The sequence below is a fragment of the Pleurodeles waltl genome, chromosome 12, assembly GCF_031143425.1.
Source record: "Pleurodeles waltl isolate 20211129_DDA chromosome 12, aPleWal1.hap1.20221129, whole genome shotgun sequence".
NCBI classification, from domain to species: domain Eukaryota; kingdom Metazoa; phylum Chordata; class Amphibia; order Caudata; family Salamandridae; genus Pleurodeles; species Pleurodeles waltl.
This window is the reverse complement of record NC_090451.1, coordinates 29,976,678-30,048,766: the sequence shown is the minus strand read 5'-3', so window position 1 is coordinate 30,048,766 and position 72,089 is coordinate 29,976,678. Positions and strand designations below refer to the sequence as shown.

The following is a 72,089-nucleotide window of genomic DNA, read 5'->3' as shown; positions in this document are numbered from 1 at the left end:
GGCAACCATAGGGGGTAGGGGGTGCATCGCCCCTTCGCTGGGGCGCGCCCTCCCCAAACCGGTTTAACCGGTCCCTTCCGGGCCAAGGCGGCCGTTAAGGCGCCGGCCCTCTATGCGCCCTGCGGGGGCGGCCTGTGCACGTACAGTGGCCAATTGTGATCTACGCCGGCGGTGACGGTATGCAGACGTGACTGCCATTTTCTATCTGATTCCTCACAGGTTTCCTGACCTTCCATAGGCGAGGACCTACACTGCATCTGCTGCTGTGACCTGTGTCTGGAACCTACCATGGCCCGTGTGACTGGGGAAAGGGCCCCAGCCTTCACTTCTGAGGCACTGGAGAGGACAGCTGTATGGGCCTCTAGACCAACAGGTGAGTACACTGTGGGCACAATGCATTTGGCATGAATGCATGGAGTTGTGTGTGAAGGCATTGAGAAAGGGGGGTATTGTCCTCTTGGCGGTGTACACGTTGTGTGCTGGGCCATGTGTGTACCAATGGTGATGCAAACGGGTATGGTGGGCCATTCGTGTTACTGGCTGGACTGTTTGTCTGATGGTGCCCGTCAGACCCTGACCCCCCTGAAGGCATACTGGTGGTGGCCTATTCTGAGCTGGATGAGCACTTGAGGGCATCACAGCAGCCACAAGGGGGTGAGTACAGTGGCCATCATTGAAGCTCATGGCTGGAGGGGTGGTATCCGGGTGGTGGTTGTGTGTCAGTGGGTGCCCCTAGGCTAGGCCAGACATAGCAGCGTAGGTCCTCTGGTGGCTAAGGGTCTGAAGGGGAAATACTGCCTACCTAGCTTGTTAGCATCCACTACTGGTCAGGGCTGCGTCGGTCCCAGGTGTGCTGCAGTTGGCGGTGTGTGCTCCTCCTCATGCCTTGGTGGCTAGCAATATCACTGGTAGTGCAATGCGTAGTGCGTAGGCCTGTACTCTGTGTGTGAGGGTGCTGTGTACGTCAACGGTGATGTTGGTGCAGTCATTGACCCAGTGTATCCTTTGTCTCTCTTCCCCCCCTTTCTTGTTTTGTCATCCTGCCCTTATGTGCATTAGCATCATCTGGCAGAGGAGCAGAGGCACTGGCGACAGAGGGTGCTCCCTCTCACAGGACCCTGGAGGCAGAGTCCACTGATGCTGAGGGCACCAGTGGGAAGGAGGGTGAGGGGAGCACCAAGGCGGAGACTGGAGGGGACAACACAGACTCTGATACCTCCTCCGATGGGAGCTCCCTGGTGGTGGCAGACACTTCTGTGATGTCCCCAGCTACAGGTACAGCCGCCACCCCCTATACCAGCACCACCCTCCCAGCAGCCCCTCAGCGATTTGCCAGTGCTCGCTCATCCAGGAGGGTGGGCATCTCCTTCGCCCCAGGCACCTCAGGCCCTGCCCCAGTGAGCCCTGCTGACCTGAGTGAGGAGGCTATTGACCTCCTGAGATCCATCTCTGTAGGGCAGTCAACCACTGTGAATGTCATCCAGGGGCTGGCAGCCTAGATGCAGCAATCTAATGCATTCTTGGAGGGCATTCATGGTGGATTGGTGTCCCAACAGAGATCGATCCAGGCTCTGGCCTCCTCTCTGATGGCAGCCATTGTCCCTGTTTCTACCGTCCACCCTCCAACTACCACTTTCCAGTCCCATTCTACTCAACCCCAATCCATCCCAAGCAGACAGCCAGACGAGCATGCACACAAGACAACACACAAGAGTGTCACAGGCAAATACAAGCACCACACTTTATCCCACAGGCACTCACACAAACACCATCCAGTTCCAGATACAACATCCACTATTTCCACTGTCTCCCCCTCCTCTTCCTCCTCCACCTCCCACCCAGTTACGTCTACAGTCACACCTGCATGCACTACATCATCATCCACTACCTGCATCATCACCACACCAAGCAGAACACACACCTCACTGGCAGACACCTCCACAACATCCATGCACACGTCCCCTGTGTCCTCTCCCACTGTGTCTGTCCCACCCCCTCCTAAAGTACACAAACGCAAGCACTCAGACACCTAACAGCCATCCACCTCACAACAGCATACAACCCATGCACCTGCACCCAAATCCAGCAAACACCTCCAACAACCACTCCCTCATCCTCCACTCCCATTACTTCTCCCTCTTCCCGCCCCAATGTCCCTAAAAAGCTTTTCCTTTCCCAGATTGACCTCTTCCCTACCCAACCCCCTCTCCGTCCTGCACGTATGGCCAGGGTGTCAAGGACCCAGCCAAGCACCTCAGCCAACCAGTCCACGGGCCCAGTTTCAGCAGCACCTACTCATGATCGATGGGATTCCAGGCCACAAATACTAAAGGGGAAGGAGCCTGCACCAGCCACCAAGAAGGGGAAGGAGCCTGCACCAGCCACCAAGAAGGGGAAGGAGCCTGCACCAGCCACCAAGAAGGGGAAGGAGCCTGCACCAGTCACCAAGAAGGTGAAGGAGCCTGCACCAGCAGCTGTCACGGAGCCCCCAACGCCAGCCGTGGTTGTGCAGCCATCAGAGAATGCAGGGGCTGAGCAGGAGCCTCCCACAACCACCACCACAGTGCAGCCATCGGCTGGTGCAGGGGCTGAGCAGGAGCCTCCCACAACCACCACCACTGTACAGCCATCGGAGGGTGCAGGGGCTGAGCAGGAGCCTCCCACAACCACCACCACTGTGCAGCCATTGGAGGGTGCAGGGCCTGAGAAGGAGCCTCCCACAACTACCACCACAGTGCAGCCGTCACCGCCGGCGGACGCCATATAGTCCAGCCTCCATGGGCTGCTGTGCGGCCTGCCCCCACCAGAACCAGTGGTCAAGTCATCCACTCGAAAGACTGTGGCCTTGCACTCCCCAGGACCAAGCACAGGGCATGTTGCCCCCTCCAGAACCAGTGGGGTATTCACCCACTAGAGAGACTGTGGCCTTGCACTCCCCAGGATCAAGCACGGGGCATGTTGCCCCCTCCAGAACCAGTGGTCAAGACACCCACTCGAGAGACTGTGGCCTTGCACTCCCCAGGACCAAGCACAGGGCATGTTGCCCCCTCCAGAAACAGTGGGGTATTCACCCACTCCAGAGACTGTGGCCTTGCACTCCCCAGGATTAAGCACAGGGCATCTTGCCCCCTCCAGAACCAGTGGTCAAGACACCCACTCAAGAGACGGTGGCCTTGCACTCCCCAGGACCAAGCACAGGGCATATTGGCCACTCCAGAGCCAGTGGTCTTATTTCCGCATCCGGCTGGGTCCCCCCTTACCCCCTGAAGTGCCTGTCTATTTGCCAACGGATGCCCCTGCAGTGTTCTCTCCGTATTGGTGCAGGAATCGAGTGGGGCCTTGGACTTTGCACTGTGGCCATGTGGCCCCTGTAAACTATGGACTGGGCAGTGTCCCTTATTTGTACATTTGTACATATCTGTTGCATTGCCAACATCGACTTATTATTTTTGATGTTGATCTTATTACAATCACTTTAGTCAATTCCTGTTGTCCTTGCATTATTCAGCCGATTATCAGGGACAAATTGTTTTCTTGTGCAGCTGGTTGTGTGTATGGTGTGTGTGGGGTGTGTGTGGTGTGTGTGTGTGTGTCACTCTCGTTTTCCTCCATCCCTCCCTTGTATGCTAGGAGGCTGTATCACCGTCATCATCTTCGCTGGCGTTGGTGTTCGAGCATGACGTAGAAGATCATCGGAAAGACTAGCAGTTCTGGTTCCATGGCGGTGTGGTTCTTCCCTGTGTCTCCAAAGGTGAGTCCTTAGACTTCTGTGCTCTGTTTCCGCAAGGCCTTTGATGGCGTTGGTACTTCCCCAGAAAAGGTGCCGGATTGTGTTGTCATAATATGGTGGGCGGAACTTTGTCTTCCGCCTGGCTGTAGGTGGCTACTGCCGTGGTGACTGTTGTTTCCGCCCTGGCGGTCGGTGTGGTACATTGGCTGTCTTTTGGAGATATCACTGCCATGGTCATAATTTGGCGGTAGCTACCGCCAGCCTGTTGGCGGTATTACCGCCACTTTATGACCAACCGCCAGGGTTGTAATGAGAGCCTATGTCTCTTTGTATGTTTTAACTATTTTTAACAGGTTTTAATTAGATTGTAGTTATGTTTTAATAAACTTTTAGCTTGTTTTCAGTTCAGTGCATTTTACCTTGGGTTCATTCACTCTCTTTGGCATCATGATCATGGCATCCTACTTGTTTCCTCAATGGGGAGGGTGTAGTGGATCCTATTTAGTTTTAATGGGGATCAGGAGTTTAGCTTAGCCTTTGGCTTGCAGGCCTGTACCCTGTCACCCAGTGACTTTTAACCTACTTAGCACTGTTTTAGCACATTTATTTAATAATTTTTTCCAAGATGGCTCCCATGTTTATAGTTGGGAAGACGTTTTAGTTTCACGTTTTTAGTGCCATTCTGTAAAGGAGTCATTATGAGCATCAAAGATAAATGAGATACGTAGGTATTTACATCATGTACTTTTCCACTTTCGTGTGACAGTAACATAATACCTTTTCAGGGAATTGTTTATATAATTGCCACCTCAAGCATGCCTTCTTATCTATTGTTTGGGAACATACCTGCGTCAGGGGTCCTACAAGCTCTGTATAAATACATCTCACACAGACAAGATCATTAGAGGGATTCCTACCAGATGGCACCAACTATATCTATGCTACACGTCGCCTTGATGCTGACCCAGTCTTCGTGTCACCACAGAGCCTGATCTAGAGACCTCATTCCAAGGTAACAAGGGTTCGGGGGCGCTTCTCATGGACATGGTACTGGCAGATTAGGTTTAACACACCTAGCTCTCTTTAAATTAGAGATTAGGTTTATAATCTAGGGTATTAGGATTTAATTCACACCTGCTTTACATCTTATGTTATTGCAAGATGGTGGAGGTCATGTGTTTCTTGCATTGTTCATTATCCTAGTCATTGCAGTCCATGCAATTTACAGTAGATTGCAGTCTTGTTAATAAAAACTATTGAAAACTTCACTGCATCTCTTTCATTGCTCCTGTGTGACTGGGACATGTTGCTCATGTGAGAAAAGGGAAATCTCAATTTAACCACAACCTCCCTGAGATGTCACACTCTTGAGTCCATGCGAAAAGGCTGCCACAAATCACCTTTTACTGCTTGGGTTTTTTGGTGAGGTACTGCTTGTGAGCCGGTAGGGTTGGGCTGACAGTTGCAACTTTATGTAGGATTGGCCTAGTCACCTACAAATAAAAGTTCTGCTATCCTTAAACCACAAATCTTGCCAAGAGCAAGAGTCAAACTTCGACACCACTGAAGGTCGGTTTATGTTGAATCCTGAGCATTACCAACATTACCTCTTTGCAAGACCGGGCTGTTGTGACAGTCACTGCTTGCACGAGTATCCTAGTATCGGGCACCAGTGCAATGCATAAAGCCATCATGCCCAGCTGGTACAGAACATTCCTCTTAGTCAAGGGATTGGTCACATCTGATGAAGAAGAATGCTCTTCAGAGATACTTGAACCTGTTCTAGAATGACACAAACCTTAACTCCCTGGACTCAAGGGGTGCCCCCAGTAAACTCAATCTTTTGTGAAAGGTGCAATTCCTTGTGGAAAGTTTGCAGATTGCGTGTGGCATTTCTGAAATGTAACCCCCTTCACCAGTCATCGATGGCTCGCCAACAAAGAAGCATCTGGTGAACACCCTTGGAGCAGAGTTTGTCCCAAAATCAAGTGACCTGAAAATGCTTGGCAATCAGCACGAACTTCTGGTACGGTTGGTGGGCAGGATGTACTCAAATGTTGAAGTATGCATCCTTCTCAGAAGGTCGGTCAAGAAGACATCTTTTCACACCTTACAAGGTAGAGTATGAAAATTTAAGATGGGCGATAGAGTTTGATCCTTTTTTGCCATGAAGGGGCGTGCATAGTCGGCTCCTTTCCCATCCTCCGATGGTGGTGCTTCTTAAAGGGTATCCATGCTGTGAAAGGACATTTATCACAGACGGATTCATAAATAAGCTTTGGTGGTCGCCTCTTCTCTGTGTTTAATGGAATTCTTGTTATTGACTGGCAAGGATCCACCAGTCTGAGGTAATCTCCTCATACTGGTGAGGGCACAGCCCCTCTCGGCCTCCGACAGGCATTGCGCGGTATTGTTTAAGGAAGATCCATCCCTGCTCAATGGCTGAGGACTCTGCCCTGACGTCCTCTAATCTAGATCTTATGTTGACGCACTGTTTACTAATAACGTTGCCACCACTGTTGGGACGTTTGTAGACCATGGCAAAGCCAGCTCACGTGCCGTAGCTTGTGCCCTTAGGGTCGATGTTACCTGCGATTGATTATTTATTTTTTAAAAATTAGAAAATGTGAGACTGTATCTTGTCTGCGGGGGTTCTTCTCTATAAATGAACTTTCATCAAATAAATGACATTGCCATTGTAGACAGGATTTGTACATATTTTTTTTGCTATGTGAATAAAAACATAATTATCTTGAACAAGATAGTGGAGTACACTTTACATTTCAGCTGTGTGGCACAAGGATAGTTTTGGACAGACAATGGTTTTGTTGAAGTAATGACAGCGAAGGCAACAATAGAAACAACAGTGTGCCTGGATTCTCCTTGTTTGGCACCCCAAGAATACCTGAAAATCATTGGTCCAGGGAGTGGGAACATGAACTGAGGTGCCAGCTGCTGATGCATTCAACAGTGGGTCAAGGGGATCACCGACTGCCTTACGGGACACGTCTACCCATTTTCCAGCTTTTTCATTATTTTAAATACAACAATGTGGAAATTCACTTTAAATGCTTTTCTAGTATATTAAGCTTCTTGTGTGAAATCCACAGCCACTGACTGGTAACTGGAAATTATAAGCTGTTAGCAGCATGCCAGAATCACACAGGCTTCCCCAGGTGGGCATCAAACCTAGGTGCAGAACTCTGCCATGGATACTATCAGAGTGCACTGCCTACCAGCTGGGGTTCTGGATGCAAACTACCCTCTCAGGTCAGAAGTAGGAGTCCCGATTGGCTTATTGTTGAAAATGGCCCTTTCTGCAGGTCTTTTTGCCTCCTTCCTCCTATTTTTTCTGACCTGTTTTTGTTGGCTTTAGGACTCTGGGCATTTTACCACTGCTAACCAGTACTAAAGTGCATATGCTGTCTGTGTAAAGTGTACTGTTGATTGGTTTATCCATGACTGGCATATTTGATTTCCTAGTAAGTCCCTAGTAAAATGCACTAGATGTGCCCAGGGCCTGTAAATCAAATGCTACTAGTGGGCCTGCAGCACTGGTTGTGCCACCCACATAAGTAGCCCTATAAACATTGCTCAGTTCTGCCACTGCAGTGTCTGTGTGTGCAGTTTTAAACTGCCAATTCGACTTGACAAGTGTACCCACTTGCCAGGCCACAACCTTCCCTTTTACTACCACGTGAGCCACCCCTAAGGTAGGCCCTAGGTAGCCCCATGGGCAGGGAGCAGTATATGTTTAAGGTAGGACATATACTAGTGTGTTTTATATGTTCTAACAGTGAAATACTGCCAAATTCAGTTTTCACTGTGTAAGGCCTATCTCTCTCATAGGTTAACATGGGGGCTGCCTTTAAATATCCTTAATGCACAGATTCCCTTTGAGAGCAGATGCAAATATGGAGTTTAGGGTCTCTGAACTCACACTTTTAAAATACATCTTTTAGTGAAGTTGTTTTTTAAATTGTCCATTTGAAAATGCCACTTTTAGAAAGTAGGCCTTTTCTTGCTTATACCATTCTGTGACTCTGCCTGTTTGTGGATTGTCTGTCTAGGTCCGTTTGACAGTTGGGCTGTTTTGCACCTCTCTAGACAGTGAAATAAAAGGGGGCGGGGTGTAGCCTACATATCCTGATGAGCCATCTGAGCTAGAGAGGAGGGAGGAGTGGTCACTCACACCTGAAAGGACTATGCCTGCCCTCACACAATGCAGTCTCTGACCCCCTGGTGTGCGTCTGGGGCCTGGCCTGGACAAGGAAGGATCGTGCAAACACTTGAGACTTCGCTTTGAAGTTTGCCAACTTCAAAGGCAGAACTGGGTATAAGAAAAAGACCCAAAACCCCAGACTTTTAGAATCTTTCTGGAGTCCAGAGGAATCTCTTCCCAGGAGAAGAGCTGAAAAGCTGAAGGAGGAGTACTGTCCCTTTGCTGTTTTGCTTTGCTGGACTGGCCTGCAGTTGCTGCTTCTGCCTCAAAAGAGTGCAAAGGGTGAACTTTCCTGTGTGTCCTGCTTGAGAAAATTCTCCAAGGGCTTGGAGTAGAGCTTGCACATCAACTGTCTGGAGCTGCTAGCTATTCATCTAGCACTCAAGGCTTTTGTGACACATCTTATCAACAAAGTAGACCTTATTTGCACGGACAACGTGAGCTTCAGTTTCCTCGACCTGCAGCACTGGGAACAGTGTGTTTTGTGCTGTTCAAGAGGAGAAACCACTGCAACGACGCCACTGGCATGCACCGTTACCTGCCGACGCCGCACGGAGTCGCATTGCCCTGATTCGCACCACAACCCTGGTCTCACCGACGTTGTCATTGGACGACTTAACTGAGCCGCTGCTCGCACCGCGACCTGTGGGCCCCACACTCTGGCATCGCCTGCTTACACCGCAGCCTGGGCATCCCCGACGACAACGCTCCTGCTGACACTGGCGCCACTGCCCGCACCATGGCCTGTGGACACCGCTCATGAGGGTCACGAAGCACCGTCACGTACCGCTGGCTTGGGCCTACTGACGACAACGCTTCAGCAACGACGATGACGCTGCCTGCACTGTGACCTGTGGACACCACGTCGCACCGCCCCGCTTCGCACCGCAGCCCTGGTCTCACTAACGCCACTGGATGCCGTCACCGAGCCGCTGCCGGCACCGTGACCTGTGGGCACCACACGTCGCATCATCCCACTTTGCACCGCAGCCCGACACCATCCACGCCAGCACACCTGACTTCATCAGCCTGGAGTTCGATCTGCAACGCATGTGACCGCAAGTGCCCGATGACTTCTGCACAGACTCTGGAATCGACACCGCGACATCAGCAATGGCGCTCTCCGGAGCTCACCGCAAGGATCACAACACCCTGCAAACCCAAGGTACTGTTTGCGGGTCTTCCCGACACCGTAGCTGGCCCGCAACGCCGCGGCCGACCTGAACTGTTGGTTTTGTTGATCATGACACTGTGATAGCCCCAGGTGGAGCTATCGACTTCAAGGAACTGTATTTTTTAGTAAATCTTGCAGAATACATATTTTTATTACTGTATGTCTGATTTTTATTGTATTTGGCCTTGTTTTATATAGATAAATATTGGCTATTTTTCTAAAACTGGTGTGGTGTCCTTTTGTAGTGTTTTCACTTATTACTTTGTATTATGTGCAAATGCTTTACACATTGCTTCTGAGATAAGCCCGACTGCTCGTGCCAAGCTAGCAGGGGTTATATGAGCGGGTATCTCCCTTATCCTGACTAGAGTGAGGGTCCCTACTTGGACAGGGTGCAAACCGACTGCCAACTAGAGACTCACTTATGTTATGCAAGCCTTGGTTGCAAGCACACTCAGATACCACCAGCCATCTGAACCTAGCTAGACTCCACAACTATCTTAACCTTATCGACCTAGTACACTTCTACGTCTCCCTACACCGTCTTCCTACAACTCAAAACATATCAACAATGAAAACATACTTCCGGTTCACTAATCGGGGTTCAACAAGGGTTGTGGAATCAAAACTCTCATTAAAAATACTTGACAATATCCACAAAATGATAGAGACCCGGTGACTCCTGCCTCCTCGTTCTGCTCGATCTTACAGCAGCATTCAACAAAAATGGTCACAGCTAATTGCGCCCCCCCATCCTTAAACGCGGCTTTGGCTTGAGGTAAACTGGTTTTACCTAGCTTCTTTCCAACCATTCTCCAATTCTCAAGATAGAGCGCTGTATCTCTCATCTTGCTCCAGTAAGTAATGTAATTTGCCTACATCTATTCTAAGCTCTGCACTCTTTAACTTGTGTGTGGATCCAGTGTCTGAAATCTGCAAAGGAACAGGTGTCGCTATTCATCAATATGCAGATGGCAAAAGTTATTTGAAATCCACATTTTTGAGACACACTCGACCTATGAACTTTCCTTTCGAAGATTCAGACGTGGGTGAAGGCAAAGCTCCTGACTCTTGCCCATAAAAAGGCAGAAGTTGCCCTGTTATCTCCGCAGCACAAAAACAATCTTGACGTCTGACCTGCTGAGGCATTTAGACATTACCAAATACTCTCCCTCTCTTTCACAGACAGTCAAACCCTATGGAATCACAGTGGACTCCCCGCTAATCAGTGGCTAACTTTCAACTCCAGGTACTTCAAAAATTAAAACTGCTTTTACCTCCAGATTTGGCTAAAAACAGTAGTTTGAGCACTCATTCTCTCATTTTGACCTCTACAATGCTGGTCTGACAAGGTGACTCCCTATCTGCCCTTAGGACACTTGTCTACGTCAAATAAGTTTGACCACATCATTCTGATTCTAATCCAGCTTTACTGGGATCCCATTGAGGCCAGAATTAAATTAATTGTGGGAAGTTCAGCCTACACACCTATCCACTCACAATCTCCACCTTCTTTGTACATCTGCTCAAGACATCCGGCAGGGTGAGAAACCTTAGGGACAAACATAGACTTCTTGTAGAAATTTCTACCTTCAGGATGTTGTATTACGTCAATCATTCTTCAAAGCTGCCTCCTTCCTCTGGAACTCTCTGCACCCTGCAGTCTTTCACCATTTTCTAAAACTCAATTCTCTTAACTGTATGTCTCATTGACTCTGGTGTAAAGCAAGTGTTCAGGTCTACTCTCTTTTTTAACATATTATGGTTGTTGTATACTTGTTACTTTTTCTCCCCCACCCTGTTTCGCCTTCCCTTGTCCTCCCGTCCTTTCATACTTCCCCCACCCTTGCTATCCCCCAACAGCCATCTTCTCTCTCCATCACTGCACTCTTGCGCTTCTCCATCCTTCCTAACCTCGCTCTTCCCTCTCTTACCCCACCTCCCTCAGGCCTAGCATCATGTACTTTGCTCTTGGTTGGTCGCCACAGTCCAGTTCTCCTTCCCTTCAATCTCCTCATTCTTTCACTAACTCTCTCCCCTTTGATCATCTGTCCTCTCCTGTTCATCACAGATTGGTTCTCCCCTCTGTCTTTCCCCACCTTGCTCCCAAGTCAATTTCACCCACTTCAGCCTCTCTTACTCCAGGACCTTCTCGCTCGCTTATCACAATCCAGTTCTCTGCTCCAATCTTCTCACCGTCCCTCCATCCCTCTCATTGCTATTTTCTGAGATAGCTCTACCATCAGTACTCAACTTACAAGTACTTCATTCCCAACTATGGAAAGTCTAAGTTACACATTCAGGCTGAAGAACACAAAGTCCTGTGGACACATAAATCATCCAGAAAGACTATGTATAGAATTTGCAGTAAACTGTCCAGTAAGTTAGGTAAAACTATTGCCTCCTGGCTGGTCACTCAAAGGATAATAATGGATAAAGCACCATACGCCCATTCCTAGAACTTACAACTAGTAACAATTTCAGGCCTCAGCTTCCATCAATTGTTACCTGTTGTCTTGCTGGCTCTTAGTCGTTTTAAGTCACTGTCTAGAAAGCAGGCGGCTCTCAGTGACTGCTCCTTATTGCGTTGTCTATCAGCAATAATTCTACACCTCAATTAGAGACTAGAACCTATACGGAGGCTTCTGGGTTTCTCAACTACCTCAAAGGGAAGGCGACGTTGGTTGGCATCAGCACCCAACAAATGGATAACTGATCCAGAAGATTAAACTTTAGGAAACAACTCACAAACACCTGGCAAACGATCACAAGCTCACAAAACGTTAACCAGTCCAACCATACGAGCCTACATATGAGATGATGAGCATGGCACCCAAGGAAGGCGTGTGTGCAAAGTAGTTACAAATGCATTTTGTCCTCCTCACTCACATCTGGACACAGGTGTGCCTAAGCCCAGCGAACAGCCATACATCTCCAAGCTCTGCTTGGAGCCTCACCAGTGACATCATTCTCTTGCCATCTAAGCTGCTCCTCAACTACACACTCTTCCAATCATTAGAGCAGGCTGGGACTTGAAAATGGTTGGAAACCATTCAGACAATACAGGCAGGCTTCCGCCTCCATCTAACCAGACAGGGATTGAGTCCTACAAGACTACCCAAGTATTTTAAGTGCACTACACAAATTACATATTACAGTAACTGCGTCTGTTTCTGGTACTCCGAAGTCTTGGGTCTGGAAGCAGAAGCCCACCAGAGGCAAAAATTGCACTGGTTGCAGAGAGTTCACAGATGGTTTGGACAACAAATTAGACCAACACAACATGCACCAAGGGGGAACACACATAGGGAAGCAAGCCAGAGACAGAAGAGAAGCTGACAGAGGAGAGTAGAATAGCAAGTGAAAATGACCATGCACTAGAGAGCATTGCTTAATTTGTAAATAAAAACGTTCCAGTGCCCAAAACCCTCCTCTTAAACACGCGGCTGCAATGCAATTAAATGTGTGAGCACAGAATACTGAGGCTGGGTAATCCTGAAGCCATCTCGGACCCCTTTAATCCATTTAAAGCCACTCCCTGCCCCCTTCAGTTCACTCCTGCAGCTTTCTGCTTTCTCCCTTTGTGATGCTTTTTCATTTTTCTCTTCCTCCGTCTTTCCCTTATGTGTCTTTTGCTCGCAGTAAATGCTTGAGGCAGAAAACTAAGTACCGGCCCTCAAAAATAAGTGCTGGTGCTCAGCACTGGAAGCAGCAAGCACAAATTAAGCTCTGCTAGAGAGTAAGAAGAGAAAGGTGGCATACGGTTCAAAGACAGAGAAGCATGGTACAAGCAGAGATCTACTAAGATGGCGCAAGAGTCATGAACTGAAGCCCAGTTTCAATCACTAGTATAAGTCTCTGAGCACATTCTCCCTCACTGTAATTCTCACTTTGTGGAATGCGGCTCAAATCATTACATGCTGATACCATACAACGCAACAAATAAGGAAAATGTTACTTAACCAGTAAGCATCTGTTTATGCCATGTAGTGCTGTAGATTCATGTGCTATGCATATTTCCGCCATCTAGTGTTGGGTCCGGAAGGTTGCAAGTTGTTTTTGTTTGTAAAGTCTTTCGAGTCATGAGGTAGAGTGAATCCTCCTCTTGTGGCATCGAGCATGGTCCTGGACTCCATTTTCAGACTGTTTTCCCGCAGGCGGTCGTGAATGGAGTGTAGTGTAAAGATATGCAAGAAAAGCTGACCATGCATGTAAATATATGTTAAATTACTGAAACAACCACAGGTGTCTGGGAAAGCGGGTGAACGCAAGTGAATCTACAGCACTACATGCCATAAACAGATGCCTATTGGGTAAGTAACCTTTTTTGTTTGTTGGCATGTGAGGCTGTAGATACATATGCTCTGCACAGACTGTAGATCAGTGCCTCCCAAGAAGCAGTGGGTAACCTGTGCGTGTTACAGTAGTTTGAAAAAGAGTGCGTAGCACCGCCTGGCCTACATTGGCTTGCTTGCTTGCTAGCACATCCACACAACAGTGTTTAGGAAATGTGTGAGGTGTTGACCATGTAGCTGCCTCACAAATGTCAACTGCAGGTATGTTACCTAGAAATGCCACAGATGCACCTTTTTTACGTGTTGAGTGTGCTCTAGGTGTAACAGGTAGTGACCTATTGGCTTTTGCATAACACGTTTGGATACATTTAACGATCTATCTTGCTATACTTGATTTAGTAACAGGGTTACGTTTATGAGGTGAAGAGAAAGCAACAAAGAGTTGTTTTGTCTCACTAAATGTTTTAGTTCTATCAATGTAGAACATAAGCAGTCTTTTCATGTCTAACATGTGGAGGACTCTTTCAGCAACCAAATCAGGTTGTGGGAAAATAACAGCAATTCAGTAGTCTAGTTGAGATGAAATTGAGATACTACTGCTAGTAGAAATTTTGGGTTGGTACGAAGAACCACTTTGTCTTTATGTATCTGGAAAAAGGGTTCTTGCAAGGTTAATGCCTGGAGCTCACTTACACATCTTAGGGAAGTGATGACAACTAAAAAGGACATCTTCCACAAAAGAAATTGCAAAGGAGATGAATGTAGTGGTTCAGAAGGTGGTCCCATAATTCTAGTGAGTACCACATTAAGGTTCCCAAAATGCACTGGAAGTAAATTTGGTGGTATTACCCTCATAAGCCCTTCCATAAAAGCCTTTATGACAGGGATTTTGAAAAGAGAAGACCGTTGAAGTTTCTGGAGATGAGCAGCAATTGCTGCTAAATGTAACCTTCTAGAAGTATATGCCAAGTTTGCCCTTTGCAAATGTAGGTGATACAAAATAATATGTTGTACCAGCACTTGTAAAAGGTTCCAATGTTTAGAAATCCAATAGTGAACAAAGTGTTTCCACTTTGCTGCATAACATGCTGTTGTGGTTGGTCTGCGTGCTTCTTTAAGAATGTCCGTATGTTCTTGAGGTAGATTCAAATACCCCAGTTCTATTACTTCAGGAGCCAAATTGCAAGATTCAACTCCTTGGGATCTGGGTACCTGGTCTGGCCCTGGTTCTGAGTGAAAAGGTCTGGGTGGAAGGGAAGCTTCCCATGAGGCGCTACTGATAGGTCCAGTAGAATGGTGAACCATGGTTGTCTTGCCCATGTGGGTGCTGCTAGAATTAGTGTGAGAGAAGTTTGCCTGAGTTTCCGAACCACATACGGAACGAGAGGGAGAGGTGGAAAAGTGTAGGCAAATATTCCTGACCAGTTCATCCATAGTGCATTACCCCGAAACTGAGGGTGTAGGAACCTGGAGGCAAAGTTTGGGCATCTTGTGTTTTCCTTTGTTACGAATATATCTGTATCTGAAAAAATTTTGGAAGTATGGTTGCAGGACCCTGGGGTGGAGTTCCCACTCGTGGACTTGTTGCGCATCCTGCCGAGAATGTCAGCAAAATTGTGTCCCAGAAGGTGATCCGCTAACAGGTAGATTTTGAGTTGAATCGTTCAACACCAAATTGTCAGTGCAAGGCGAGACAACTGTAATGAATGTGCCCCCCTGTTTTTGCAGTTAGAACATGGTTGTCACGTTGTCCGTGCAAATGAGGTCTACTTTGTTGATAAGATGTGTCACAAAAGCCTTGAGTGCTAGATGAATAGCTAGCAGCTCCAGACAGTTGATGTGCAAAAGTATTTGTGTGTGATCCCAAAGACCCTGTAATGTAAGGTCTTGGGGATGAGCGCCCTCTCCTATTTGGGAAGCGTCCGTTGCCAGAATGACCTGTGGAACAGGGTCCAGAAATGGCTGTCCTTTCAAAAAGTTGGTTTTGTTCCACCATTGCAGAGAGCGAAAGCTGCAGATGTCTACCAACACTACATTCTGTAAGTGACCCTGTGCCTAAGACCACTGACGTGATAGACATTCCTGCAGCGGGGTCATGTGAAGGCGTGAATGTGGCACTATTGCAATGCAAGAGGCCATCATTCCCAGAAGTTTCATGATTAATTTCACTGTGACCTGTATATTTGGGCAAAAGTGAAGTTGTTGTGCTTGGAAGTTCTGTACTCTGTGCATTTGGATATGCTATGCCTAGCTTTGTATTCATTATGGCTCTAAGGTAAGGCTGTACCTGAAGTGGGGTGAGATGTGATTTCTGAAAGTTGATTGTGAATCCTAGCCGGTGAAGAAAGTCTGTGATTTGAATATGGCTGAGACATTGATTGCGAGAGCTGGCTTTGATAAGCCAGTCGTCTAGATAAGAGTAAACATGAACCTTCTGTCTGTGGAGGTGAGCTGCTACCACAGCTAGACACTTTGTGAACACCTTTGGTGCTGTGGAGACAACGAAGAGGAGAACTTTGAATTGATAGTGCTGCCCCTGTATGACAAATCTGAGATATTTGCAATAAGCTGGGTGAATAGGAATGTGGAAACAGGTGTCTTTTAAATCTAGTGCCGACAGAAAGTCGTTCTGCTGTAGCAAGGGTAACACGTCTTAGAGTGTGACCATGTGAAAATGTTCTGATCTGATGTACTGGTTTAGTGGTCTGAGATCCCGGATGGGTCTTAGTGAGAGACCTTTCCTTGGGATGAAAAAGTAAAAGGTAACACACCCCTGTTCCTTGATGCTGAAAAGGAACTGGTGCTATTGCTCTATTTGTGAGCAGAAATTGAAATTCCTGTTTGAGGAGAGTGATGTGATCCTCTGGGAGTTTGTGAATGAGAGGTTGGATATTTGGAGGTGTGGAACTGAGCTCCAGACAATAACCATGTTGGATAGTATCCAACACCCATTGTTCTGTTGTAATTTGTTGCCAGTTTTGTAGCAAGAACTGAAGGTGCCCTCCTACAGGTGTCTAATGTTCGGAGGGAAGCAGGAGTAAGTCACTGTTAGGAGAAAGTGGCAGAGGCTCGAGGGGAGTTTTTCTTTTATCTCTACCTCTAATTGTTTCTTCTAGAGGACCCTTTGTAGAATCCCCCGTGTGATGGTGTATGCGGCTGACCCTTATTGTACTTTGAGGATGTTTCAGCTGAAGGAGGTTTACAGGCTGGCTTGTATTGCGGCCTAAAAAAAGCACCACAAGAGCTGGTAAGCTGGAGCGCACCCATGGATTTTGCCACCTTGTCCATTTTCATTTTCTCTAAAGCCTGGTCTGCTTGAGGACCAAAGAAGTGTTCCTTATCAAAAGACACATTTAAAATTGTTTTTTGCACCTCTTGTTTGAAGCTGGAAATGCACAGCCACGCATGTCGGCGTAGTAGGGCACTAGTATTAATACCTCTGGCTGTGGTATCAGGTGAGTCTAAGGTACAGCGTACAGAGTTATTAGAAATGAGCTGTCCCTCATTAACAAGTTCTTGCCCCTTTTATGTTCCCCCGGAAAGGATTTGTGTAACTGCTCTATTTTGTACCAGAGGGCCCTGTCGTACCTCGCAGGAGTCCCAGCGTGTCGGTGATACACCAGTGATTTGCTGCTTGAGCAATTAGTTTACTCTACTTATCAGGAGGTTGAGCATCTAGTCCAGCAGCTTGAGAGTTAATGCTCTTCCTAGTGTTAGTCACTACTAAAGAATCTGTTGGAATCTGACCTTTGATGTATACAGGGTCTGAGGGGGAGGCCTTATATTTCTTCTCCACTCTAGGAGTAATAACCCGCACTCTAGCCGGGTCTTGAAAAATGTCATCCGCATGCCTTAACATTCCCTTAAGCATAGGGAGATATGTTATGCTTTGTTACAAATATATACTTTATGGCAAATACAACATTTGAATGACTTACGTTATATGGTGGATTTGTTCCAAAGGTTGGTGAAATTGTTCTTTAACCTTTATAAATACATGCCCAAATCTGCATTCTACTTATATAGGGATTTTTGTAGAGTACTTATTTATCTGTAGCTTTATCACCCTTGTTCTAGGGATTACAGCGTGACTCTTTTTTGTGATCCCATACAACATTCGTGAAGCACACACGCGAGTCAATGTGCTTCTCTTCAACCACCAGACGTGAAACACCTCTAAACAATAACACTGCTGAGACCTCTGAGCCACTGCTCCACCACTAAAGAGGCAGGCCAGAGAAACAGAAGATGTATCCTACCAACCAAGAGATAACACCGAGAACCACTAGGCCTGCTTCATCACTTTCAAAAGGTTTATTCACGCTTCTCAAATTATTTTATAAATAAACAATAAATAAAAAAAGGCAGAAAATCTCTTTCATTGTAAGCTATGTGCATGTCTGCTCCAAACAGAAGTTCAACAGATTTCTTCGAGTTGGGATATGGAAGCGATTTGATTGGCTGAGAAACAACATTCGATGAGGACTCGGAGGGTTGCGCTGGAGCACATGTGCGGTAGAATGAAGGCCCCATCACCAAACCCCACAGAAGGTGTGGCAAACACATCCAAGATGCACCAGCTGAACTTCTGAGGTGCACAAACACTGACTTGGAGGGCAACTCCTGAGGAACCCTTTATTGGCAAAGAGGCAAAGTCCCAGATCACCCAGGGCCTGTGCTTGGTCTTCAAAGGTGTGCAGAATGGGTATAGTGGGACCCCTAAAGACAATTCTTTTCCTAGATAACTGAATCTAAACTATAAACTACCACTCTCTCAGTTCATTCAGGTGTTGCTAGGCAGAAAGCCTCCAGCACAAAATGTATCATACCGTTTCCCTAATCTCTATATAAAAACAAAAAAACAACTAACTCTGCACTAATGCTTTTTTCAGGCTCACTGAAGGAAGGGTTTCCAACGCCTAAGGGAACGACAACTGGCAGATCCTTTGGTCAGTAAACGGATCTCCTGAAGAGAGGCTTTCTTATTCTCCCTTTGACCCAATTGGCATGACATCTCCCTACCACCTTCTGAGATAGGGGTGACTTGAGAGGGTGTCATTCCTAATATTGCAACAAGTATTACCCAGGTGCTCGAGTCATTGCTAACTGCTCAGTGGCCGACAGGTCAGTCAGTAACCATGGGTAATTTCTCCTCTCTAAGAAGGAGGGAATATACTTCTGAAAGTTAGCCAGTTCCTCTGAGTTCTGAACTCTGCAAAACATATTGTGGATCACCCACTCTTCATGACTGAGGACCCCTGCAAGCTCATAGACCAAGTTCCTTGGTGTCAGAGGAAAGGAACAGAGGCAGGCGGGAGAGCCTGGATCAGGGAGAGAGAACTGGAGCCTCTTTGGAAATCCTGGAGGCGCCCCACAACTGTAGTTTTAGAGGGGCACTTGCCCCGATATCCGCTGCAGAGCTACAGAAAGTGTCACTGCTTGTTCTCTTGCCCCACTCACAAAAGGCAATCAAGTCACTGAGAAAAAGATTCAGAATGAACCAAAGGCGATGGGCAAGAGGGGTGTGTCGTCAGGAAACTGTTTAGATCTCGGAGGCCAATTAGCCCAAAATCCGTAACCGACAACGACACTTGGGTGGCAGCATCTTCCGTGGCATCATGACCCAAATCCACATTGGCAAGAAGAGGGCGCCCCTCGTTAATTCCCCCAGGGAGAGCAAAGTCCAAGGTTATGTGCCCCCCAACACTCGGAAGGATGTCATGAGGGTCCGTTGGATCGGGACCTGGCGTCAGCTGGTAGAACCCAGCGTCCGAAGAGTGGAGAAGGCCCCTGTCGCAGAGGGATGGGATTTCGGAGGGTTCGTCCACAGGGTCAAAAGAACAATTTGTCTCCGAGGGAGTGCTACATTCATATGCGTGTCCAGAACCACTCAGGCTCCCCACGCTGCACGCTGTGCTCCCCACACTGCCAGGATCTGTTGGAAGAGAAGAAAAAATGTATAAGTATGCTAAGTACTCACAGCAGATGCACACATGCCGGAAACAGGGTCCTGTACGCCTGAGTAATCTCTCTTACACACACTCCGACACGTGCGCGTACACACACACAATTCTTCAAGCCCAAGTAAACAAACACACACCCAACACGTTTTCACAAGTCCAAGCAATCTGTAGGAAACCGGGTTCTGTTTGCAGTAGACAACCGTCCCCAACACCCACCCCAAACCCCTTCCCCCACCCCCTCACACACACACTTTTTGCCTGTTTTTTGATGCAACTTTGACTGAAGTGCACCTGGTTCCTGCTAACCAGGACCCCAGTGCCAGTGCTATCTCACTCTAAAACAAGTCCCTGGTCCCTTGATCCCCAAGTGACTAGGCCTTTAGCACCTTTTCAAAGTCCCTAGTACATGGTGCCTCTGTTACCTAGGGCACAGGTACTAAAGAGGGTTCCTAAGAGCTGCAGCATAACTTGTGCCACTCTAAGGGACCCAGCTCCAATCTCATACAGACTGCCATTGTAGGCTGCGTGCAAAGGTGCTCCAAAAAGTGAAAACACGACATGCACACACTTGTGTGCCATGTCCCCTAACGCTGCTTATAATATTTGTACGTCACCTCTACAACAACCCTTACAGCCCTAAGACAGGTGCATTATATTATTGGTGAGGGCATATATGCATGAGCAATTATGCCCCTACTATGTCTTTGTCGATTCTTAGCCCTAGTAAGTGAACAGTGAAGCCGTGATTACATGTGCTGGACACTAGTCAATACAAGTTCCCCAATACGATGGCTTCACTGCAAATAGGGATGTTTGGTATCAAACATCTCGTATCAATAAACCATCACTGATTCCTGTGATGGATTTATTGATACATGCACCCAGAGGGCACCTTAGAGGTGCCCCCCTGAAAAACTACCTACTGCGGCTACCTGGCTAGCTCTAGCTAGCCTATCACCAACAGATGAGATTCTGACCCCAAGGGTGACATCCATTGCTCTCTGGAGGTCAGGAACAAAGCTTACTCTGGCAGGGTGTTACACAAACCTCCCAACAGGATAACCTGCAACTCTGCATTTCCAGGCTGGAGCCTTCAAAGAAGCTCACTGCCTTTGGTATACAAATCTGACATCCCTCAGGAAGGAGATGGCGACCCTCCTGCCCCAGGGCCCATTTTGCACCTGGACAGGCGGGAAAATTAGCTATACAGGAGGCATATTGCATTGCAAGCTGGACACACCTCTAGGACTACCAGCCTGAAAAAAACACAGCCTTGGAAATGTCACCATCTTGTGTGTGGTGGAATTAGGAATTCTGGGGCAGGGTGATGCCCATTCCCCAAAGGAAGTGGTCATCTAGGGGCGTAGAGGCCCTTCACTCCACTTAACCCTCCCTAAATTGAGCATTTAGGGGACCCTCTGATATCAGGAAAACAGATCTTCGCTGGACACAAAAGAAGGAGTGGACGAAGAAGCCTGCTCTCCCATGAACCGAGAAGCACAACTGACTTGGTGCACACCCTGCCAGCCAGCCTGCTGCACCCGACCCTCGAGGAGTAAAATTTGTCCTGTCACTCCTGCCTCCATGAAACCAGGAGAGCAGCCAGTGCTTCACAAACCGCCAAGAAGAACTCCCTTGAAGCAGAGGAGCTGCATCCCTGCATCCCTGCATCCGCAGGCAACCAAACAAGAACTGTAAGGACCCAAGGCTGTCAAAACCAGATGCCAGACATCACGACTGCACCTGAGCTGCCTAGCCTGAGGTGAAGTATGCCAACTGTGTCAACTTGGTTCCCAAACCCTCCAGAGACGAAGCCCACCTTGAGTTTGCCAACTGTTGACTTCCAGACAGCGTTTACAGCCACTTTCTGCGGACCCCCCTTCACTGTAACCGCCTCTGGTGATGGAGACCTGACGGTTCAGATGCCCCGGACTGATGAGAAAAGGACCACTGGTGTCCCTTAGTCCCCCAGGCCCGTGAGACCCTAGCCCGTTTGTTGGTTCGGCCGGACTGGTCTTCCTGTCCACACCTACAGCCTGCTTTCTGTGGGCCCCCTCCACCGCCACAGCCAGCAGCGATGGAAACCCAATGGTCCAAACCACCTTGGCACACGACCACCTCAGAGTAAGGGAAACAGGACCACTGGTGTCCCTACGTCCCTGAGCATCACAGGAAATGAACCCCCTTGGTACATCCCTGACTATCACAAGAACAGAACCACCTTGATGGTTTACCCGGACTGGACTCAGTCCGCCTCTGCTCTGCAGCCTCTTTGTGACCAGACCTATCCCCACTGACTTGAATGGGACACCTGACATCTTAACACACCTCTGCACCGGGACACCCCAGAGCCTCCAGAGGCGAACTGTTGTTGTGGCCTTGGATCTTGCCTCATACTCAACTTAAGTCCAGGAGAACGGTCCTGTAAGTTGCTGTGGAGTACTGTGGAGTTGCTGTGTGTGTTTTCTCTCCCATAAAGTAACATTGCAGCTACAGAAAAATGCACTAAGTGTTGACTTTTGAAAACTCTAAAAAAATCCTATCTGAAAAAGTACTCGCCTGATTCCGGTGATCTTGGTATCTAAATTTATATAAAAGTATGTGTTATTTTTATAAACTGATGTTGGATTTTATTATTGAACGTGAGTGTCACTTACTGCCCTTGTGTGCCTTACAAGCTCAGCAGTACCCTCGGATATGCCTCGCTGCTCGCCCACAAAAGAGAGCATAAGGGGTGTAATCTGTGCCTCTGTGATACCTTTGAGGTTTGCCCGGACTCTTTGCACAGTGCAACTCTTGCTTGTCCACTATATAGACAGCCAGCTTCCCACACAATCTCATTCTCTCACACTTACAAACATACACATAAACAGGCACCCATGTATGCACAGGCGTGTGTAAATCACATAAACAGTCTCTCCCTCCCCTGCAAATCCTTGTAATTGACACACATGCACAGGCATGTGAAGCCCTTGTAGATAAACACAGTCAAAGGGCCCGAGTCAGATCCTGGCGGAGGGAATACTCCATCACAACCGTGACTGATATCCTGTCCGCCGTATTACGATCCCCATAAGCTATAATGGGGTTGTAATATGGCAGACGGGATATCCGTCCATTTGTGACGGAGTAACCGTCCCGGCCATGATCTAAATCAGGCCTATTGACATGCAAAAGCATACATGAAAAACCCATGAAAGCAACACACATTACATACAAACACACGCTAAACACATATGCAGGCAGAATTTCATGCACAAAAATCCTGCTACAAAAGATCTATAAAGCAGCCCATAGTTGAATGCATCTTCAGAACAGAGACTGCAAACCCCAGGCACAAAAAGAATCATGATCATGACCCTTGGTTTATGAAGATATTTATAAAGACTGGCTCTGTTTCACGATTCTGACAATATCACAAGTCGGAGAACTTTTGCAAAAAGATGAGAAGAGCTTGGCTAGAAATGATAAATAGTGTATCTTGACATTCTGTGCATCTGTTTGAATAAAGGATGCAGTGACTTCAGGCCTCTGCAGTTCACTCTTTGCAAACTAGGGCTTCACTAGAGCAGCACAGATCCTCAAGGCCTTTTGGTGAAAGCATGAGCTGACCAGAGCAAGAAGCGTGGTGCGAAGAGAGTGGATAGCTCATGGCCCCCTTTTTTAAACACCAGAGAGAACGGGAGCTCCCTTAGAGTGCCCGCCACCATTCGTACTTCACTCATCTGAGCCACAACCATTCCAATCTAGGAACAGTAAAAATGAATATTTGGTCACCAAATGGAAATTGTTACTGGACTATTTATGTTTTTCACAAAGAAGCCTTGAATACCACCAAAACGGTGCCTCTGACAATAGTCAACAAAACAATTGTTTGTTCCAGAGAGCTGCTGATTTTCTGCAATCTATTCTGAAATACTTCAGTGAAAAATAATGCTAACAAGTACAAGTAAGAATTTGTGGTGTGTGTGTACACTACTAAAATACGAAATTAACTATTCTACAGAAATGAAAATGATTATCTTGGCAAATCTTATTATTTTATTCCTCAAAGAAATGCAGTTTCCCACAGGCGAGCTCGATGCTCTATACAACGTGTGCGAGCCTCACAGATTCTCACTTTTTCTAGCAACACAAGCCTCACTTCCCTCTAATAACCCCTTTTGGGAGACTAAATGAGTCTCAATCTTTCTAAAGCAAAAATTGGCATAAGCACTGAAGCCAATGGAAAAATGGTGGGCCCCAGAGGATGAGAATGAAATCTATGACCAGAGCTTTTGTTCCAAAAAGAATTACTGGGTAAACAGCTGAAAGGAAATTGTTAGGTAATGTTCATTTGCATCCCTAGCAATGAGATTTGATCCTTGCTCTGGTGTAAACTGAATTCAGATTCGAAAAGCTCGCTATTTGCAATACGAACTGTTCCACACAGGCCAACGGAGTGCGCTAGGAGGCTGACATCACGAGACGGGACAGGACTTACCTGCATTATCCAGGCCCAGATGGTCCTGGTTGAAGTGGGAGTTCAGGCAGTTTGGGGCCGTGGGTACAGGTGGAGTGCTTTGGGGTCGGCTGATGCTTTCCATCTCACCACCATCCAAGTCATTGTCCATGTAATCCCTGCACCGTCGAAAAGAGAAAAGGAGAGCAGGGTGAGATGCGATGGCAAGGTTGCCACAGATCAACACTGTTGTGAAAAGGAGGGAGAGAAGTATACGTGTGGAAGCACGTCACAGATTATATTGCATGAGCAAAGGGGGCAGGATATGGTACAGGGAGCTCAGTTACAAGGAAGAGACAATGGTGATGGATGATAACTAGGGCTCAGGTTTTTATGGTTTTTAAAACATTTCCACCTGTATTTATCCATATTTCTTTTTGTCCATCTCATCATCTATTTTTTTTACTTTTGTGGACAGATGAAGTTGTAATTTGTATGTTTTTTTAACTGATAAATGTGCACACATTCTTCACTATCTTTCTGGTTTTAGCACATTAAAAAGCCAAACATAATAAAACAAAACACCCAAATGAGCACATAAGCAGTATAACACAAAGAAATGCTGAGATGTGTAGTTATTTAAGGAAATCCCATCCTATTTAGGGAAATGTCAGATTATTTTTAGACTTCCTGTGCTGTCAACATACACGGTTATTGGCCTGCAGTGCCCGAATGATAACTTAGGGAATCGCTCAAAAGAAGCTCAATTATCAGTATTTTTCTGTTTTAAAAAACAAATACAGACAGGAAGCCCACTATTTTCTTTACTGTATTATTTTGTAAAAATGGAAAACTGTGAGCCTTAAGGATAATGTAATAATGAGTGGAATGTTTGAATTGCAGTCGCTGGTAATTTGTCGCCCGCATCCCAGTCCATTGTGATTTTGCACTCCACGTCCACCTCAGTTTGGACCCAGCCATATGCACATCAGTCCTGACCCTGCTCCAACATGCACAGCCCAGTCTGAACTGCCAGGCCAGGTCCTCCGTGAATCAGTACACAAGCAACCCAGGACCCATTTTACCTTACTATGGGCTCATCAACTGGCTATAGGTTGGTTCCAGTGTCACAGTGTGCACAGACCCACGTCTGGGCACATCCATCCCCCTCAGGGTGACGCAATGAAGTATACAGCAAGTGATGGGTGTCACGACTGAATTAACCGCAGCCACTGGCAACTGCTTGGCATAGCATTCCAATCCATCAATCCATCACTCTTTTGCCCACCATGCCATCTTACTTTTGCCCCATCATATGCAAATCAGTCTTGATCCTGCTACAATGCAAACAGTCCAGTCTGAACTGCCAGGCCAGATCCTCACTGAACTGGAGAACAAGCAACCGAGGACCAGTTTCACCATGACAGGGGTGGTCAGACGGGTGCAGCTTGGTTTCAGTGGCACAATGAGCACGAGTCCGAAATATGATTAAGTAAATCACCAAGAGAGTAATCTTGGCAACTAGAGAAGAAGAGGAGGCAGGACATTAGAAAGCAAGTCAAAGAATATGTGATCCTTGCACTAGTATAAGAGAAAAACAAGGATGGATGAGAATGCAGACCACAAGACACGCAAGTCTTGCATTATTAAAAAAAAAGAAAAGAGGGAGTAAGTGGACGAGTGCGACTTTGTTTCACGGATCATACGATTCGAGCGCTGTTTGAATGAAGAGAGATGAATGGCCAGCTGAGGCACCATGGCACGGTGCATGATAAAGCTCCCACTATTATAGGAGAGAGCAAGGGCATGGATAGGAATACATACCCTAGGACATGTACCTCCAGCACTGTTACCAAAAAGTGAGGAAGAAGACTGGTCACAAGGCAAGTCACTGGTCGTGTCACACTTGCACTATTAGAATACACACTGACAAAGCCAACAGGTCTTGTCTTTTGCTTCTGCCAGTGCAGATCTATTCCAGTAGTAAATGCGTTCTGCTGCAGCTGATAGGATCAGCGAAAATATAACATTGTAGTTTTGCTGATATTAAACAGCACTGCAAAAAAAAAAAAAAAATGCATTCTCAGGCATGTAAGCTAATGCACTACGATGCTACAGTGCAGGTAGGAGGCTGGCCTGGTGTGTGGTACCAGGTTCAGGCAGCCCCCTTTAGTTAGTGAGACAGTGTCTAGCAAGCCAGGCTCTTCAGAGGTAGCTGTGGTGAGCAGCCAAGGCTTATCTAGGAGACATGCAAAGCTCATGCAAACCCACTGTAGTCACACTGCACTTGCACACATGAAAGAACCACAGTGATACTTATATCCAGTCCCCCAACTGGAGGTAAGTACACACTATCTATATGGTAATTATTAGGAATTAGCACCTGAAACCAACAAGCATTGGCAGCAATTAGTAAAAATCAGCTAGGGCCTTATTTTGGCAGGGGAGATGGGGGGGAACCATACACTATAATAGTGGAATGCGAAGTGAGGTCCCCACCCAAGGATGTGGAGTAGTTAGAAGGGTGCTGGGAGAACTCAGGACACCAAGACGTGAGTACCTAGGTGACCCCCAGGAGAGCAGAGGTAAGTTATCTGGTCTTCGCAAAGACTGGACTTGGGAAAGGAAGACTGCAAGACCAGGACCAGTCCAGTGGAACCCAACAATGAATTCTGGAAGAGGAGGACCTGCAAAAGACAAGGACATGGGCCAGTCCACACAGGAGTGTCCAGATGGGGCAGGAGCCACTACCCACCCTTCTGTGGATGAAGATCTGAGTTGACAAGATAAGATGAACATCAGCTGTGGAGCCCAGCAGCTGCAGAGAGGTCCTTGAAGTCATGCAGATGATGTCCCACGTTGGTCCCCGGGTCGCCGATGGTCAGTGGCCAGGAGGGCCACCAACAAGCCTTGGTAAATACAAATCTGAGCAGAAGAGGATTTGCAGAGAAGAAGGGAATCAGTAAGGTTCAGGGTACTCAGCCCTTGGAGGGGAGTCCAGGCTGACCCTCAGCAGTCAGGAGTCAGGAGAGACAGCAGAAGCAGTTGCAGCCCCCAACAGGCAACACACTGGCAGCAGGCACAGTAAGCTGAAGTGAGGCCCAATCAGCACACCTGGAGAGGAGTCCTACATCGCTGGAGCAGCAAGGGGAGACTGACCTTGTAAGGATGAAGTGCTGGAGACCTGGGCTACTTGGAGCCTGACGATCTCTTGAAGCAGGAGTCAACAAACCTTGGTTGCTGCAAAAGTCGCAGGGCACAGGGCTACTGTCCTGCCTGGACAGGCAAGGGCTCACTGTCTCCCAAGTTGGACAGAGGGTAGAGAGGACCAAGAGGACCACTCAGCACCACCACCTATGTTGGAGGATCCATGCAGTTCCTTTGTAGAGCAGATCCCAGCAGCCAGACGTTGTTGCCTTAGGTGCCTGCAGATGCAGGGGAGTGACTCCTTCACTCTAAGGGAGATTCCTTCTTGTGTCTTTGGTGGAGCTTAAGTCTTGCTTAAGTGGTCACTCCTTGCCGACCCCAGAGGATGCCCAGCCGTGGAAATGCTGCAATTGCTGGCAGGAGCCGGAGGAACAATGTTGCAAGGTGAGGTCCTCTTGGAAGTTGCAGGCTTGTTTGGTTCCTGTGAAGTCCAGCAGTGGTTCCGGTGGCCAGGAGCAGAAGAGGTTGATGCAGAGTAGTCCTGGTGGGGTCTTGCACACCAAATCTGGATAACCACCTGCAAGGGAGCACTTAAATAGCTGTAATAGGGGCTAGGTCACGGTGACCAACTATCCACAGGGGTCTCTGATGTCCATCACCTGTCCTGACCAACCAGATGCTCTAAAGGGGCCTCTACACATCTTGTTTCAAAGATGGCAGAATCAAGTGGCCACCTGGAGGATCTCTGGGCACTATCTCTGGGGTGGTGATGGACTGGGGAGTGGTCACTCCCCTTTCTTTTGTGTGCTTTCGAGCCAGAGCAGGGACTGGTGCAAACCGGATTATGCAAGGAGGGCACCAAATGTGCCCTTCAAGGCAAGTCAGTGGCGCGGGGAGGCTACACCTACCCAGCCTTGTAACACCTATTTCCAAGGGAGAGGGTACTGCCTCCCTCTCCCACAGGAAAGCCTTTGTTCTGCCTTCCCCTGCTTGAGCTGGTCAAGTAGCAGAAGGGCAGAAACCTGTCTGAGAAGCTGCAGCAGCATGGGCTGCCCGCTAATCCTGGAAGACTGGCAGGAGCAATACTGGTGGGGACCTCTAAAGAGCATCCAGAGTGCATGTAATCATGCCACCAATACTGTCATTAGTATTGGGGTATGATTCAGACATCTTTGATCCCAAACACGCCTGGGTTAGAAGTTACCATTATGTGGCTGGACCACAGGTAGTGAGTGACCTGTGGCCAGTACACATGTAAAATGGCTTCCCCGCACTTACTAAGTCCAGTGCATTGGAACTGGAGTTCGTAGGGGCACCTCTGCTCATGCAGGGGGGCCCTCACACACAGGGACCTGCACCCTGTCCTCTGGGTCAGGAGGGCCTACCATCGGGTTGACTTACAGTGACCTGGTGTAGTGACTCGTAGTGAAAGGGTGCTTGCACCTTTTCACGCAAGCTGCAGTGGCGGACCTGCAGACACGGTTTACATGGGCTCCCATGGGTGGCATGATACATGCTGCAGGTCACGAGAGACCGCTGGTGTACCAATGCCCTGGATACCTAAGTACCATATACTAGGGACTTACAGGGGTACACCAGTATGCCAGTTGTGGGGTGTAAAGGGTACCTAAGCAACCTAATTTAGAGAGAGCGCAATCACTTGGGTCCTGGTAAGCAGGATCCCAGTGGAGACAGACTAAACACACTGATAAACAGGCAAAACGTGGGGTAACCATGCCAAAAAGAATGACTTTCTAGAGGGCACGTAAGCCTGATGACATATATGTGTATGCGTCACCACCTATGCACGACACCGCTGCCATTATTAGAGATATTCCAAGACGATGGGCGCCACCATGGAATGGTATGTTAAAAAAAAAAAAAGGACATGAACATGAACTTTCAAAAAGAAGCAGCCAGGTAGCAAATTGCAACTGCCAAGCCCTCCTAAACATTGTGAGAAAAAATAAATAAATACCAGGACTGGGCCGAGGGATGAGGGCACAACGGGGGAGTGGGGCAGTGGGGGATCAAGCAAAAGCTGCTGTGGAGCAGTGCAGGTGAAGAGGAGGGCAGGGTAGAAGCCGGGGAGGAAGAGTACAGGTTCCTGGGAAATGAAAGATACAAAGGCCGGGTAGGATGTAGAGAGCCATGGAAACGAGTGGAGGTGTGAGGAAGAAAGCAGCACATGAAGAACAGAGCAAGGAAAGACTTGTACATGTGTGGAACGCCTGAAGCAGCAGAAACAGTAATTTTATTATTGTGAGTAGTGGAAGAACTTGAAGTCTTCCACTCAAAAGGATGGTACAGAACACATGCTCCAGGGGACAAAGAAACAAAACAAGAGGAAGAAAAGTCATCAAATCAGAAGGAACTAAATGAAACAGACAAGAGTGTCAACCAGAGAAAGGAAATTTGCTGACTCAAAACCCACTTTAAGTATTGTTATCGTCCACAACAGGTCTTTCAACAACAACAAAAGGTTACACTTCACTTTAGAACGCCTACAAAGGACAGAGAAAGAGGATGTGTGGGAACATGAGCGCATGTGCAATCTTAGCACTACTGAAAACAGGAGGGAGAGGAGAATGGGCGAGACTGCGTAGTGGAGAGAGGCATGGGAATGTCACACATCCATGCAACCTCAACACTATCAGCAAGAGGAGAAAGAAGGAGGATGAAGGGGGAACATCACTGGTCCCGTCATCAGGACACCCCTAGAGAAGAGAGGTGAGGACAAGAGACAAACACGATGTAATGGCTGCAGTGAAGTTAAAGGAAGCACCAGGCCAGAGACAGGATTTAAGAAAGAGGAAAGACTAATGAGGCGATTTAGAGTTTGGCAGAGCAAATGTTCTGATGTATATAGAAGATTCCACACCACCAACCTTACATTTTCCACCTCATTCAGCAGTGAGGGGAAGGGTCTGGCTTTCCACCACAGAACCTTAACAGGTTCCACTGTGGAATCCCCTTCTCCTGTTGGCCCTTCAGCCCCAGAACTGATCCACCCTGAATGAGTCAACACTGTGAGGCACTCAGACCCGGCCAGGGAAAACAAACCATGAGCCAGATGCCACACAGGGAGAACACTCCCTCTACATCACAGGTATTATTTTTTTGTTTTCATAAAAAATATATAAATATTGCTAAACTGGACAAAAATATGCCATCCATTTGGCATTCAGCTCTAACACACAACTGCTTTGCAAGTACAGCGGGCTTGCCCCAGGACAGACAGATGGAGGCAAAGTCTAAATCACCCTCTAAAAAAAAAATCAAGAACAGCAACAGATTTGATACTGAAATGCATTCAATTATATACACAGCACAGCACTTCAGGGCACCATTTAGTGAAAGCACACTGCAGACTGACACAGATACAGGATAAGCATATCACCACTACTTCATGAACTGTCCCAGGGAAGAGTATTAAATATTAAACCATTGGGATGCTGGGAGTTTCCATAAAGATAACGCAGCAAAAGATTCTGTACTGGCTGGTGCACATCTTGGCCCACAGCTGCAAAGATTCTATTTGGTCTGTGTCTTTTAGTTAGAGCTTTCAGTGGGGGGGGGGGGGGGGGGGGGGGGGGAGTGTCTGATGGCATTACAGCCCTTCCACCGGAGGCTATGCTCACTGTGCCATGACCTTCTGTCAACGGGCCACTGCTGTGGCCGAAAGCTTAGGTCCACAGTGGGCAAAGGACCACTGGTCGCGCACCTGGCTGCACAGCAGAGTGCTGTAGTGCAGCTGTGTAAAGCATACAAGATAAAATTGTATTTTCAAATGAAGTCTGCACAGACAGGAGATCCTGACACACTCTCAAAGCTTAGGAAACATTTCAAAGAGTCTGTGGTGAAGTTGCCACTGAGACTAAGGAAACCATGCATTTTGTCTAAAAAGTACAACACAAGAAGTACAATTCTAGGATAGTGTTACGTACATGACTCCGGTGTGCATGCTGCACTTCTTCCTGCCAAAGCGGGTCTGCTGTGCAAAATAGTCATAGCGATCCGATTTCTTCCAGGAGTAGTAATACTCCACACACTCGCCAACAGAGCGTGTGCGCACCTTGAGGGATGGGAGAAAAGATGTTACAACGAGAAGTTGGATGATGGGATGAAAGAAGAGAAAGGAGCGGTAGGCGAGAAGTAAAACATGCTTTTACTGAACACTCGGCTTTACAAAGGGCTTTACCTTGTTTGCTTGGATAAGATGAAAGTTCTTCCCATGCACTCTGAACCCGTGTTCAAAGTTCCGCCTTTCTTCCCCACTCCACGCACAGAGCTCATCTGCACAAAAAGAGGCAGAGAGTGAGAAGGATAAAAGAGAGCCAGATTAGAAAGTGAAAAGACATAGGAAGTCAGAAAAATGATGGCAAACAGGAGGCAAATGTAAAGAAAAAGGAAGGGGACGTGACAGAATAAAAGAAGAAAAAAAGAAAGGAAGGTTAAGCGAGAGGTACACCTGTCACACATCAAGAACTCACAATAGACTAACAGACCTCTTCTTTACCTACAATCACAGGTATGGGGGATGGATTATCCCCTGGGGCACCTGACAGGCATAGTAGGGCTTACACTGCCATGTTCTTGTACAGAATATTAGAAGTGCAGGTAGGGATCCTAGAACTGTTGTTGTGACAGTGTGGTGGGACTTTTCCTATGTTTCACTTTCCTTGTCACTGCCTTGCTTTTATTATGTTTTATCATCTTTATAATCACAATACATGCCTTTTTACATAGATTGCAGTTGAGTCAACACAACTTATTGAACTTAACCCTACTTCTGTCAGTCTTTATATCTGTAAGACATATAGGACTGAGAAAAAAGGAATACGATCTGTTCCAACACGACTTCCCTGAGAAATCTAGATGTCATGTGAAGGGCTGGCACAGTTTTACTCTTAGTTCATGTGAAGGGCTGGCACAGTTTTACTCTTAGTTCATGTGAAGGGCTGGCACAGTTTTACTCTTGGGTACTGGTGAGGTGCTCTAGCTGGCCGGAAGGGTTAGGCAGACAGCTGTCATACAGAGCAGGATCAGACTCAATCCCCCATGCAGGGTGGTGCTGCTGCTGCAATCCAGTAATTTTGTTACTATAATGGGTTCCTTTACAACAAACTGAAGGTTCCCAAGGTCAGTGTATGGTGGTCCATGTGAAGCCTGGGAGTGGCCTGCTGGGCACATCTAAGCATGTAGACATTTTACAGATGGACGAGGAAGGACTAATACAGAGTAAGTGGATCTGTCATGAGATTTGTGAAGAACCTCAGACACGTTTCCTTGTAACACTCTTAGCTGCTTGGCTGTTTAACTTCTGGGAAATTTTGGGACCTGTGGAGGAAATCTTATATTACTTATGACTGTGCTTTTTTGGCTTCATGGCTACTAAAATTTTCTGCACACTGGTTCCCGATGCTATCCTACCAAACTCACTCATCAAGTCACTGAAAAAAGCCTGAGCATTTGGTTGCAAGCTCAACTCTAAATACTGATTTTCCCACAGAATCACATGAGTAACCTTTCTTTCAATGGTTGGTCAAGCAGGTCAGCTAATTGTTCTAGGTGTGTCATTAAACCAGCAACTTAAACACAATTTATATGTTTGTGAACTTTTGAGCTGGTCTGAAGGCGCTGAGCATGAGTCCTTAATGCAGTATACCATGTAACTGGCTATGAAACTAGTTCCTTAAACTCTTCTACATTCTACATTCACGTGTTGTGCACTACACTGACGTGTCGCGGTTGGTTCTGGAAGTATGTAGAGCTCTGCCGATTGGAGCGCCTAAGGAATTTGACTTAGCTTTTATCTCCATTTAGATGGAACAAATTGTACTTCAACCACATCCGCATCACACACCATAAGCACATTAAAAGCAAATGTAAGGAAATGGCTTCCTGTTGCAGTTACCCCCCACTTTTTGCCTGATACTGATGCTGACTTGACAGAGAAGTGTGCTGGGACCCTGCTAACCAGGCCCCAGCACCAGTGTTCTTTCACTAAAAATGTACCATTGTTTCCACAATTGGCACACCCATGGCACACAGATAAGTCCCTTGTAAAAGGTACCAGTGGTACCAAGGGCCCTGTGACCAGGGAAGGTTCCTAAGGGCTGCAGCATATGTTGTGCCACCCTAAGGGACCCCTCACCTAACACATGCACACTGCCATTGCAGATTGTGTGTGTTGGTGGGGAGAAAAAGGCAAAGTCGACGTGGCATCCCCCTCAGGATAGGCCTTACAGCCCTAAGGCAGGGTGCACTATACCACAGGTGAAGGCATAGCTGGATGAGCAATATTCCCCTACAGTGTCTAAGTCTATTCTTAAACATTGTAAGTACAGTTGTGGCCATATTAAGTATATGGTCTGGGAGTTTGTCAAAAACGAACTCCACAGCTCCATAATGGCTACACTGAATACTGGGAAGTTTGGTATCAAACTTCTCAGAATAATAAACCTACACTGATGCCAGTGTTGGATTTATTAAAACATGCACACAGAGGGCATTTTAGAGATGCCCCCTGTATTTTACCCAATTGTTCAGTGCAGGACTGACTGGTCTGTGCCAGCCTACTGCTGAGAGACGAGTTTCTGACCCCATGTGGTGAGGGCCTTTGTGCTCTCTGAGGACAGAAACAAATGCCTGCTCTGGGTGGAGGTGCTTCATACCTCCCCCTTCAGGAACTGTAACACCTAGCAGTGAGCCTCAAAGGCTCAGGCTAGGTGTTACAATGCCCCAGGGCACTCCAGCTAGTGAAGATGTCTGCCCCCTGGACACATCCCCCACTGTTGGCGGCAAGTCCAGGGGAGATAATGAGAAAAACAAGGAGGAGTCACCCACCAGTCAGGACAGCCCCTAAGGTGTCCTGAGCTGAGGTGACCCCTGCCTTTAGAAATCCTCCATCTTGATTTTGGAGGATTCCCCCAATAGGAATAGGAATGTGCCCCCCTCCCCTCAGGGAGGAGGCACAAAGAGGGTGTAGACACCCTCAAGGACAGTAGCCATTGGCTACTGCCCTCCCAGACCTAAACACCCCCCTAAATTCAGTATTTAGAGGTACCCCAGAACCTAGGAAATCAGATTCCTGCAACCTAAAGAAGAAGAAGGACTGCTGACTGTAGGAAAGTACCATCTTGCCTGGCATGTTACCCCCATTTTTCACTGTATATATGTTGTTTTAGTTGTATGTGTCACTGGGACCCTGGTAACCCAGGGCCCCAGTGCTCATAAGTGTGCCTGAATGTGTTACCTGTGTAGTGACTAACTGTCTCACTGAGGCTCTGCTAATCAGAACCTCAGTGGTTATGCTCTCTCATTTCTTTCCAAATTGTCACTAACAGGCTAGTGACCATTTTTACCAATTTACATTGGCTTACTGGAACACCCTTATAATTCCCTAGTATATGGTACTGAGGTACCCAGGGTATTGGGGTTCCAGGAGATCCCTATGGGCTGCAGCATTTCTTTTGCCACCCATAGGGAGCTCTGACAATTCTTACACAGGCCTGCCACTGCAGCCTGAGTGAAATAACGTCCACGTTATTTCACAGCCATTTTACACTGCACTTAAGTAACTTATAAGTCACCTATATGTCTAACCTTTACCTGGTAAAGGTTAGGTGCAAAGTTACTTAGTGTGAGGGCACCCTGGCACTAGCCAAGGTGCCCCCACATTGTTCAGAGCCAATTCCCTGAACTTTGTGAGTGCGGGGACACCATTACACGCGTGCACTACATATAGGTCACTACCTATATGTAGCTTCACAATGGTAACTCCGAATATGGCCATGTAACATGTCTATGATCATGGAATTGCCCCCTCTATGCCATCCTGGCATGGTTGGCACAATCCCATGATCCCAGTGGTCTGTAGCACAGACCCTGGTACTGCCAAACTGCCCTTCCTGGGGTTTCACTGCAGCTGCTGCTGCTGCCAACCCCTCAGACAGGCATCTGCCCTCCTGGGGTCCAGCCAGGCCTGGCCCAGGATGGCAGAACAAAGAACTTCCTCTGAGAGAGGGTGTGACACCCTCTCCCTTTGGAAAATGGTGTGAAGGCAGGGGAGGAGTAGCCTCCCCCAGCCTCTGGAAATGCTTTGTTGGGCACAGATGTGCCCAATTCTGCATAAGCCAGTCTACACCAGTTCAGGGGACCCCTTAGCCCTGCTCTGGCGCGAAACTGGACAAAGGAAAGGGGAGTGACCACTCCCCTGACCTGCACCTCCCCTGGGAGGTGTCCAGAGCTCCTCCAGTGTGCTCCAGACCTCTGCCATCTTGGAAACCGAGGTGCTGCTGGCACACTGGACTGCTCTGAGTGGCCAGTGCCACCAGGTGACGTCAGAGACTCCTGCTGATAGGCTCCTTCAGGTGTTAGTAGCCTATCCTCTCTCCTAGGTAGTCAAACCCTCTTTTCTGGCTATTTAGGGTCTCTGTCTCTGGGGAAACTTTAGATAACGAATGCAAGAGCTCATCCGAGTTCCTCTGCATCTCTCTCTTCACCTTCTGCCAAGGAATCGACTGCTGACCGCGCTGGAAGCCTGCAAAACTGCAACATTGTAGCAAAGACGACTACTGCAACTCTGTAACGCTGATCCTGCCGCCTTCTCGACTGTTTTCCTGCTTGTGCATGCTGTGGGGGTAGTCTGCCTCCTCTCTGCACCAGAAGCTCCGAAGAAATCTCCTGTGGGTCGACGGAATCTTCCCCCTGCAACCGCAGGCACCAAAAAGCTGCATTACCGGTCCCTTGGGTCTCCTCTCAGCACGACGAGCGAGGTCCCTCGAATCCAGCGACTCTGTCCAAGTGACCCCCACAGTCCAGTGACTCTTCAGTCCAAGTTTGGTGGAGGTAAGTCCTTGCCTCACCTCGCTGGGCTGCATTGCTGGGAACCGCGACTTTTGCAGCTACTCCAGCCCCTGTGCACTTCCGGCGGAAATCCTTTGTGCACAGCCAAGCCTGGTCCACGGCACTCTAACCTGCATTGCACGACTTTCTAAGTTGGTCTCCGGCGACGTGGGACTCCTTTGTGCGACTTCGGGTGAGCACCGTTTCACGCATCCTCGTAGTGCCTGTTTCTGGCACTTCTCCGGGTGCTACCTGCTTCAGAGAGGGCTCCTTGTCTTGCTCGACGTCCCCTCTCTCTGCTGGTCCAATTTGCGACCTCCTGGTCCCTCCTGGGCCTCAGCAGCGTCCAAAAACGCTAACCGCACGATTTGCAGCTAGCAAGGCTTGTTGGCGTTCTTTTGGCGGGAAAACACTTCTGCACGACTCTCCACGGCGAGAGGGATCCGTCCACTAAAGGGGAAGTCTCTAGCCCTTTTCGTTCCTGCAGAAACCTCAGCTTCTTCTGTCCAGTAGAAGCTTCTTTGCACCCGCAGCTGGCATTTCCTGGGCATTTGCCCATCTCCGACTTGCTTGTGACTTTTGGACTTGGTCCCCTTGTTCCACAGGTACCCTAGATTGGAAATCCACAGTTGTTGCATTGTTGGTTTGTGTCTTTCCTGCATTATTCCTCTAACACGACTTCTTTGTCCTTAGGGGAACTTTAGTGCACTTTGCACTCACTTTTCAGGGTCTTGGGGAGGGTTATTTTTCTAACTCTCACTATTTTCTAATAGTCCCAGCGACCCTCTACAAGGTCACATAGGTTTGGGGTCCATTCGTGGTTCGCATTCCACTTTTGGAGTATATGGTTTGTGTTGCCCCTATCCCTATGTTTCCCCATTGCATCCTATTGTAACTATACATTGTTTGCACTGTTTTCTAAGACTATACTGCATATTTTTGCTATTGTGTATATATATCTTGTGTATATTTCCTATCCTCTCACTGAGGGTACACTCTAAGATACTTTGGCATATTGTCATAAAAATAAAGTACCTTTATTTTTAGTATAACTGTGTACTGTGTTTTCTTATGATATTGTGCATATGACACTAAGTGGTACTGTAGTAGCTTCACACGTCTCCTAGTTCAGCCTAAGCTGCTCTGCTAAGCTACCATTATCTATCAGCCTAAGCTGCTAGACACCCTATACACTAATAAGGGATAACTGGGCCTGGTGCAAGGTGCAAGTACCCCTTGGTACTCACTACAAGCCAGTCCAGCCTCCTACACTGACCTGAAGCCCTGCAGTGAAGACGGAGACGACAACTGATTTGGCCCCAGCCCCACCGGCCTGTCTCCCTACTTCCAAGAAAACTGCAACAGCGACGCATCCAACAGGGTCCAGCAACTTCTGAAGCCTCAGAGGACTACCCTGCATCTAAAGGACCAAGAAGCTCCCGAGAACAGCAGCCCTGTTCAAGAAACTGCAACTTTTTGAAACAAAGAAGCAACTTTTAAAGACCACACGTTTCACTCCGGAAGCGTGAGACTTTTCACTCTGCACCAGACGCCCCTGGCTCGACCTGCGGAAAACTAACACTACAGGGAGGACTCCCCGGCGACTGCGAGCCCGTGAGTAACCAGAGTTGACCCCCATGAGCCCCCACAGCGACGCCTGCAGAGGAAATCCAGAGGCTCCCCCTGACAGCGACTGCCTGCTTCAAGGAACCAGACGCCTGGAAACCACACTGCACCTGCAGCCCCCAGGACCTGAAGGAAAGGAACTCCAGTGCAGGAGCAACCCCCAGACGACCCTCTGCCTAACCCAGGTGGTGGCTACCCCGAGGACCCCCCCCGTGCCTGCTTGCATCGTTGAAGAGACCCCCGGGTCTCCCCATTGATTCCTATTAGAAACCCGACACCTGTTTGCACTCTGCACCCAGCCGCCCCTGTGCCGCTGAGGGTGTACTTTCTGTGCCTGCTTGTGTCACCCCCCCCCCCCCCCCCCGGTGCCCTACAAAACCCCCCTGGTCTGCCCTCTGATGACGCGGGTACTTAACTGCTGGCAGACTGGAACCGGGGCACCCTTATTTCCATTGAAGCCTATGTGTTTTGGGCACCACTTTGACCTCTGCACCTGACCGGCCCTGTGCCGCTGGTGTGGTAACTTTGGGGTTGCCTTGAACCCCAAAGGTGGGCTACCTTGGACCCAACTTTGAACCTTGTAAGTGTTTGACTTACCTGTGAACTTAACATTTACTTACCTCCCCCAGAAACTGTTGATTTTTGCACTGTGTCCACTTTTAAAATAGCTTATTGCCATTTTTGTCAAAACTGTACATGCTATTGTGATTATTCAAATTTCCTAGAATACCTGAGTGAAATACCTTTCATTTAAAGTATTGTTTGTAAATCTTGAACCTGTGGTTCTTAAAATAAACTAAGAAAATATATCTTTCTATATAAAAACCTATTGGCCTGGAATGTGTCTTTGAGTGTGTGTTCCTCATTTATTGCCTGTGTGTATACAACAAATGCTTAACACTACCCTCTGATAAACCTACTGCTCGACCACACTACCACAAAATAGAGCATTAGAATGATCTCTTTTTGCCACTATCTTACCTCTAAGGGGAACCCTTGGACTCTGTGCACACTATTTCTTACTTTGAAATAGTATATACAGAACCAACTTCCTACAGTAAAGCTTTGCAGTAATAGAAAAGCCAGCACGCCAACTGTCTGGATGCACTAAGCTGAAACGTTAACATGAAATAACATGAAATTGGCTTTATGTAACCACATGACCAATGAACTCTTGACGGGATCTCCTCATCTAGGTGACACACTATGGAAACCCTGCCTCCAGACTGCACGATGACAGGTTCTTGCTACTTGAGCACTTTTGTTCTTAGGAATCTAGAACAGCTATGACCATCATCTCCATTATGGAAAGGGAGAGTTAAGGCAAAGAGAAGAAGGAAATGAAATTACATCACATTAAGGGTTGGGAGAATGCTGCAGTGAAAGAGAAGACAAACATGGGAATTCTTTAGACGCATTCAGGTTAGGAGTTTACCAAAGCATCAGTTTGTAAAACTTATAAATCTTGAGATACTGATTCCCCCCTCTAACACCCTGGAAGGACCACTTCTAGCTTGAAGGGCAGGGGATCCAGGAGGACACGGTACACAAGATCCAGGAAGTAAAACAATGCATGACAGCAATAAAAGGTTCTGTGTCCCTAATTAACTACTGGGAGATACACAAACTTGGAATATCTTCCCCTTTTTGTCCCTGTGTTATAAAAAAACCTCCTACCCTGTTGTGTTAACAATTATGAGCTTAACTATAAATCTTTTGTTCCCTTAACCTCCAATCTTACCAAAACAGCCCTATACTTCTTTGTTAACCTGTAAGACATACACAAACTATAATTATATTTTTTCCCCATAGCCCTCCACTACAAATCCTGTTATGTACAGTCAATGACTTTTAAATAAAATATAATCTTCTGCCCCAGTACCCCTCCCGAACAAGCAGAAGCCATGCCAGTCTTGGCTTTGCCCCCTTTACCAACCAATACAAGATTAACCTTCCCTAGAAGTCCAGCAGACCTGGGAGTTTTGTCTACTTCAATCTGAATGAAAATGGTCATCAGACCACACAGAAGGGTTGGTCTATTCCCACAAACAGAGAGGAAGTTTGTCATTCTTCTGAGCCTGGAAAAATGATTCTGTCCATTCAGCCCAAGAGGATCTACCTATCCCTATTACTTCATAACAAGGCTAAGACTAGACACAGAGTGGAACACTCCTTGGAGCACTTTCATTCTCGGGACGGAGAGAAGTGGGACATGCCACCTCTAGGGCTAGGAGATATGGGGATGACTTACCCTGTATTACTTTGACGTTGAACCGCAACCTCCGAAGCGCCTCTTCTGTATTGAAATTACATTTCACAAGTTCGTAGAGCGCCTAAGACACAAAACACAAATGGATACAGTCAATGAATGCAGAACGAGAAGCACTGATCAATGAGTTTTAAAGAGGCCGGTTACCAATAAACCAGAAATCATGAGCAACCAAACTTCCTGTACAGCGGTAAAGGAGCGGCTGGATTGGTTCTAGGCCATTCAGGTACCCCTGGGCGCACTTTTATTCCAAACTTAACTGCAGTGTTACTAACTCCTTTTCCTCAATTGGGATATGAAGACAAACCTGGCGAAAAATCTAACAAGCTCCTCTGTTCATAGAAATACATTAGTCTGCCTCTCCGAGGGATTCTGAGCCCTAATCCCCAGTGATGTGCTCTTGAGAGTGTCAAGCTATGTCCCTTACGTTTAATCACAGCAAACAACCGTCACCATTTACATGCAGTTCAGCCAGTAAGTAAACCTGCTGTGCTCTGGCACTAATCAGCGCGCTCCTCGACGCCAAAGGCTGTCTTCAGCAGGTACCACTGGTCTGAACGCAGCCCCCAGGTCAGGTCCCCAAATACCAAGAGTTCTTGCAGTTTGTATCTAGATGATGATCTGGATGGTGATGGCCCTCGGTCTACCCAAGACCCTTTTAGGAAGACTATCGAAAATGTTATTCATTTCCACCGTTTGGCTTTAACGAAGGAGAAAGGATCATCTCCGTGACCGCTCTGTATGCTACACAGCAGCCCAGAAGCCAGAATGATGTTCATGGACATACATCAGTCAGCACCTGGCATTCAGTACCGAAGGAAGGGTAACCGATCTTTACTATGGCTCCCGGGTTTGGGATGCATTTCTCTTCTCTCATTCTATGATCATCCCAGCTATAAGGTAGCCAGAAAAGCTTTAATTTACAACCAGCAGATCAGACACTCATGTAGAGCAAGTGCTTTGAAGATTTGTGGTCCACACTGAGACGTCCGCAGCTCTACCTGCTCATTGTCTTTCACTGCTTCCCCTTCGGGCAGGCTGTCGTTGCACACCTCATCCCATTTCCGCTTGGCAGCACGGTACAGGAACTCCTCAACTTCCTGCTCTGGGAGAACATTGGGATCCCAAAGCAACAGATCCTCTACCTCGGACCCTGATAAGAAAGAGAAAGCAAGTGATGTTTAGAAAGCGGCCACAGCACACAGCCATCCTTCTGCTCTGGGATGGTCAGCAGTGCAATGTGATACATTCGTAAGGCCTCCGGACATCCTACGGATGCTACTGCTCGCACCCCAGTTCCACTTGGTAACTGAGTTTCTCATGGTGGGTGAAAACTAACATTAATCATGAAGTACTTTAAGAGCTTTATATTTCCAAATATATGAATCACAGTAGCAACTAGACCACACATCTATGGAAAAAACAATTCTAATTCAAGATAAACTGTTGCGAAATCGAAATTAAGACATGAATAAACTCCCTAACCTTAATCGCTCAATGTGCGTTCAGCAGAATCTCACCTTGTTCGCTCATAGGGTCTACGTGCAGAGGCGGCAGAGCGACTTGGTACTGTGGTCCCACCATGATCTCCTACAAGAGGCAGAGAGAAGAGGAACAGGGAAAGCAGGGTCAATGGAGGCTGCTTTAGAGCAGGTATCCAAACAGAGTGCACACCGGCCATGGAAGTGACCTCTGAACCTGCACTGGAACCACGCGTCTGCACTAGCACCTCAGCTGCACCGGCTGCCCATGTTGACATCTGGCAATTCATGCTACATCAGAAACCCATTGCCACACTCCCAGAACCGCCCACCCTCCTCAAATGCCAGCGCTTCTTGGAGCAATGTACGATCACATGTACCTGCAGGTAAGTAATGGGAAGTAAAGGGGACAAGAGAGAGAGGTGACCCCTACTAAGTGTCTCATTTACACCAGCACCTGGAGAGAGTTTTCTGTCCCTCACTTCTAAAGTAACTACAGCCACACTCATCAGCAGTTTGAGTTGAGGAATATGGGCTCTTACGCAAAGTGAGTGTTTTTTTTATAGGTTTGCAAGCGTGGCACATCCTTAACTGAGTTACATTGTGACCAGAATGCCCTATAATCATGGGAATTACTTTTCTAACCGCTTAAGAGACTTCGCTCAGTGGGGGGTTCGTGCTGCATAAGTCTCTAGCCCCACCAGAGAAGAAGGGCGCGACTGGCGTTCTCACCTTCTTATAGTCGTTTGATGGAAGAGAATCGTCAGAAGAGTCAGTGGAAGCAGAGGAAGAAGACTCCTTGTCTTCGTCTGCGAGGTAATTTGCTGTTAGGGAAGAAAGGAACAAGTTAACCATTTGATAGGACGCAGACCTCCATCTTTCACTGACAACCCAAGCACTTCCTGAGCTAGTCCTTGTCAAATTTAAACAAGTCTTGCTACAAAATCCACTGATCTAACTGACAGCCTGAGATTGCAATGCAATCCTTCCACTCACACCAGGGTTCTGGCAGTCCGGGGTCATCTCCGTTCTCCACACACCTAGTCCCCTCATTGAACGCCAGAGGCCCGCCACCTTCCCTAGATGGCTCAGGAGCAGCCGGAGGGATGGCATCACTACCACCTCTCAACAAGGGGTACAACAAGTCTGCCCTCAGCACCAGGAATTCAAGAAACTGACCCAAACAACAGGGTGGAAGGTTTGGTTTTAAACCTGCGCTCCTTGTTCACACATGCATGTTCATGTCACTAAAATACAAAGACCCCATGTAATAGCAATAGGGCACACTTACAGCAAGTGGTGCTGGGAAAGAGGTCGGAGGCCGCATGGGAGGTCACGGAAGGAGTCAGCTCATCTGCTGAGGACTGCGTCTCTTCTTCTTCTTCCCCTGAAAGCAAATCCTTCGCAATCTGTTCCTAGTAACACAAATATACATAAACAAACTGTTACAAAATACTACAAGGGGGGAGAAATAGGACACATGTAGGGCTCTTACTAGAGCACATTTGTAGATCTGAACCACGTGCTCTGTATTTACTCTTTTAAAATTATTTTTACTATCCATAACATAGGACAAATTCACAGAATACAACACAACCAACACACACCGCCATCACAAGTTCTTCAATTATTCAGTTTCATCTACTCCTTAATATCCATGTTATTTGAAAAATATCCTCCCAACACTTCACATTAGGGTAAAACAACAATCTAACACAAAACGACATGCGTGATAATGAAACTAAAACAGTACAAACAAACAACTATTAAATTGTCTAAAAAAAAAAAAAAATGACTAACCATGTTCACATATTTTCAAATCAGAATATCTTTCAAACATAAATTTCTCCTCTACTGACGAAGATACAAGCTTTCTGATCTTTTCTTAGTAAGGACATTTAGGGGGTCATTACGACGGCCGAGGCCGCGGGAGACAGAATACCGCCTTTGCCGGCAGTATTTCTGTCTCCCTATTATGACATTTCCGCTGGGCCATCGGAAATGTCACATCAACATTGCAGCAATGCTGCAATTGCGGCAATGCTGATGTGCAGCGGGTGCAGTAGCACCCGTTGCGCATTTCACTGCCCTAAATTCGGGCAGTGAAATGCGCGACGGGGCTATGCCTGGGGGCCCCTGCACTGCCCATGCCAAGTGCATGGGCAGTGCAGGGGCCCCCAGGGGCACCCCAAGCCCCCTTACCGCCGGCCTTTCCATGGCGGTGTGTACCGCCATGGACAGGCCGGCGGTCGGGGACTCATAATCCCCAGAGCAGCGGTGCTGGCACCGTTGCCCTGGGGATTATGACCGCCAGGCGGAATCCTGGCGGGAAAGTGGAGGGGCCGGCGGTATGACCGTGGCAATTCCGCCACGGTCATAATTGCTGGCGGAACACCGCCAGCCTGTTGGCGGTGTTACCGCCAACATACCGCCAGCCGCCAGAGTCGTAATGACCCCCCAAGTATTTGACTTACACCGTTGTGAAATTCACTTTTTACAATTAATAATCGATGAAAGAACCACTTCCTCTTGGAGGACAAATATTGCTTTGGGAATGAGATCAGGGTGTCTGTTCAGTCTGACCTCAAAGATCATCTCTACAGGGCATCCTTACAAAATCCATGTATTGTATCACATTTCCGCAAAGCCTCCCAAAATCGCAGCACCTGGTCACATCTCCAGACCTCCTTGAACCCGCTACTGTCATATTTCCACAAATGTCCTAAAACCCCTGAATGGCAAGAGGCAAGAGGTTCTCGAAGCTGGGTCCAAGGGTTCTGCAGTGCGGACAGCACCAGGAGAAACCATTGTCAGACTGCAGCTGCACCTTGACAATTATAGCTTCCCTAAGTTTCATGTTATTTTCTTTTAATTCCATGTGACCTTTTTCAATAGTTCTATCTTTGATTTTTTTTCAGGAAAAGAGTTCAAACATTCAACAATGTTCTGAAGCAGCCGCATGCAAGAGGATGATTTAATGAATATGGTTTTGTATTGGGTCCTTTTGTTTTAAATTCCAGCTACAGAAACACCAGACTCCGTGTGATGTGTGACCTCATCTAGATTGGCTTAAGTGATGAGCTGAAAGCATGTCTACTACTATTAGAAAAGTGTTAACTTGTGTATAGATTAGTGTAAGAACGCTCTATTGTTGAAAACCTATAAACAAGCTAAAAAAAAAAAAAGCTCATGAGACCCTCTCTATGTTCAATAGGATTGATGAAGGATGTAAACCACCAAAGCAGAGCTCAAACCTCCCTGACTATAACTGAGGAAAGCTCCTTCTTCATCACAGAGGTGATCACAGGTCTGGGTGTAGCCGGCAGGTTCCACTTCTGTTAGTCAAAGTGCCCCCAACACATGCAGACACAGATCTGTTTCACCACCTACCTTATCCAGGGTCATATCTGGCAGGATAGCAGGGACATCATTGCTCTCGCTTTCCTGCTCTGAGATGGGATCAGATGCTTCGTAACCATAGAGTGCCAGGAGCTCCTCAAATGGCATGTCGGTATCCTGGGGAAAAACACAAAGAAATTAAAGTGAACAGTTGGACTCAAAGGGCAGTGTAGAAAAAGATTGTGCAATGCAGGCACAGAAACTGCGTCCAGAAAATCACAGACATGAGGAGATGGTGCTGGAGAGAACTTGCCCAAAATCCCCATCTGCATGGCCTCGTCCAATTATGGACCACTCGGAGACTGTCATCGTCCTCCTCTAGCCCAGCATACAATAGAAATCCCAGCGAGCTGCACACACCAGGGCCGCGCATGAGATGCTCCAGACAGTAGACTGGGGCATCCTAGGAGATCCACAGCGCATTATTAATACAGAAAAACAGACTTAAAGGGCTCATTTGGCGTGATGCAGGATGGCATCTGCTTGGATGTGGGGACCAGTTTACTTCGTAAACTATTCATGTTTAGTTTTTCATCCTTTTATAAAAAGTCTATTTTCTCACAAAAGAATCAATGATGCAGCTGCCGGTTATGAAGAACAGGCTGCCAGATGCTGTTTAAGAAACAGGTAATAGCAGTGTCTTTAAAATGTCTTTTTGAGCAACACAACAGCTCGCATGTGCCCCACTATGCACCACCGGACAAACTCTCACACTGTGCCTCTGGTATTGTGCACAGGTGAACTGTGCCTGGGAACAAAGTATATAAGATACATGACTGCCAACAAACCTGTGCACAACCCTGCGTCCACAGACCGATGTCCAGCACTCGCTCACATCTTTACACCCCTTTGTCTGACACTATACCACATGCATGTCATATACTCAATTTTAGGCATCTCTTTCATTTACTACATTTGTAAACATCACTTTATTGTATAGGAGTTACTTGTAGAGTGCAGTTACACTCATGGGTAGAGTCCATGGATTCTTTCTTGCAGAATGCATACTCCCACTTTTATACTGCAAACAAGGGGAAGGCCCCTTAAAACTTTCCCTTATGGATGGAATTATAAACATGCTGGATGGAAAGGGGGCAATGCTGACACCTCCCATCCATTACACACCCCTAGTTCAAGAGTGTGGGGCTACCAGCCATGTCAAGGTAAGTAATTAAAAGTAGTAAAGCAAAAGGTTGCATAACCGGCAACACATCTGCAAAATATGAAACATACTGTAGTCTTACACTCTGACGGACACTAATTTTCCACACATGCGCATCTGAAAATACCCATGTGACGAAGCCTTCCACCCAGACAGACATCAACGTAAGATACATGTGCAAGGTAACATACCCATGTACTATACCTGGAAGTCTGCAAACGACTACATACTCACCCCTCTATCCTACCCATCTACCTGATCTGTGCTTCAGAACATGTCCTTGTACCTAATCAGGACCTCAGTAAAACCCACAAGCTCATATCACAATCATGTGCACAGCTTTTAACATACCCAGGTGCCATACCCAGACCTCTACAAACACTCACGATACCTGGGCATCGCCAAAGCCTTTCCCCAGCTGGTCCATGACCTTGCCCGAGGCCTCATCCTCATCGCCCTTCTCCTCTCGGACCCCGTAGTTCTGGGAGAGAATCTCAGCCAGGTTAAAGCGGTGATCAGCAGAGGCCATGGAAACCACTGTGGAGACACAAAGTCAAGTAAGATGGGGGGGTGGGAAAGCAACAGCTGTGAGAAGTGTGCAGTAAGAAAGAATCCTATGTCGAATGCTAGTGATTCCGAGACAAAGACAGGCTGAAGAGTTTGCGTCCTGCTAACAAATCAAAGCGGATGCGGCATGACCATCATTTACTAGTTTGTCATAAACTATAGCGATGGGGGAGACAGCTGAGTGGGTGGTTCCAGTGTAGAGTGTGGGGCCTCAGTTGCTCCCTGCTGAAACCTACATGGTATATCCGTAAGAGGTAGAACCCGAGGGCAGAGGAGCAAAAGTCCTCCTCAACACCTAATAGCCAAGGAATCAGCTAAATTTTCAATACAGAATTTAGGCTATTCAGTGACTGGCACATCTACGGGTGTGTGGGTTAGGGAGGCACCATGCCTACAGCAGTGTTTATCTTTAGGTGGTCTGACTTCATGGAATCAAACTGCTCTTTTGTTGATGTGTCGCTTTCCTACCATTCATCTTATGGTTAAAATTCTGAGTCTATAGTAGCTTGAATTCTGTTGAGGCTATCTTCGGAGACGTGCTGATCTGTTCTTGGCCCTCAAGCTATTGGTTGGTCTGCAGAGTAGTCACAATTTGCAATCTAAATAACATGGAGCCCTTAAGAGTCGCAGATACGGTCATCTACAGACTGCAACAAAAAGGCTCTTACAGCGCAAGTAAGAATCCTCTAAGTATTCCCATAATGCACCACAGAGCCTACAAGACAACATGAAGCCGGAAGCCTTCTTATAAAACCTTGAAATTCCTGCACACTGAGGCCCTCATTTCAAGGTTCCGCTGGGCCGAAGACCACCAGTGTTGGCAGTCTTCCGCCAACCATATTATGACTGCTGGCAACCCTCTGCCCTTTTTTGGACGGTGGGCAGTGAAGTGGAGGCTGCTCCACCGTCACCGCCACGTCATCAGAACACCGCCCACTGTAATACGACTCAGCATTCGGTGTGGCGGTGTTCAGGTGACGGGGTGTTTTCTGGTGCGTGCGTGCATGGGGGTGTGCGTAGAGGGGTTGTGTGAGTGCGTGTATACATGCGGGGGTGTAATGTGTGTAAGGGAAATGTAACATGTGTATATGTGTGCATGTATGTGTGCGTGTATGTGTGTGTTGAGGGAGGACTCAGGGGAGGGGGAGACCCCAATCAGTGCCAGGGAACAAATTCCCTGGCACTGATGGTGCATACCACCATGGATTTCGTGGCGGTAGAAAAACCCCATGAAATCCATGGCGGTATGCGGGGTCCTGATACCGCCGGCAGTCTAGTGACGGCCGCCGGGCTGGAGACCGCTGTCTCCAGCCTGGCGGTCGTTACCACTGTGGCGGACGGTGTGGGACATTGGCGGTTTGGCATATGCCAAACCGCCAATGTCATAATGGGGCGGTAATGACCGCCGGCCTGTTTGTGGTCTTACCGCCCTTTTTACACCGTCTGCCAGGGTTGTAATGAGGGCCTGAGTCTTGTGCAAATTTTCACTGTAGTGTTCTTGGATAATTATAGGTGTCTACGTTATATGGTCCGATGGCAAAACAGCATCTTCAGGAAAATAATGTGGATTATTCACATCAACATGGTTTCTGCCACATCTTGAATCCATGCAGACGAGAGAACACATGGTAAGAGGATTAAAAAACGTTGAAATACCTGCCACAGTCTGAAATCCGGTCTCCACAGGACACTGGTTGTGGGATGTGTAGGACAGCACCCTGGAATTCTGCCGTCCAACCGAGGCCTAGGAGGATAAACAGAATAGCAAGTAAGAAACAACCGGTGGCTCAGCATCACCATGTCCAACTTCAAGGTGAGCCATAATATCCACCAAGCTGTAGAACGAAGCCATAGCTAAAAACATACATTGAGACACAGACCAATACACACTACTGCCCTGCAGATAGCTGAGCTACATGGTGGAATCACATGAAATGCTTCCGTCGCTGAAGATCACACTCTTCTTTACCCAAGCACTGCGGTGGCTTGCACATAAGCAGATACAGCAGTATCTGACCACTCTGAGGACAGGACGTAATGTCACATATCAATGGTGTAAGGAATCATGCCTCATCGCCCCTCGCAATACACCTTTTAAGAGTTTGCGGAGTATAAACTACCACCCTCACTTGTAACAATCCACTACCCCTTTCTTTGCTAGCCTGCCTGTACCTTTTAGCACTCCAGACGTACAACTATCTGTAAAATATCAAAAGAGATATGTTCTTGCAGAACCATACTTGTATATGATTAACCTTTAGAGTGCAATGACCATCAAATCCACACCACAGCACTTGTAAAATAAGTGAAGTGTGTAAACACCCACAAAACTGAGATACTGACCCTTGCCCCTACACCTGAAGCTCCTGGTAACACCGGAAGCCTGAAATCCAAAGGTGGTCAACACCAACCCAACACCTCCCCCCAGGCTACTAATCCTTCTAGTGATTGTGGCACTAATGACCACCCAATGTAATAACTCATTACTACTGCCTTGTATAGCATGCACCTGCCACTACATCAGCATTTCTTAACCCGCGGTCCGTGGAACCCTGGTGGCCCGTGTCACACCTACCCAGGGATTCGCAACGCCTTAGAAAAATATCAGGAGGTTAATAAACTACGTATACATAAAAAGCAGAATTTAAAATTGTAAAACTTTTGGTAAATGTTAAAATGGGGGCTAAACATTAAGTTGGTATCCTCAGCTTGATTTGTGGGAACAGCATAACAGCAAAGAGAATCTAATACGCAGAATGAGTGGCCTCAACTGAAGCACAAGTAAAGCCTAACAAAAATACAGCTTGTGTTGAGAGCAAAAACAGTGAGACTAGCGTACAGAATGTTGCTTCACATTCTCGAAACTGAAAAGGTTTAATCTTCCCACTAAAATTACATTTCGATTTTAGGATATTATCCTTGTGAATGAAATACAATATTTTATAATTGGTGTACGAGTTTGGTGTTTACTTGTTTCTGTATTATTTTGGGTTTCACGTCGTAAAAATTGCTTAGGTCGGTGTCCCCAGCTTCCAGTAGCGGTTCAGTAGGGACCCACACAGTCATAAAGTTAAGAACTGACTTGCTCACCCTACAGCAAGTAACAAGAAACTTATTTCCCTCTTTCAATGTGTGTCACTCCAAAGGGACCAAAAGGCTGCATGCTAGTGCAAACAATAACTAAAGGTTGGACACTTTATTGGTTGACTTGTTTCAATCAGAACTGACCCCACCATCACCTTTGCGCAGTACCAATGACCTACCAAGGTTGTAGAGCAGATGGATCCCTTTGCGCAGTAACACTGACCTACCAATGTTTTAGGGCAGATAGACCCCTTGGCGCAGAACCACTGACCTACCAATGTTTTAGGGCAGATAGACCCCTTCGCTAAGTACCACTGACCTACCAAGGTTTTAGGGTGGATAGACCCCTTCGCACAGTACCACTGACCTACCAGGGTTTTAGGGCAGATAGAATTCCTTGTGATGGAAGGTGGGGAAGATTCCCCGACACTACGGCCTTTTAAATTTACACTATATACATCATGGGCACACTGTACCTGGACACAGGAGCCCGGGGGAGGTGAGAGACAAACATGTTTGGGGAAAACAAGTAATAAAGTGTATCTTATTCACCAAGCACAATGTTTTTAGTCATTCCCTCATATCAGTTTATCTGAGGGTACCACCAGCAGGCACTACCACACTATCATCATGGCTCGTCTTCCTCTTCCCACCTGAGGGGAGATGCTGTTTCCTTCACGTATAGTCACGGTCACACAAGCACCTCATTCACTTTTTTCCAATCGCCATAACTGCAGATGTCATCCAACTTTCTCCCGCCCAAGGCTTGGTCATGTCAGCTGTCTACGAACCATGAATCCAAAGCCATGTATGCATTGTTCCAAGCGTTGCCCTACCATCACACCAACCCAAACTGTGAATTCAGACGAAATATGCTCAGCAGCATCTAAGCGTCCATTACTGCATCCACCCCCAGTGAATCAACTAATGGAGAAGATGAAAGTGCCACCTCCACTGAGTGACTCCATAAAAGAACATCAAAAGCAGTTATTGAGGCAGTGCAAGCACAGAAATGTGTGAAAATCAGCTGCAGACCAAACAACCATTACTCAATTAAAACATTTATGCACTGTTACCTCTTATCCAAGGTAATGAAACCTACATTTAGGTAATTTACATGACCAAAAATACTAAGACGACATCTCTAACAGGTGTGTAGATGTCATGAATTTGCGGTTATTCTCCCATGCTACACATTTTATTTAGTAATTACTGCCCCTTCGCTGAAGAACTCTACACAAAATTAGTAGAGACCGAGATCCCACTACAACCAAGTACGCTATTCAGCAGACGTCTCATAAGATCCGAAAGTATGCTTCAAAGGAATCGTGTGCTATACACAAAATACAATAAAATAAGTATTGACTCCTAATCTGTCTTTGTATGGTGAATATTAAATCACTTTATGCAAACTACATATGTCATCACTGAATGTTTTCCGCTATCTCTCAGGTAAGCGCAGGAGTTCCTTCTGTATAAAATTTGCTTTGTTTCAACCTTTCAAGTCCTTAGTACTTAAAGAACATTTAGAGATGCGGCAGTTCCTACTGAGTGCAAACCGATCTTCCAACAGCGTTTGTTGCTTCTGCAGTCTACTGCAATTTCCTCTCTATGCCGGTCTTTTGTGTTCATGAACTGGCAGCCATACCTGTATTGCAAATAAAATCGAGAGACTTATGCACACAAACTACAGGACGTCTTTCTCAACACAGATACCACTATCACCACCCCACATTCAAACATGTTTAGGAGTCTGAAGATCTAAATCATATGGCTCCTTCTCAAAAACACCTGAACAGAGATACACATTTTGTGGTAACTCACCCAGAAGACCAATCTGGTATGCTAAGATAGAAACAAATTTAGCAGGTCCTGGATGACCTCAAAATAAATACCTCCATGCTGTTGGGCTTCAAGGATCAACCTCCAAGTATTATGGAGTAAAACTTCTAAGGACGGAAAAAATTCCCTTGTGTTTACCTGGTAAACAAATACGATACCTATATCCGCAGCAAATACAATAAACTCTCCAGAGGCCAACACACAAGAAATAATATAGTTGCACCTATGAGCAGCGAGATATGCAAGTGCTTGGGTCTTGTTCCTACAGGTTCAATCCCTAGTTGCTACGCCAACCCGCGGAGGAAGCCCCAGAATGGCACAGAATTATTCCTATGTAGCTGGAAAGCCATTAACTCCTCTTCCATAAACCCTAAACCTGTCACATTTTCACATTAATTACATAATCGGTATTTACAGATGTACAAAGGAGTACACATAACCTGCTGAACGCTGGTTTAACTTTTTTTGAAAACAGATTAAAAGTGCACTTACTGCAATGATTCAATAAACACAGCAATGCACTGCGGTTTCATGAAAAGAAATGAATCAAGGGTGTAAGGCATTATACACCTGAAGGATATGGCCTGGCACAACGGGAAGATCGTAAATAAAGACAATGGACTTGCTTTAATTTCTGGACTATTTCAGAAGCACTGTGCTACAGGAATTTCACATTTTCTAGTATGTCCTCTGAGAAACCTACATGGGGCAGCAGACAGTCACTCCAAGAGGAGCACAGTGCCCCTCCATCCCCCTACCCCATCCCCGGTCCAGGAACTCTGCAAAACCCTGGTGCATTATATGCACAACAAGATATCCACCACCTACAGCAACTTTGAACCCCAACCCACCGACATCTACAGCCTCCGCTCGCCAACTGACGCCACCAACAACCCTCAGCTCAACACATGGGAACAGCTGACCACAGAGAGCACCACCGTCATCATGAACTCCATCTACTCTGGAGCATCCACAGACCCATGCCCCCACCACTTTTTCAACCTTGGGAGCAAGGAAATCAGCAGCAAACTCGCCTCCATCCCCAACACACCCATCACAAAGGCCACCTTCCCTGAGCAATGCAAACACGCAAAGGTCAGACCCCCTCCACAAGAAACCCTCCGCCAACCCCAGTTAACTCAAGAACTACTGCCCCATCTCTATGCTCCTCTTTCCTGCCAAAGTCGCTCAAGAACGCAATCAACCAACAACTTACCCAGCACCTGGAGAACAGCAAGTAGCTGGACACCTCCCAGTCCGGCTTCCACACACAACCTCAGCACCAAGACAGCCATGATCGCAAACAACATCAGAACCCTCCCCTACCGGGGACATACAGCAGTCTTGATACTCCTCAACCCCTCGGCAGCATTCAACACCGTATCCCACCACACCCTTATCAAGAGACTCTGCTACAACGGAATCTGGTGACATGCCCTCAAGTGGATCGCATCCTTCCTTACAGGATGAACCCAAAGAATCTGCCTACCTCCCTTCACATTGGAACCCAAGAACATCATCTGCGGCGTCCTGCAAGGTTCATCCCTCAGCCCCAACCTGTTCAACACCTACATGACGCCCCTGACCAACATCGTCAGAACCCAAAGCCTCAACATCATCTCCTATACAGACAACACCCAGCTAATCTTTTCGCTCTCAGGAGACAACTCCACCACCAGGACCAACTTCCACAACTGCATGACAAGTGTCGCCGAGTGGATAAAGACCAACTACCTGAAGCTCAACACCAAAGTGTTGATCTTTGGAAAGAATACCACCCCGTGCAATACTTGGTGGCCCCCCAAACTAAGACTGGCATTGAGAGACCATAGCAGCAACCTCAGCATCAATACTGACTGCAGACAACGCAGCACTCAAGGAGTTCGTAGATAAATAAGTCCTTCAGTTACATTATATTCCTTTATTACAAGACATCAGCATAAGTCCATCAAGTAATCATCGTTCCTTAACCATGGCCATCATATTCAATTGGATGAACATCGTTGCATAAGCAAGCCAACACGTGTTTCGTCACAAGTGACTTTTTCAAGGCTCTAGGAGTAAGTACGATCTGAGAAGTGACAAATAAATGACAAAGGTAGGCGGGGTATGCCTCAGAAATATTTTAAGTAACTCATTCATAGTAGTGTCAAAAAAGGATTGAAGTTTTATGAGACCATGATAAGTTTCATGGCTCGGAGATGCAAACCGAGGAAAATGCTGGCTTTGAGACGTGTATTCAACCTCATCATCATCCTGGACAGCAAACTCACCATGAAATGCCAGATCAAAACAATCGCCTCTACCTGCTTCCACATCCTTCGCATGCCCCAAATGCTCTTTAGATTGAGCTCTGTCGACACCAGGAAAACTGTCACCCAAGCCCTAGTCACCAGCCGACTTTACTATAGCAAGGCGCGCTCTACTCAGGAATCATCAGCCAACTCCCGAAGTGAGGCCTGACCATACAGAACTCAACCACCAGACTCATCCTCAACCTCCTCAATTGGACCCAAATCGTCCCCACCTCAGGAACCTATGCGGGCTCCTGCCATGAAGAGATGCCAATTCAAGCAGCTGATAACAGCCTACTAGGCCTTCCACAACCAAGGACCATCATACATCAACCACTGCCTCAACTACCACCAACCCTCTAGACACCTGGAGTAGATGCTGCAAGGTTAAGAAGTAGTCACTGCAGAGGCTACCGCAATTAAGATCTTTTGCATCTTGTTGTAGCAAGTCTTGACAAGTACCAATTAAATATGTGATCATATTCAGGAGTGTTTGGAGTCGGAAATTCATCAACGTTGAAGAATTTTCCAGTCTGATTCTTGGCTGATTCTATTTGATTTGATGTCCAATATGTAGGATTTCTATTTTTTTCTTGCGTTGCTTAAGGTTTCAGGCCTGGGCAGGTAAAGGCTTTTCATCAATTTGCATTTCAGGGCACAAGTTGGTTATTCTTTCAACATCTAGGTAGGTGTGAATCAGTCCTTGGATGTTTTTACACTTGCTTTAGAGGAGTTAATGTGAAGATAGCAGAGCTCAACTTATCTAATGATTTATTCAGAGCATCTCTGCTCCTTTCATACTTGGTAGAGATTACCGGCTCGCTTTAGAGATGAAGGGTATGGAGTATTAAAATGCTATGTAGTGATCAGACCCATCGACATGCACTTCCGCTAAGATGCAAGTGAGGTCTGTGACAAACAGACCAAGGCTAGATCCCTTGCAATGTTTGAGTTTCTGTGATGGTTCCAATAAGTTCTCTCAAAGAAAATGAAAGAGGTGCAGTTAGTGCAGTATCAGCAATCCATGGCAAGTTAAAGTCACGCAGAAGATCTTTGGAGGAGAAAAGGAGCATGATCGATGTTGGTCAGTTCCTCAAATGCTTTACTGCTGCCTGGTAATGATGGACCAGTTCAATGTTTATTTGTGCCGTTTTGGACAGCTGAATGGCTAGGTGTATGCGTTCAAAGGTGTGTGTGTTTTAGAGGCTACTAGCCATGTGCATCTGTATTTATTATAGTTTCTTTAACACTCAGTCTGTCCTATCTGGGCTGATGCAGAACTTGATATCTATGAAGAGCCAACAATCCTGTGAGAGATTTAGCCCAGCAGGAGAGGCAAGTCTCTGTTGGAAAGAAGACATCTCGATGTTATTGTCCGTTGGCATCCACAATACCAGGGCCAAAAGCTGCAGCTGGTTTACGGTTCATTAAAAAACCTATGATCCTGGACACTGGCACGTGGTAGTATTGTCATTTATCAGAGTTTAGCACAGGGAAGACATTGTGGAAAATCCAGATTGTTGGCGGAAGTTGTTAGGTTATGTTTGACTACCATGCTCAGACTACCGAACTTTGATAGGCCCCGAGCAGTCAGACATAGTGCACCTACTGAGGGAAAAATCAAAGGTAGAGCGACAACTATGAGGACTGGTGCTTATGAATAACACCTGTCACGGAACAGCAAGTGTATTCATTTCCAAGACGATATAACCAACATAACAGAGAAAGAGCCTGCAGCAGGAGTTAATATAGCGCTGTTCGAGTGCACTGCCCTACAACCATTTGATCCTACTCCTTCAGTGTGTACTGCATCCACTGGCTGTTCACTGAACCCACTTCAACCTGCAGTGCACTAACTGGCTTTGCACTGCAAGACCTGCTTTGTACTCAATGCTCTACAATGCAATCTGTTTGGTAAAATGCAAACCTTTGCACTGAGAACACTTACTTTTGAATGAAACTTCCCTTCCCCTTGTACTCTGTGGAATGGTACTGCATTTTAATCACACTGCAAACACTTTTTCTTCCACCTACCACTTTGAAGCATGCACTATAGGTTCTATAAGAGACCTCCAGCAGAATGCATTACACCATTTGCAATGCATCCGTGCCTACAGTTAAGCCTTGCACTGAGCACACTCTAACATATCTCCGCACTCTTTGTGCATATAGCAATACTTGCAGAGTGCTCTGCAGATATGTTTACGTTGCCCTGCACAACACTAACCTTGTGCATGATGCACGCTACACTGACCTTGTGCATGATACACCCCTCCGGTGTGCACGGAGGGCCTTGCATTGCTTAGTGCACATACTTTCAATGTGTTGTGCACCCAGTGTACCGGCTATGAAGGTTCCACTGCACAGAAGCCTCCATGCATCATTCATTGCTCTTTCTCTGTTGTGCTGCCTGTGTGCACAATTTACCTACTTCCATATACGTACCATTCATCATCCTTGCACTGCTCGACTGCAATGTGTATGATTCACCTCTCACACTGCTTTGAGGCCTGTGCAACAAGCAGCTATTTGCAGTGTGCTCTGCAGCCCATATACATGGAGTATCAGTTGCATTACACAGCAGCCCGAGTACATGACACACAGACCTTGCACTGCTCTGCAGATCGTGTACATGCAGTGGCTGTTGCACTGCACAGCACCCAGGGTGCGTGACACACCACCCTTGCACTGCTCTGCAGCACATGTACATGGAGTATCAGTAGCTTTGCACAGCAGCCCGAGTGCATGGCACACAGACCTTGCACTGCTCTGCAGATCGTGTACAAGCAGTGGCTGTTGCACTGCACAGCACCCAGGGTGCGTGGCACACCACCCTTGCACTGCTCTGCAGCACATGTACATGGAGTATCAGTTGCTTTGCACAGCAGCCTGAGTGTATGACACACAGTCCTTGCACTACTCTGCACTCCATGCACATAACTTAACAGCTGCACTAGGTGCTTGGCAGCCTAAGTGCTTGGTACCCCGCTCTTGCACTGCAGCCCGTGTACATGCCGTGGTAGTTGCATTGCAGTGCAGCCCTTGCACTGCAGCCTAGATACATGCAGCAGCAGTTGTGCATGGCGCATCGCCCTTGCACAGCTCTGCAGCATGTGTACATGCCGTGGCAGCTGCACGGCACAGCAGTCTGAGTGCATGAGAGACAGCTCTTGCACTGCTCTGCAGCCTAGGTACATGCAGTGGCATCACACAGCAGCCTCAGTGCATGTCCCATCGCCCATGCATTGCTCTGCAGCCCATGTACATGCCATGGCAGTTGCATTGCAGTCTGAGTGCATGACACGCAGCCCTTGCACTGCTCTGCAGCCTAGGTACATGCAGTGGCATCGAACAGCAGCCTCAGTGCATGACAGATCACCCTTGCGTTGCATGGCACAGCAGCTGCACGTGCTGCACCCTTAAACTACCCTGCACCCTATGTACCCGAGTGGCTGGCAAACCATCCTAGCATTACTCTGCAAACCATGCACGCGCTGTGACATTGCATTGCTCTGCAGCCCGTGTACACACTGTGCCACTGCATTTCAGAGCATCTGCAAATACTGTGCTATTGCACTGCTCTGGACACTTTAATTGTTCTGCACAGGCTGTACACTTTAATTGTTCTGCATAATGTGTATCCTTTCATTCCTGTCCACACGCTGTGCCCTTACACGGCTCTGCACACACTGTGCCACTGCACTACTCTGCAGATGCTGCACACTTGCATTGCTCTGCACATGCTGTGCCCTTGCACTGCACACGCTGTGCCTTGCATTGCTCTGCACAGGCTGTACCCTTCCATTGCTCTGTACACGTTGTGCCCTTCCACTGCTCTGGTTACACTGTGACATTGCAGTGCTGTGCAGTCCATACACACACTGTGCTATAGCATTGCTCTGCATATGCTGTGCCCTTGCATTGTTTTTGCCCACGCTTTACCCTTGCATTGTTCTGCACATGCTGTTCACTTGCATTGCTCGGCACACGCTGTGCCATTGCATTGCTCTATACAAGCTATGCCATTACATTGTTCTGCACAGCCTTTGCCATTGCACGGCTGAGCAGCCCATGCACATACAGTGGTCTTGCGTTGTGCTGCACGTTTTCCCTCGCATTGCTCTGCACTCTGTGCCATTGCATTGCTCTATACAAGCTGTGCCATTGCACTGTTCTGCACAGCCTTTGCCATTGCACTGCTGAGCAGCCCATGCACATACAGGGGTCTTGCCTTGTTCTGCACATGCTTTTCCCTTGCATTGCTCTGCGCACTCTGTGCCATTCCATTGCTCTATACAAGCTGTGCCATTGCATTGTTCTGCACACCCTTTGCACCTGCACTGCTGAGCAGCCCATGCACGTAGTGCCGTTGCATTGCTCTGCAACTCATACACGTTGTGCCACTGCACTGCTGAGCAGCCCATGCACGTAGTGCCGTTGCATTGCTCTGCAACTCATACACGTTGTGCCACTGCACTGCTGAGCAGCCCATGCACGTAGTGCCGTTGCATTGCTCTGCAACTCATACACGTTGTGCCACTGCACTGCTGAGCAGCCCATGCACACAGTACCGTTGCATTGCTCTGCAGCTTACACACGTTGTGCCACTGCACTGCTGAGCAGCCCATGCACGTAAAGTGCCGTTGCATTGCTCTGCAACTCATACACGTTGTGCCACTACACTGCTGTGCAGCCCATGCACACTGAGCCGTTGCATTGCTCTACAGCCCAAGCACAGTGTGCCACTGCGTTGCTCTGCACAAGCTTGGTCTTTGCATTGCTGTGCACCCATGCACCCGCTGTGCCACTGCACGTTTGCGGAGCCCAGATACCCCATGTGTCATTGCATGACGCTGCAGCCCAGGTACACGTCGCTGCAGCCCGTTTGCATGTCTGCAGGAGTGATGCACGTAGCAGGCCCTGTGGCCTGCAGTCAAGGCCTCGTTCATGCCCCGCACAGGCTCTCGTGCACAGAGCGGGGGTGCTGGAGTCTCCCCGTGACTATGCTGCTGCGGGGCCGTGTCCCTCCCCCGGAGCTGGGTTTGGGGGGACACACGCAGGCTGGAAAGTTTCGAAAGAGGCGGGGCATTGGACGCGCATGCGCATCCAGGGGAGCTCACTATCTGGCAGCGCCGTTGAATCAAATAGCTCACTATTTGGCAGCGACGTTCCTGGGGTGCGCCATCGGGGCCTCCCTGGGCCCGTTCTCCGGTCCGAGGGTCCCAGACCGACCTCCGCACTCTCATTCCGCCCGGGAGTCTGCGGACCCGCCCCTCCCTCCGCCCCCTCTCGTCACCGCGGCCCCAGCTCCGCTCACCTCCGCCATGGCGCCGGCTCCGTCCGATCTGTGTGCGCGAGCGGCGCAGGCACCCGGATTAGGCGCGGCCCGCTGATTGGCTGCCCAGAATGATCGACGTGCCAGGCTCTTGGGTGGGGCTTAGAGTGATAGAAAGACCTAAGGGGGCAGCAGAGAGGCCTGAGGGGCAGAATAGAGGCAGATTAGGAACAAGAAGGGTAGAAGGGATGTGAGGTGGCAGAAGAGAGTCCTAAAGGGCAGAAGAAACGCCAGAACAGGGCCCTAAAGAACAGTCAAGGCCTCATGGGGCAGCAGGAGGTCTGAGGGGCAAAATAGAGGTAGATGAGGAACAAGAAGGGAAGAGTTCTGTGATATGGCTGAGAAGAGTCCTGAGAGGCACAAGAGGGCCATGAGCAGCAGAAGAGACGCCAGACCAGGACACTAAATGAAGTAAGAGGCCTAATGAGGCAGCAGACTAATCTAAGAGGCAGAATAGAGGCCAAAACAGGAGCAAGAAGGGCAGAGGTCAGAACAGAGACAAAAGGGAGAAACAGGCCTAAAGGGGCAGCAGACAGTGCAGAACAGAGACTAAAGGACAGTCAAGACCTCATGGGCAGCAGAGAGGACTGAGGGGCAGAACAGAGGCCAGACCAGATGAGAGGTGGCAGAATAGAGACCTTAGGGTTAGAAGGGAGGCCGGAGCAGGACACTAAAGGAAAGAACAGACCTAAGGGGACCTATTCGCTGATAGGGTTTCCAACTTTGACTGCTCCTTACCAACATTCACATGAGGGTGTTCTCTCCTCACGATGTCTCCATCAATCCACAGGAACTGCAGCCCTTCTCAATAATTCTCAACGTTCACAAAGACCCCTGCTATGGAGGTCTTTTTTTAGGTTGTTGAGTCTTAAAAATCCATACATCTGCTCAGGTATTATCCCCACTGGTCTAGTCCCCCACATCTCCCTAGGCACGAAAGACTTCAAAAATCCATCTGTTTCCACTCCTACAGTCACATCTCAGACAGGACAAGAAATCTAAGGAGTAAAGAAACTTTTCAGCTGGAAATCCAGAAATTCAGATAAAACTCTGTTGCTAAGAAATCCTTCTGGAGCCACACTGCTACAGTGGAACTGTCCTTGTGAAGACTTCAGATGTTTATAGCACACAAGCAGTATTCGAAAGAAATTAAAAATTCTGTTTTTCAACATGCACCTCAGTGCTTAAAAGGCTTCTCTCCATGACCATACGAACTGACTACATATCATCCTACCTTAAAAAAACCTAGCTCTTTTCCCACATCCTTTTTTTCATATTGTTTTCTAATGTTTTCCATTTTTCTGTCTCCCAGATCCCCGTCCATTTTTCTGACTTACTTTCCCAAATATACCAGACATTTTTTTCTTCAGGAGGACCCCAATTCTTTAAATAATGCAAATCAATAAATAAGCTCCAATCATGCATACTTGTCTTGCAGCTCTACTCTTGCCATGCCCAATCTTCTACTCAAAGTCCCACGGACTGTAAGAAAATGCTAAAAAGATAATGGGCAGAATGCTAAACATTGGCTAACATTCACTCCTAGTCACAGATCTGGGTTAATTCATCGTTGTTTTGCTCACTCCGTCCATCATGTGTTCTTCTAAGAAAGTGCTGTTGCTGGTGGTGGCAAGGAAAAATCGATTTGTCTATCTGTTGGAGCATAACAGTTGATAGAAGAAAATTGTGTTGGCGATGAAGGAAACTAGTCTGATTTGTAGGGTTTAATGGACAGTTGTTAGAGCCTTAAATGGTATCAGAGGTTGAATGGTTAGCCAGTGGAGATTGCAGAATTTCTGCCATATGCAGTCTTAATCCAGTTTTTGTAAGCACTCACACTCTAGCGTTCTGAGCAAGTTATACTTGGCTTCCAGGGACAGAGTGATGTGCAAGAGAAGGAAATAAGTTACTCACCTGCAACTCTGGTTCTCCAGCATTGGTATCTTTCATAGATTCACATGCTTGAATCCTTCCCCCTTCGTCAGATGTTGAATGATCTCAGAGCAACTTTAGAAAGATAAGGAACAGCGAAGGGGCACTTTCTCATCTCAGCGAAAGACTGCAGTGCAGTAGGAGATGGTGATAAACATGCTGCTCCACCTGTGTACGCACAGCTGCACAATGCATGGCTCTCAGGTGCCTCTGAATAGACTGGCATAGCCACAGCTTTCTCTGCTCATGCAGGAAGCACAGGAATTGGTACAGGACCTTCCTTTTAATAGGAAGTTCACAGGAAGAGCACGTTGCAAGCATTGCTGCCTGGGACTAGTTACCGCCAAGTGGGCCCTGGTCATCACTGCTGTTAGAGGAGTGGGTCTGCTTAAAACCCAGTGACGGTGGGATGCCCATTGCACTTTCTGTCTACTTCGACAGGCTCACCTCGTCGACCATCACTTTCCTAGGCTTTCTGGTGGTGACTGTAGGAACCTGCAGGCCACTGATATCGATCAACCATTGCACTGCGGCAACGATGAAAAGAGACTGAGGCCATACTTCTACCATTACTTCACCCCATTCTTTGGTCTTGTCATTGAATTACTTGGGGTCCTGGTAATTCCCAGGGTAGGGAAATACCGGGCATGACAAGAGTTTGTGGAATAACAGATGAGAATCACATCCTGCACGTTTGCACACAGTGTTCAGCCCCATTCCCAAAAAATCTTGATGGGCACTTGATTCTGATGTTTCAGGGGACGCTAGTGTAGAGTGATATACTGTGCAACTGACTTCCCCCTATTATTCTAACAAGGGCACTTCTTTTTAAGACAACTTTTTTACTTTATGTTGTTTAAAACAAAGTCAATTATGAAGGAGAAATTAGCACATTTTTTGTCATACTCCGTACGAGGGACAAATGAAAACATCAGTATTGTGAGTAAAATATCACATTTTGTGGTTCTTAAAGTTATTCACTCGTGCACTCCCACTTATTGTACAAAGATGTTATACATGTGAACTGTTTATATCTGTTTCGCTTTACCATTTTCACATCTAATACAATAGATTTCTGAGATCTTATTTTGAAACAAAGCATTTTTATCTCCTTACTAGTTTATCATTACGTATATTATAGTTTGACTTGTAATTAAAATTCATGATTTTGTGGGACGTTTGCATCCTGATGTGAATTTACAAATAGATGCTATAGAACTAAATTAGGGGTTCTGTATTAAAAGTCACAATTTTCCACCAATATAACAAATTATATTGTACACGTGAGACTAAAAAGCTCTACAAATCACAAGTCAACACAATCTCTTCTGGTTTTAGAGGTCTCATGCTTGTACTCCACCGGACTCAGTCAGGTACTAGAGTCACTCACTCACTCACTCAGTCACTAGAGTACATGAAAGGTCTGTTTGGCATCTCAAGTCGCCAACAGCATTATCTAGTTTCAGTCTTTCACCAAAGCCTATTACTGTAAGTGAGGATCACCCTTCCCCCTTACAAATATCTACTACTTTATGACATTTTTATGTGCTGTTCAGCTCTTTACAATATCATCGTGACGGTGCTCTGTTTTTATTCGCTCTTAGATACACAGTGCGAACCACAGCACCCCTACAGGATGTGTATAGGACCAATCCATATCATATTTTGGGGTATTTAGTTCAGTACCCAAATAAGGGGGTCACTAAGAGTTTGGGGGGGGGCAGAAGAGGCTGCCCGCCTAACTCCAGCGGTCAGGTTGGCGCCAGTGCCCCATAACGAGTTCCCTGCTGTCCCAGCGGGGAGCTGCCCACAACACTGACGCCAGCTCATAATTAAGTGCCATAGCACCCATTGCGCTTTTCACTGTCTGCAATGAAAAGCGAACAGGCATGTCCATGGGGGGCCCTGCATTGCCCATGCCAAATGCATGGGCAGTGTAGGGGCTCCCATGGGGCCCCCTGCACCCCGTCCCCACCAGCTTTTACATGGTGGTGTTACTGCCATGTAAGATCTGGCAGAGAGGAAGGTCGTAATCCCCAGGGCGGTGCTGCATGCAGCACTGCTCTGGCGGATTTGGACCTCCAGTGGAAGGAAACTGGCGGTGCTGGCGGTCCGACCGTTGCCCAACTGCCACAGTCATAATGTGGTGGTCTGACTGGTGCCAAAGCAGTCGGACCACCGCTTTGGGGGCAGTCAGAGCACCACCACGGCCCTGGCTTTCTGAAGACAGGCAGGGTCGTAATTAGGGCCTAAGACTCAGTTGTTCTTTATCCTGTTCATTGTTTCTGGGCAGGTGTTACTTCACGCTTGTTATTTATATGTTTCTTTCCAAGCATTTTGTAAGTTTATTTGGTAATATCACTCCTATAAATCCTACGTGTGACCCACTAGTATTGATTTATATCTGTTTTCAATCTGATACCATCAGCTTTTCATTGGTTAGGTAAGATGTTAAGAGTATTTTTTTGATAATTAAATTTTGGGACTGGATGAATTTGCATGAATAAAAAGAAACAAATAAGTAAAAAAGAGAAATGGGTTGGAAATCATGTATTACTTCAGAGCTGGAAGTCTGAAGTGCAGCCCATGTTAAAAGTTTTGATTTAGTTGTATATTTGGCTCCTTATTTTACTTGGGGCAGTAGACGTAATACACTTACCGCACCCCTATGACTTCAATGTGATGTTTCTCTAATTTGTGCATGAACTACCGTCTCAGTGTTTTGTGAATGATTATAGCCACTGCTGTGAACCCAAGGTAAATAGATCATACGTCTATGGAAACACACCTGCTATAAGCAGCAGTTAAAGAGCTGCGATACCAAACACAGATTATCCTTATAAGAGAAAAAAAACTCAATTTTAACACATTTCCAATTAGTACACACACATTTTTCTTTTCTTGTTTTAAGATCTTCTTTATTGAGGGTTGTATCTCAAACATTTACAATAAATCAAACCACTTGTGCGTGCCTTGGAGTATCAGGAACAAGAAAACAATGTTGAAATTATTATTTCAATACAAGTACACACACATTTTCAAGTCCAAACATTCTATTTTGAAAGAGCGTTCACTGACTCACACTTTGTGAGCGTGCTTAGTAGTAGAATGTTAGATTATTTTATCACTGTTTTGCACTTCCAAACAGAGATCACACTGCTCTGTCAGAAGCATCATTTTTACAAAATAAGGTCTCAATTTGTTTTGTTGCAGAGTCTGTATTTTGATGGAATTTGCGCACTATCAGATGAAAATACACAATTGATCTTAATACACAGCCTATAAAAATGTGGCCCTGTCTAAAAAAAATAGTCTATTTTTAGTGCACTTCTTCCACCAATGCTTGGATTAAATTTCTGAACTTCATTGCACTTGCAAACATCCCTTGGCATGTTAAGAGAGAAATCTAAAATGAAGTGATAGATTTCCATACGTACCTCTACGGTATCATGTTCACTCATACAAATTGTCCACTAAGCAGATTATATAAATTAAAGACTTTAGAAATTAAACATGGTGATGCTTCTTTTTTTATTCCCCTGGATGCACACATTCTCATGCCTTTTCAGGAGTAGTCAACTGAAAAGTATCTTTTTTCAATCTTTGAATAAAGACCATAAAAGAGCATAGTTCATGCAACATAATTACATCAAGATAGCAAGATTATTACTAGGGTGAATTTATATTTTCCTAAAAACATTAAAATACATAAAAATCAGCCAAAAATATCAGAGCAAGGAAATAAACATAAGAAGGTTGTTAAAATCAGACACCACATAACATCAGTATCTAGGTAATTGCCATAGAAAGTGCATTTAATGGACAATTAATGGCTACCATGACCATTATCTCACCATTGACGTCATGCAGCATAGAGCATCTTGAGGAAACTACATACTCTGAAGCAGGTACCAGGGCTGTTTAACAGTTGTAAATAAAGTAAGGCCTCTCTAAATTTCCTAAATGCCAGGGGGTTCAACATACGCTTTAGACACAGTTTAAAGTAGTGTGATAAAATGTGTAAAAAAACATAAAATGTAGCATTGACTGCTCAGCCTGCCCATCACAGGGGCAGGCAAGGAAGACTCTGGCCTACACCGAGCCCTCTTCAGAGAAGCACATAAATTGCCAAACATTGCCAGACCTGAAGTTGAATAAGAGAGACCGTTCCCGCCGCAAACGTTCCTACATTAGATAAAAAGCCATATTTCCTGTGGCTAGAGTAGTAAACTAATCATGAACGGAGTGCTTATAAAAAGCCTCCCCTGTCCTTCGAGAAGTGGTGTACTCTGCATAACGAGACTTAACAAGCCTTTTATCCTCTTTGCAGAGGGTATCGGGGGAGAAAAACATTGCCGGGAGACCAGGCATCACCAAAGGCTTTGCTAACAAACTTCAGCCAAGGAATGCAAAGCCCCCTTTGAAGTCTAAGACAATCACGAACAACCTCTCTACTAAAAGTTGCTTTGGGATTGGACCGCACACCACCCAAAGCAGGAGAGGGGCCAATTTACTTCTATCTGAAACATAGTCAATGTTAAGTTCAAAGTGTAAAATGTAACGGGGGCTAGTTGGAGGAAGATTCAGAATACATCTACAAAATGATTTTCTTCCACTTCTAGTGAGGAAACGTTATGATAACCCCAAATCCCTACTCCATATGTGGCATTTGGAACACACTGTAAATCAAACATCTTGATATATAGGGAGAAATATTACCCCTACCTTCCATCCAAAGGTTGAAAAGAGAACCATTCACCTACTTCATTTCATGCAAGCTGAATTTACATGAGGTTGCGAAGAGTTAGAGGTGTAAAAGGTAATACCTAGATGTAAGGAAATGCCTCCTTGGCATGGTTGCCCCCTGACTTTTTGCCTTTGCTGATGCTATGTTTACAATTGAAAGTGTGCTGAGGCCTGCTAACCAGGCCCCAGCACCAGTGTTCTTTCCCTAACCTGTACTTTTGTATCCACAATTGGCAGACCCTGGCATCCAGATAAGTCCCTTGTAACTGGTACTTCTAGTACCAAGGGCCCTGATGCCAAGGAAGGTCTCTAAGGGCTGCAGCATGTCTTATGCCACCCTGGAGACCTCTCACTCAGCACAGACACCCTGCTTGCCAGCTTGTGTGTGCTAGTGAGGACAAAACGAGTAAGTCGACATGGCACTCCCCTCAGGGTGCCATGCCAGCCTCTCACTGCCTATGCAGTATAGGTAAGACACCCCTCTAGCAGGCCTTACAGCCCTAAGGCAGGGTGCACTATACCATAGGTGAGGGTACCAGTGCATGAGCATGGTACCCCTACAGTGTCTAAACAAAACCTTAGACATTGTAAGTGCAGGGTAGCCATAAGAGTATATGGTCTGGGAGTCTGTCAAACACGAACTCCACAGCACCATAATGGCTACACTGAAAACTGGGAAGTTTGGTATCAAACTTCTCAGCACAATAAATGCACACTGATGCCAGTGTACATTTTATTGTAAAATACACCACAGAGGGCACCTTAGAGGTGCCCCCTGAAACTTAACCGACTATCTGTGTAGGCTGACTAGTTTTAGCAGCCTGCCACAAACCGAGACATGTTGCTGGCCCCATGGGGAGAGTGCCTTTGTCACTCTGAGGCCAGTAACAAAGCCTGCACTGGGTGGAGATGCTAACACCTCTCCCAGGCAGGAATTGTCACACCTGGCGGTGAGCCTCAAAGGCTCACCTCCTTTGTGCCAACCCAGCAGGACACTCCAGCTAGTGGAGTTGCCCGCCCCCTCCGGCCAGGCCCCACTTTTGGCGGCAAGGCCGGAGAAAAGAATGAGAAAAACAAGGAGGAGTCACTGGCCAGTCAGGACAGCCCCTAAGGTGTCCTGAGCTGAAGTGACTCTAACTTTTAGAAATCCTCCATCTTGCAGATGGAGGATTCCCCCAATAGGGTTAGGATTGTGACCCCCTCCCCTTGGGAGGAGGCACAAAGAGGGTGTACCCACCCTCAGGGCTAGTAGCCATTGGCTACTAACCCCCCAGACCTAAACACGCCCTTAAATTTAGTATTTAAGGGCTACCCTGAACCCTAGAAAATTAGATTCCTGCAACTACAAGAAGAAGGACTGCCTAGCTGAAAACCCCTGCAGAGGAAGACCAGAAGACGACAACTGCCTTGGCTCCAGAAACTCACCGGCCTGTCTCCTGCCTTCCAAAGATCCTGCTCCAGCGACGCCTTCCAAAGGGACCAGCGACCTCGACATCCTCTGAGGACTGCCCCTACTTCGAAAAGACAAGAAACTCCCGAGGACAGCGGACCTGTTCCAAGAAAAGCTGCAACTTTGTTTCCAGCAGCTTCAAAGAACCCTGCAAGCTCCCCGCAAGAAGCGTGAGACTTGCAACACTGCACCCGGCGACCCCGACTCGGCTGGTGGCGATCCAACACCTCAGGAGGGACCCCAGGACTACTCTGATACTGTGAGTACCAAAACCTGTCCCCCCTGAGCCCCCACAGCGCCGCCTGCAGAGGGAATCCCGAGGCTTCCCCTGACCGCGACTCTTTGAACCTAAAGTCCCGACGCCTGGGAGAGACCCTGCACCCGCAGCCCCCAGGACCTGAAGGACCGGACTTTCACTGGAGAAGTGACCCCCAGGAGTCCCTCTCCCTTGCCCAAGTGGAGGTTTCCCCGAGGAATCCCCCCCTTGCCTGCCTGCAGCGCTGGAAAGATCCCGAGATCTCTCATAGACTAACATTGCGAACCCGACGCTTGTTTCTACACTGCACCCGGCCGCCCCCGCGCCGCTGAGGGTGAAATTTCTGTGTGGACTTGTGTCCCCCCCGGTGCCCTACAAACCCCCCCTGGTCTGCCCTCCGAAGACGCGGGTACTTACCTGCAAGCAGACCGGAACCGGGGCACCCCCTTCTCTCCATTCTAGCCTATGCGTTTTGGGCACCACTTTGAACTCTGCACCTGACCGGCCCTGAGCTGCTGGTGTGGTAACTTTGGGGTTGCTCTGAACCCCCAACGGTGGGCTACCTTGGACCAAGAACTAAGCCCTGTAAGTGTCTTACTTACCTGGTTAAACCTAACAAATACTTACCTCCCCTAGGAACTGTGAAAATTGCACTGTGTCCACTTTTAAAACAGCTATTTGCGAATAACTTGAAAAGTATACATGCAATTTTGATGATTTGAAGTTCCTAAAGTACTTACCTGCAATACCTTTCGAATGAGATATTACATGTAGAATTTGAACCTGTGGTTCTTAAAATAAACTAAGAAAAGATATTTTTCTATATAAAAACCTATTGGCTGGATTTGTCTCTGAGTGTGTGTACCTCATTTATTGTCTATGTGTATGTACAACGAATGCTTAACACTACTCCTTGGATAAGCCTACTGCTCGACCACACTACCACAAAATAGAGCATTAGTATTATCTATTTTTACCACTATTTTACCTCTAAGGGGAACCCTTGGACTCTGTGTATGCTATTCCTTACTTTGAAATAGCACATACAGAGCCAACTTCCTACATTGGTGGATCAGCGGTGGGGTACAAGACTTTGCATTTGCTGGACTACTCAGCCAATACCTGATCACACGACAAATTCCAAAATTGTCATTAGAAATTGATTTTTGCAATTTGAAAAGTTTTCTAAATTCTTAAAAGACCTGCTAGGGCCTTGTGTTAGATCCTGTTTAGCATCTCTTTTAGAGTTTAAAAGTTTGTAAAAGTTTGAATTAGATTCTAGAACCAGTTGTAGATTCTTAAAAAGTATTCCAACTTTTAGAAGCAAAATGTCTAGCACAGATGTGACTGTGGTGGAACTCGACACCACACCTTACCTCCATCTTAAGATGAGGGAGCTAAGGTCACTCTGTAAAATAAAGAAAATAACAATGGGCCCCAAACCTACCAAAATACAGCTCCAGGAGCTTTTGGCAGAGTTTGAAAAGGCCAACCCCTCTGAGGGTGGCAACTCAGAGGAAGAGGATAGTGACTTGGAGGAAAATTCCCCCCTACCAGTCCTATCTAGGGAGAACAGGGTCCCTCAAACCCTGACTCCAAAAATAATAGTCAGAGATGCTGGTTCCCTCACAGGAGAGACCAACACCTCTGAAATCACTGAGGATAACCCCAGTGAAGAGGACATCCAGTTAGCCAGGATGGCCAAAAGATTGGCTTTGGAAAGACAGATCCTAGCCATAGAGAGGGAAAGACAAGAGATGGGCCTAGGACCCATCAATGGTGGCAGCAACATAAATAGGGTCAGAGATTCTCCTGACATGTTGAAAATCCCTAAAGGGATTGTAACTAAATATGAAGATGGTGATGACATCACCAAATGGTTCACAGCTTTTGAGAGGGCTTGTATAACCAGAAAAGTGAACAGATCTCACTGGGGTGCTCTCCTTTGGGAAATGTTCACAGGAAAGTGTAGGGATAGACTCCTCACACTCTCTGGACAAGATGCAGAATCTTATGACCTCATGAAGGGTACCCTGATTGAGGGCTTTGGATTCTCCACTGAGGAGTACAGGATTAGGTTCAGGGGGGCTCAAAAATCCTCGAGCCAGACCTGGGTTGACTTTGTTGACTACTCAGTGAAAACACTAGATGGTTGGATTCAAGGCAGTGGTGTAAGTAATTATGATGGGCTGTACAATTTATTTGTGAAAGAACACCTATTGAGTAATTGTTTCAATGATAAACTGCATCAGCATCTGGTAGACCTAGGACCAATTTCTCCCCAAGAATTGGGAAAGAAGGTGGACCATTGGGTCAAGACAAGGGTGTCCAAGACTTCAACAGGGGGTGACCAAAAGAAAGGGGTCACAAAGACTCCCCAGGGGAAGGGTGATGAGACAACCAAAACTAAAAATAGTAAAGAGTCTTCTACAGGCCCCCAAAAACCTGCACAGGAGGGTGGGCCCAGAGCCTCTTCACAAAACAATGGGTACAAGGGTAAAAACTTTGATCCCAAAAAGGCCTGGTGTCATAGCTGTAAACAGCATGGACACCAAACTGGAGACAAGGCCTGTCCCAAGAAAGGTTCCACTCCAAACTCCCATCCAGGTAACACTGGTATGGCTAGTCTCCAAGTGGGATCAACAGTGTGCCCAGAGCAAATCAGGGTCCACACTGAAGCTACTCTAGTTTCTGAGGGTGGGGTGGATTTAGCCACACTAGCTGTCTGGCCGCCTAACATGCAAAAATACAGACAGCAACTCTTAATTAATGGGACTAGAATAGAGGGCCTGAGGGATACAGGTGCCAGTGTCACCATGGTGACAGAGAAACTGGTTTCCCCTGGCCAATACCTGACTGGAAAAACTTACACAGTCACCAACGCTGACAATCAGAGAAAAGTACATCCCATGGCAATGGTTACTTTAGAATGGGGAGGGGTCAATGGCCTGAAACAGGTGGTGGTCTCCTCAAACATCCCAGTGGACTGTCTGCTTGGAAATGACCTGGAGTCCTCAGCATGGGCTGAGGTAGAACTAAAAACCCATGCAGCAATGCTGGGTATCCCTGAACTGGTGTGTGTGAAAACAAGAGCACAGTGCAAGGCACAGGGTGAACAAGTAGAGCTGGAGTCTGGAAGAATGGCCCAGCCTACCAAGAGAACAGGAAAGTCAGCTGGGAAACCAACTGCAACACAGCAAAAGAAAGGGAACCTCTCTTCTCAGGAAGAAGTTCTGCCCTCTGAGGGAACTGAGCCTTTGGAGCTTGAACCTTATCAGGTTGAGCTCTTAGGCCCAGGGGGACCCTCAAGGGAGGAGCTGTGTAAGGGACAAGAAACCTGTCCCTCTCTTGAAGGCCTTAGGCAGCAAGCTGCTGAAGAGTCCCAAGGCAAGAAAAATGGAACGCCTAGGGTCTATTGGGAAGATGGACTCCTGTACACTGAGGCCAGAGACCCCAAACCTGGTGCCACTAGGAGAGTGGTAGTGCCTCAGCTGTTCAGGAAGTTCATCCTAACATTGGCCCATGACATTCCCCTTGCTGGACATTTGGGACAAACCAAGACGTGGGAGAGGTTAGTCAACCACTTCTACTGGCCCAATATGTCCAACATGGTTAAGGAGTTTTGCCTCTCCTGCCCCACCTGTCAAGCCAGTGGTAAGACAGGTGGGCATCCAAAGGCCCCCCTCATTCCACTTCCAGTGGTGGGGGTTCCCTTTGAAAGAGTGGGTGTGGACATAGTTGGTCCACTGGAACCTCCCACAGCCTCAGGAAATATGTATATCCTGGTAGTAGTGGATCATGCTACCAGGTATCCTGAAGCTATTCCCCTTAGGTCGACTACTGCCCCTGCAGTAGCCAAGGCCCTCATTGGTATCTTTACCAGAGTGGGTTTCCCTAAGGAGGTGGTGTCTGACAGAGGTACCAACTTCATGTCAGCATACCTAAAGCACATGTGGAATGAGTGTGGGGTGACTTATAAATTCACTACACCATACCATCCACAAACTAATGGCTTAGTTGAGAGATTCAACAAGACATTAAAGGGCATGATCATGGGGCTCCCAGAAAAACTCAAAAGGAGATGGGATGTCCTCTTGCCATGTCTGCTTTTTGCTTACAGAGAGGTGCCACAGAAGGGAGTAGGATTCTCACCCTTTGAACTTCTGTTTGGTCATCCTGTAAGGGGACCACTTGCTCTTGTTAAAGAAGGCTGGGAGAGACCTCTCCATGAGCCTAAACAAGACATAGTGGACTATGTACTTGGCCTTCGCTCTAGAATGGCAGAGTACATGGAAAAGGCAACCAAAAACCTTGAGGCCAGCCAACAGCTCCAGAAGTTTTGGTATGACCAAAAGGCTGCACTGGTTGAGTTCCAACCAGGGCAGAAAGTCTGGGTTCTGGAGCCTGTGGCTCCCAGGGCACTCCAGGACAAATGGAGTGGCCCTTACCCAGTGCTAGAAAGGAAGAGTCAGGTCACCTACCTGGTGGACCTGGGCACAAGCAGGAGCCCCAAGAGGGTGATCCATGTGAACCGCCTTAAGCTCTTCCATGACAGGGCTGATGTGAATCTGTTGATGGTAACAGATGAGGATCAGGAGGCAGAGAGTGAACCTCTCCCTGATCTTCTGTCATCAGACCCAAAAGATGGCACAGTAGATGGAGTGATCTACTCAGACACCCTCTCTGGCCAACAGCAAGCTGATTGTAGGAGAGTCCTACAACAGTTTCCTGAACTCTTCTCCTTAACCCCTGGTCAGACACACCTGTGTACCCATGATGTGGACACAGGAGACAGCATGCCTGTCAAGAACAAAATCTTTAGAC

At 47.2% G+C, this 72,089-nt stretch overlaps 1 protein-coding gene across 2 annotated transcripts; it reads right to left on the bottom strand.

Annotated features, from left to right (window-relative positions):
* Positions 1–17,711: 17,711 nt before the first annotated feature.
* MIER2 (MIER family member 2) lies at positions 17,712–58,922 on the bottom strand. 2 transcript variants are annotated; one of them, XM_069217015.1, is made up of 13 exons: positions 58,864–58,922; positions 47,983–48,070; positions 46,151–46,296; positions 44,589–44,714; positions 42,490–42,613; positions 41,931–42,022; positions 41,238–41,307; positions 40,719–40,870; positions 39,700–39,781; positions 31,174–31,268; positions 30,920–31,047; positions 23,868–24,004; positions 17,712–19,356 (listed from the first exon to the last, which is right to left on the bottom strand). In XM_069217015.1, exons 1-13 carry the CDS (start codon positions 58,870–58,872, stop codon positions 18,896–18,898), a joined length of 1,710 nt encoding a protein of 569 aa, XP_069073116.1. In that variant the 5' UTR covers positions 58,873–58,922; the 3' UTR covers positions 17,712–18,895. The 2 variants fall into 2 exon arrangements, with proteins under 2 accessions (XP_069073116.1, XP_069073115.1); XM_069217014.1 differs by lacking the exon at positions 58,864–58,922 and adding an exon at positions 58,700–58,808.
* Positions 58,923–72,089: the final 13,167 nt, after the last annotated feature.

Excerpts from the sequence above, each read along its gene's own strand:
- MIER2 (XM_069217014.1), bottom strand. The coding sequence starts at position 58,792 with ATGAGAGTGCGGAGGTCGGTCTGGGACCCTCGGACCGGAGAACGGGCC. Across the intron at positions 42,614-44,588 it reads CAGATATGACCCTGGATAAG|GAACAGATTGCGAAGGATTT; the intron begins GTAGGTGGTGAA and ends TTGTGTTACTAG. Across the intron at positions 42,023-42,489 it reads CTTTCCCAGCACCACTTGCT|CAAATTACCTCGCAGACGAA; the intron begins GTAAGTGTGCCC and ends CTTCCCTAACAG.